Raw genomic sequence first — 68,514 nt, forward strand, 5'->3', positions numbered from 1 at the left:
ATATACACACATTATCCAAATTTTTATTTCGTAAATAGAATTTACACAATAAAAGAATGAATAGAATAAACACAAAACGATCGAGCGACACATTTCAAATAGGTTATTACAAACTGACACACAACGTTGAACCAACACGTGAAAAACTGTCAAGTACTCAACCATATATGACGGCATAAACCACAAAGAATTCAAAAAATTAAAAAAAGAGTCCGCACATATATTCTCAAACTTACACATATTTTCTGTTGGCGCGAGAACACACATTCAACTTCCGGCAATTTATTTAATAAGACCCGCAAGTTTATTCAGATATTTTTGAACCGGGTAACCCCAAATTATAGTATTATAGTCTGAGTAAGGTCGTGATTTGGACAAACAAACTGCTTTAACATCAACGTTAGGTGTGATCTGTGGTAAATGCAGCTAGGCTGTGTTTGTGTCCGGTGTAATCCACTGGAATTCTTGTGCAATCAATATTAAAGCGGGGGGGGGGGGGTCGTCACCTGCGCACACGCGGGAATTGAGTCCCAAACGATGATAACAACACACGCTAAAAACGCAAAGACTTGTAGGTAGACGCTTGTTTGTAAACAATGACGCACTATGCCAATCTGACGCATGCGTATGTGATGACTCCCCCGCTTTAAGTTTCATTCACCAACAACTTTACAGATTATTTGATTGTTTGTAAAAAAAAAAAAAAAAAAAATAACTGGCAGCCATTTGACTGACAATTTCATTTGAACATTTTTCCAAACGTTGAAACGCAGCATCGCCGTCATAACGTGTCGGTGTATTTGACATGGATCCCCTGTGACACGTGTAAAATTCAAACGCGTGGTGCGCGATAACTGCGATACTCCAGCTAATTAGTAGCAGTGTGCTTCCTCCTTCTCAAGATAAAGTGATTTGTTGAAGACTCAGCTTCCTAGGAGAACTTGAAGAATGTGCTATATTTGTTTGAGGACCCTCCATCACTTAGTTACCAAGAAATTCACTGAAAAACAAGTGTACGTTCACAACATGTCAATCTTATCATTGTGACATGTTTTTATAGCTATGTCGATAACATTATTTTCAATAACATCGCATACTATACAACAATCGAGGCATTCTGCCAGAAGCCAGTTAAATAAACTAGATATTATCGCCATGCCAGTGAACTATTCCTTATTTAAGTAATTCGTAAACAATTATGACAAGAACCGATTTGTAATTCGACACCGTGACGAACGCAACCCGTTCAATGTGTACCTCGGGTAAGGTTTCCAAAATATACTGGTTGCTCTCCACACTGCAAGCCAGGTTACAACCTCGACAATGTTTTTTTTTTAATAAATTAAGTGGAATTATTCTAGAAATGTTGTTTGTTGCCTTGTATAAATAAAAAAATATTCGACCGGTAATTAAACCAATTTTTCTACTAAAAGTGGTTTTGACTGTGACCAAACGAACCTGCTGTCTGGTCAATATTCAGACAAATTAACCAAACGACTTTTATCACTGATTTTTCAACTAATTTGTGCAGTGTTAACTTAACAACAAAATAAGTTACACGCTCCAACAGTACAGTCGCACGACCCCTGGCCAATCAGAATCCGTCGGTTCATTTCTGATCAATCAAAGCCACATGAGGCCAAATATTCAAATATGGCCCAATTGGGTGAATATATAAACGGTATCACTCTTATATGATGCATCGTTTCAACCATTTGCAGTAAGTCGGATTATAAAATAAAGGTCACACATTTTGCCTGTATATTTATCAATTTCATCAAACGTGTTATTAAAAAAATGTTTTATTCACTCAGTCATAATTTTCGCGCTGTAAAGTCTGATATTCGCGTTAATTAGCATCGATTGCGAGCGCGTTACCATTAATCGACACAAGTAGGCATCCAATCACGCGCGGGCGAGGGAGTAAAATCATTGATACAGATAAATAACGCGAGATGTTTCTTGTTTGTCACAACCAATGGACAACAATATCGACTATATGCACATGTCGATCGACCCACCTATGCTCACAACCACCTGTCACACATTAAATGTCGATCGTCTCGTTTCTATGACAGGCGTTGCTATGGTAACTAATCTAGGGTGCAATAAAATCGAGCCAGTCCCTTCAATGTAGTTCATATGTTTGATAACCTCGTCAGAGGTCAAGGGTCACCAATTGTTTAATAGCTAGTTAATAATAGAGTTCATTTTGTTTGAGTACGCAGCATATCGTCAGCGTCATAGACTTAAAATAGGTAAGATGGTTTGTGTGTACTTTCTACCGTCAAACGTACACTGTATGTTGTTTTCAAAACAGTGTTGACGGCAGCTGGCAATCTGTTGCCAGTGAGTGTTTTTGTTTTGTAGATTGTTACATGAAATGCATTTCACTTCAACAATTGTAGACTGAATAGTACAGAGTCTGTTAATTTTCTAGGCAGAGAGGTGGTAACGTTGGGGCAATGTTTAGATAGTCAATAGACTATAGTACCAATTTTGGGGGCGTTTTTAGTATTTAAGTGTTACACATTACGTTTATGCAAAATAAGGCAGTTTTGTGTCTAACATGATTAAATTAAGCAAATAACATCGAATAAACGGCAAGGTAAAGACTATGTCTAATTATAGTAAACACGTACTGCGTGCGTGCACATGATTAAACTGTCTTGTCGTCTCCTTTTGCGGAAAAACTGCTTCAGGCTCGCCTGGGATGCGACTCTTAGATACTTGCTAAAACATTTTTTTTGAATCATTGATGGTTGTACTAAGGTGTACTGCCCTCTCCCGCCGCCGCTTTTCTATTCTAAACACACTTGTGCATAACAGTATGATACTATCGTTTACATGTGTATCTACTACAATTTCTGAAATCAATGTGTACTTGACAAATAGTGTCGGTTAGTACACGGTTGTTGGCATCTTTACGAGCGAACAGGACAGTATCAGTTCCACTGTGTGTATCTCCGTACATATACACATAGGAGCACACTACTTCATGCATGCGTTCGTTGCCCGGATACCCTGTCATATCTTGGTATGCAACGATTAAAGGTGATGATAATCACATTCAAATTGCAATACTATCACCATAACAAGTTCGATAATGAAGCTCTCGAGTTTAGTCGACCCTTGTTTATGCTGTTAAAAAATAAACTCCTTCGCATTGAACTTAACACTTATCAATTGGACAGATATCATCTTGCGTTGGCATTGTAAATAATTTTGGTGTGATAGATACCCGACGTTTTATCTTATTTTGGCCATTGCTACCCTAATCCTTTTAAAATAGTATGACAAATCTACAGCAGGTACTTAGTTTTATATTATTCGTCAGACATAAGCCGAAATTTGGTCACCTGTTACAAGAAATGGCAAAAATGTCGATACAAACGACTCATAGCTTGCTTAGAGTCCACTTATTGGTCAGTCGGTGATTTCAGTGGCTGGTAAAAGGCGGTGGTCGTCGCTCCCGGGCCGAGTCCCGTTCGATATGGGACTCATAGCGACGTACACTACGCGTGTAAAATACATTGTTTATTTACATGAAATTCGCGGAACACGCGCTGCGCGACGAACACCGTCTATTTATCAAATAGTGAAAGTCAATTCAGCTGCACTGGTATGGACAATATTGAAAAATGAATCCAGCCTGACTACTCACTGTAATGTATTAATCCGCCATTTTAAAACAACTGTTTTTTTTTACGAAAATTGACTCGGAAATTATAATCCTAAGGCTTCCTTATTCTAGTGTCATATTAAATTAAACCGTTCGAAATACAGGTGTAACCCTTGCAAAAAGGTGTTGTTTTAGAGATGTTTAATAACATTTATGGGTGCCTACGTGACCTACCCACTGACACAAATTCTAATTGTGGTGTAAAACCTATACATTTTGGGGCATATCTGTTGCCATTAAAATTCTTTCTGTCAAATTATGGTAAATTAATACCAAAATTAATTCTTTTTTTTTCGTGATTTTAAGCCACATTTCAAAAGATTTTGTGAAGGCTCAAAGCTCGACTATTGTTATATACCTACATTCCTAAAAAACTAGCTATTTCAATTACATAGCACTTTGCAATTATTGAATTTTAACGTAGAGCAGTCGTGACAGTGGTTGTAAATGAGGTGGCAAGGAAATTGACGGAAAATATAATGTTCAATGAACAGTAATTGGCTTTTAAATATTCTCTTATCTGTTGTGATTACACTTTATTCTGGTATACCATTAAACTGAAGTTGATGTTAATCAAGCGTTGAACCGATCCGTCATGCCAAGGACAGAATGTCTTAAATCAAAATACCCGGATGTCATACTACCAAACCGTCCTCAGGGCGACCGTTTTTAATCACAATAATATTGAATGCTCGGCAGAATAGTTAAGAGCATGATGATAATATATCGTTCTTGATGTTGTTTCCATAGAAACGTGACAAAGCAGCCGACGAGAACAAACGAAGCACATACATTGCCGCATATCATCAGGTTATACTGTGAACGTAGGTTGGGCAACGGAGGACGTTGTGTTGTGCCTTTAATACTCGGTAAGTACGTGCCGACTTCGCTTATTTTACACATGTATCCATTGGCGACTGCTGGTCTTCAGCAGTCGACTTTCATATAATGAATGGATATGCATAGATTGTTCTTCGTCGCATCGTGTTGTTTGTGTTTCCTGTATCATCATGGGTGCGTTCTAAACGCCCACGACTGACAGGTTAGGTCGACTGTCATGTGATGAAAACATCACACCTACATTTAGAGTTTCAACTGCGCATAGATACTGCAACCATGGACACATTTTATAACCTCATATCGATGCTGACGTGGCGTCTAGTGCCGTTGAGCAAACTCGTACTGTGTCCTATTGAAACTACGGTGTACGAGTGTTATTCATAATTCATCACCGAGACATTGATTAACGACCACGCCCGAGTTCCAAGATGTATTGCTGTATTTAAATTTAGTATTATTACTAAACGCCGAGTCCCCGAATTGTTCCCAAATCTTAAAATGTAACAAACCTCATATAAGAGTTGGTTGCGTACTATGGCACGATACACACACGTACATATCGTGTCTAAATAAATAATATAAAATATTGTATATAATGATCGCATATGCGTAGTGTAAACATATACTGTATAGTTGCAATAAGTAGAGGCACGTATGATCACTTGGCACGGCAATACACATGGGGTGATAATTTGTTGCTGGGCAACGCGCTTCTAATAGTTTAACGACTTGTGGAGTCCTTGGTCCCAGGTGGCGCAGTGTTTACTAATGTATGTGTGCGTTACCGTTTTTATCACTAATCATGCATGACAATGTGTCAATTTCCGTGAAATTAACAAGAATCGGTTATTAATCATTCATTGTATCGTATTTCATATTTCAAGAGCTCGCATCGTGACTCCATTGTTTTCTCTGGTGGCGCTACAAATGCAACGGGAAGGAATTAATGCTATAAAACACGTCACTTTCGTTACTTTGCAATTCGAGTGGAAGCTTTTAAATAAGAACAATATTGTGCCAGGTCGAATAACTAAACACTCTCGTCTTCACGTTGTTTTAATAGTGTTACTGCCCTTAAAATATAGTATTATATTAGTATATTGCTAGGAGACTGGGTCTAGAATGTCTAGTAAAGACTAAAATGTATGTTAACTTCATAGATAAAAGCTGATATGACCGATAAATATAGTTGAAATAATTACAATGTAGTGTTATTGCCACCAAGCAAATTTTTTAGATATGAACAAAAATAATCTCACCATGTAAGCCATGATATTTCGGGCTCTTGTATCTCAAAACAATCATCCGGTGACTCCATTTTTGTTTTCATTTTCGGTATTCTGATGGTATGAACTTAAAGTATGACGAATATGACGTCTTCAATTCTACTCGAGCCTACTTTACATTGGATACAGTAATGCGCAAATATATTAAAGCGGGGAGTCGTCGCCTGCGTATGTGGCAGACGACCATAGCGTGTTATTGTTTACAAACAAGCGTCTACCCAGAAGCCTTTGCGTTTTAGCGTGCGTTGTTGTTGTCGCTTAGGACTCAATTCCCGCGCGTGCGCAGATGACGACCCCTCCGCTTTAATATATTAATATATACAAAATAAAGAGATAAATCTATATTATCTATATTCATATAACATATATTTTCTAGCGTAACCATTTTTAGATTTTTTCGTAATGACGTCATTGTCACGTGATTTTTTCGAATATTTCGAAAGTTAAATTATATATATATATATAATATACATCAAAATACCAACATGTCACAGCAGTGGATATGATAGCTGATTCAATTTTGGGAAAGTAATGGGCAAAAACGCAATTAAATGAATTGTATAAATATGCATGGTGGTTTAACTTCAAGGTCACGTGACCGCTTTAAGCTACCAAAAAACATTGCTATCATATTTTTTCGGAATCTACACAAAATAAGCTTCAATTTGATATATGATAGCCTTTGCCACCCCGGGTGGTAATGATCCGCTATTTTAACCACTTGGCTCATGGACTACATGGCTTTATGATATTAGATATTTTTATTTATTATTGTTAAGTTGAAATGACCTGCAATATCTAGGTATAGGAGATCTCCATCATGATACTGCACAAAAGACAAATCAGGACTACTGAAATTCATTCTCTATTTTGCTGAACAGATTTCACATATTCTGTCTTCCAAATCAGTGCCTGTAAAACGTCTATCTCAAACCATTAGCCAAGAAATTGAACAACAACGCCCTGCCAAGGCAGGTCTATATTTAGTTTATTTAATTTGCATAAAATATTTTTCCGGTTGCAACATACTTTTAATGTAACAATATAACCTTAGTTAGTCCAGCGAGCACACTTCATCGTGCGAGATATGGGACTCATATAAACAAAGATGGCGACTTTGACTGTTGCACAAACCAACGAATACAAACTGAGACGTTATTAAGCTTTAACTATGCACTTTCTTTGGTGATTGATAGGTATTGATTGAGCTGCCGGCCGTAATTAGTGCATGTCGTGTCCAGATCAAAACTCGTACTTGTGATTTCATTAAAAAAGCGCACTGGATTGTGGGAAAATCGATGTTTATCAACACAAATGCGTTGTAATTTCTAAGCTAGGGCACACTGTCTATAACACTAAATTTTGGCCCGAACAGTATTATTGGCAGTATCAGATTATCAAAAAGTTCGGATTAAACATTGAATCTTAGTACACCAACTTTACGTTGAAAACAGAATAAAGAAAACCTTGCCTTTTTTTTGCTTGACCAGCCAAATTATCTAAGGCGTAAGACCATGTATTCCTACATGATAAAACAAGTCCTAAATATTGATATAGGTTTGAGACCTCAATATTTGTAGAACTCGCTTACTGTATTACTGTATATTGTAATGTTCTTGTGGTGGTTGGGAGAGGGGGTAGTGAAATACATGGAGTTGGTTTTATGTACATTAATTACCCGGATGTGTTTATTTTTCAATACCCGTGTCTATACATTAATTGTTTATAACGAAAATGCTACACACCATTTTAATTACTTATAATAGCATGTCTGATTTCAACACTTCTCTTGTTTGTTTGAAATGCATATCCCTCAGGCTGTTAGAAGGTCACGTGAATACCGTGGCAGATTCTGTTTTTAATGCATTCGTTTGTGAATACCGATTATCAATAAATCCTACTCCCCGGTGTGACTGTGTGTGATTTCAATAATGCCAGATCTACCCAGCAATGGTGACAGCTGTGACTGTATTATTCCACAGACAGACAGACAGACAGACAGACAGACAGACAGGCATACATTAATTTCATAATTTATCTTTGATTCATCCTGTTTTGTTTGTTTACTTCTCTGAATATCGACTAGTAATTCTTCAACCTCACATTTTTTCTGTATTTGTGACAGGTCACGATGCCCTTTACTCCGTCCGCTCACAGTCAGCGACTGTTATCGCTAATGGGTACAGACGAAGTCAGAATAACCGATAAGCGATATATGGACAAGCTGAAGAAGAGGTTACAGGTGGAGTACGAGGTCAGTAATTATTCCCGCTTGTGTGTTTGTTTGTATGTGTCACATTTACATATACAGTCAATCTATTTCATTGAATATTAATACACCCGTACAAGTAAAGCCTATGTTAAAGCGGGAGGGTCGTCACCTGCGCACGCGCAGAAATTGAGTCCCAAGTGATGATAACAACACACGCTAAAAACGCAAAGGCTCATGGGTAGACTCTTGTTTGTAAACAATGACACGCTATGGCCATCTGACGCATGTGCAGGTGACGACTCTGCCGCTTTAACATTTTGATTAGATTGTAAACATGTGTTCCATTTTCGCCAAACTTCGTGGGCCAGCATGTTTCAAAGTGCAGATAAAGAAATATCTGTTTTTTGCATGTCGAAGTGTATTTTTTGTGAATAAAAATAGGATACACTGATCTTTTAAATTGGGTGTAAAGTGTCACCTGTGGCATAAACTGATTTATCCAGCATCTTTTTTTTAATTTTAAAAATCACACAATCGCTCGAGTCAGTCTAACTTCCGGAAGTAATATTAAAAGTGAATTGCACACGCTGTGATCTTGATCGTTTCTGAACACTGTTTCAACCAATTATCATTGCATCTCATTGGATCAAAAGAAATTATCGTGGAGGAGCAAATCGTTCGATAACGAAATGGTTGGATGTGACAGGCAGCAGTGGCGGCATGGTGAAATCAGGGTAGATGTCGTGGGAGATGTGATAGTGACGGTGGCGACTGCGAATTATCACAGCGCCATCAAATAACTATATCAATATTTTTCGCTTGATGATTTCGTTTATTATTTCTGAATGTCCATACATGATATAATCAGTACGTCGCGATTAATTTACTATTTACATACAATAAAATCGAAAGGATTACAAATTGACGTCATCATTGCATTAAATGAAGAAATGTGAACATAAGGTGATTTGTGAGATTATGGAGATTAGGAAAATGAAATAAAAGAATTCGCATCTGAACCTCTGCTATAAAATCGACCATTTTTGCCGACATATGCTTTATAACAGAAATAAAAGAATTGTGACTACCTGCTCCAATTTAGTATATAATGATTTGTTGTATTTTTATTAAAATTAATTGTTCGTATTTTTTCCCATCTACACAATTATTTGCAAAGTGGGATTAACAGCAGTGTGGTGACACGTTCTCCTGGCAATATGTTTCTTTTTATTGAGCCATACCATATTTTACGTTTTTTTAAGTACCAAATTAAGTCAAATAATGAATTTAGGCAAAGGAGGATATTGTGTAACCGCTGGCTAACAGAATTGTTATGCCTGCTAGGCACGGTATACTAATTTATTAACTCGGACTGGCGCGGTATGCTGTACTGGGAGAGAGCCATGTTTATTATAAGTGCCCGAACGCAAAGCATTATGGGTTCTGAGATGTGAGATTTTACATAACAATGATGTTATCTTAGAATATGTAAATTGTATTATTTATATACGAGTAAGCAAGGCACCAAATTTTGAGGAGACCAGATCCCTCAAAAACCACCCATTGAAAAAAATACAAGTAAAACAAATACCCCTTATTACGCTAGTTCAAAATCATGGTAACTTGAAAATGCCACAATACAATCCCTTTGATTATTGAAAAAAGTCAAAAAGAGGTCCCTTGCCCATTTTGAAACATAATTTATAGACCACTCTGAGTGCTTCACATACTCGTTGCTGAATTAGCAACCTTCTGGCTTCAGATACAACAGGCCACTTTTACCCTTATGCATCCCAAAGTGAGACTGGCTGGAAATGCCTGCAAGCAAATAAATTGCTCCAAATCCAGGCATGTCAGTCTGCTGGTATTTCGCGAAAAAGGATCATTTTTTCTGTCAAGTCGAAAAGCATATCACCACATCGGTATGCGCGTCCACGTTGTCAGTTTACGATAAATCGTAATCCATTGTGATCACAATGTACAATAGTAAATCAAAGGGCGGTGGTCTTCGCGCTGCACATGTGCGACTCTTGTGTTGATAAACATTGATTTTCCCACAATCCAACGCACTCTTCCGATTGAAATCACAAGTATGAAGTTTGACCTTGGCGCGACTTGCACTGAATACCGACGGTGACTCATTCGATACCTTTCTATCACATTTACAAACACCTAATTAAAGCTTGGTAGCGTCTCAGTTTGTACTCATTGATCTGCGCAACAGTCAAAGCCACCATCTTTGTTTATATGTGACCCATATATCTCGCGCGACGACTACTGCCCTTAATATTAAAAAAGGAACAGGTATTTATTCTTCCATACAAAATCGTTCGAGAAAGCGCCCTCGTTGACTTAGTTCACAGACTGATTTACCATCCGCCATTATAGCTTTTGGACACAAACCAGCTATTCTATTTGGCGATTTGTTGATGGCGAAAGGACAAAAACAATCACACTCAGCTCAAATTTACCCCATGACAATTCTGTACTTCTCGGTTAAAATACATATAGACATACATCATCATATTTAATGAATTCGGTTATTCGGGCATGAGCTCAGCCTTCTAGTACCATCTAGGGAAAATATGAAAACCACAAGTAATTCAACAACTGTATTATTCACACATATTATTTTCGCCGTAGACGGCGTACTTCACATTGAAGTTAAAATGCCCATATAATAATCGTGTTCCTGTTTCTTAGAAAAAAAACATGACTTTCTAAGATTTTTTTTTCTGCGTTTCTTACTTGCTTTTAACCATTTTATCGTCAACAGGTGAATTTGAAAAAGAGAGAAGAAGCCTTGGCGCTGACCGAAGTAAAACGAGAGAAGGAGCTCATTTTACAGGGGAAGATCCCGTGTCCATACGATGTTCTAGAAAAGAAACAACGGAAAGTAAAACACAAGAGGAAAAGATCAAAGAAAAGGGTTAGTACGTCACTCTGAATTCCACCGATTAGAAAGACAGCTTTGAGAGGAAATAAATAAATAACTTAGATATATTTTTGGATTTTTTAATATGACTGTAAAAAACATTTATTTTCACTGACATTTAATGTTACTATTTTGTTGTTTTGGTCAATTTCACTGAGGTTTAAGTTCACAAACATAGCAGATAAACACTTTTATTTCAAATTTCACGCGGATTTAATTAAGCGGATATTACTTATCAGAAAAAAATAGCGAAATTAAAACCCAGTGAACAATTGCTGCGTGTACACTATTGTATTTTGATAAACGCCTTTGGTTTTGATTTGTTGCGTATTCTAATTTGTACGTGTTTTGATGAAATACTAGTAATTAACACAAATTCGCATGCCTGTTGAAATAATGAGTACGCACTATTATCTAAACGAATTAGATGTCAAGGTTGGCCGTTACGAAAACGCGGGGAGGTTAAAAATTAGGTCCAGAAAAACTAAAAAATGCGGTAAAAAACAGCATCCTGAAAACAATCTAGCACAAAATTATATTTTACATTTATTCTGAGGGTAGCTTCACCCCAAAACCGAAGCAAGATAAATTACCATATTAACCATAACAAATATAGATACGTCACTGGTATGAGCAGCACTAAGCGTAGAAAATATGCCACGGTGTTGCAGTGAAAATTCCATCCTAAGTCCGTAGAAAAAACATTACCCCTCTCCAGTTTAAAAAAAAAAACGGTGGTGATAGAATTTTTTTTCTCAGTTCATGCACAGTTCCTATAGAGGGACTATGGTTAAGTGTTGTTGTGTTTCATCGTGATAATATGCTTTGTTTCATTCCAGAAATCATCAAAAGGATCCAATAGCGGTGCAAGTGAAGGTATGGTCAATAGCTTAGGAATTTGATCGATTTATAACGGGCTCTGATTTACTGTAAATGTACGTTGGACCGGAAGTTGAGACTGTCTGGTATTTCTGTGATATGTCAGTTATGCTAGACTTCCAGAAAAAGACTGTTCGGAGTGTGACATGTTTTTCCTCCGGCTAGTTTGTGCCCGAATCATTTTCATCAACCCAACTTTATTCTCTTATATTTGTCTCTGTTAGCATTATTTCTGCCTTTTTACATTCAGCCCAGCTGATATAATATATTCTCAATTGGCTCAAATATTGTATGAAATTATATACATGTAGTTGATAATCACAAACAAACAAACAAACACGTCGTACCTTGGCCAAGTATTCTTTACGAGTCAGCCCCTATGGGTGAGTTGCGAAATGAAGCTTGGACCAGGTGTGCCAGGACATGCATAGATGCCTGAAATTCTCGTTAATTTGACGGAAATATACACAAATTACAAACAACGTGTCAAATATTAAACAGTTTTTTCTATGGATAAATAACTCAACAAAACACGGATAATCCGCTAACCCTATACTATTTCGTTCTTCCATTGTCTAGGTGAAAGTTCAGAAGGCGGTCGAAAGGTAAGTTAGTCGGGTTTATTTTTATTGCACAAATTCGCATCAAATAACTAGTGATAATTTGCTAATTACTCGTAGCTAATTAGTGGTCCTGAATACTACGCTTATATATATTATTATTACTCGTATCTAAACAAAGTTTTGAATTATGGACCTCCATTGTATACAGTTTGCTCATTTGCATCTCCAAAATCGCCAACTTGAAATAGAATTTATCTCATGGTACCTCCGATTGTTATTTGCTCTTTGTAATTTACTTGATGGACATTTTCACGTGACAAAATAAACAAGACTTAGTAGTGCTTTTAAAATTTCCACTTGGATACTAGTTAAACGCTTGTATCATTAAAGTGGGGAAGTCGTCACCTGCGCATGCAGCAAACGACCATAGAATGTCGTTGTTTACAAACAAGCGTTTACCATGACCCTTTACGTTTTTAGCGTGCGTTGTTATCGTCGCTTGGGACTCGTTTCCTGTGCGTGCGCAGGTAATGACCCCGCTCCCCCTTACCGATACTTTGTTTTCTCGCTTACACTTTATTTTTGTGTATAATTTGTAGTGCGGATTTGTTTTCCAATTCGTAATCACCAACCAATCTACAAATACATACCCACACCCTCTAATAAATATAATAAACCATTCGGTATTTGCACTGACAGCCTGAAATTGTAGATACATCATATAATGAATGCGGTTGTTGTCGATTTCAGAGAAGCATTCACGCCAGTAAGGGCCGTCTATCACGAAGATCAAGTTCGCGACGTACGCGGAAAAGCGAGGAACAGAGCCTGTCGTGTGATGAAATCACACAAATGTCCAAGCAGGTAGACATTTTATTATAATTAAATTGAGTTACAAGGGCAAATATTGAGCATTCTTACGAGTACGTAATTTGTTTATGCCGTGGCGGTTATAAAAATGGTATATTTGTTACATTTGTGGTAAACAGAACGAAGGTTCCGAAGAGGAAGCAACTACTACCGAGTCTTCTGACATCGTCGATGAAGCAATTACAAATAACAGACACTACAACAATCCAAATTTAATACAGTTTATGCAAGCCGAGGTAAGAATTAATACAATACTAGTGGGTTGAATCTTTTGATCAGCGCCAACATCGGCGATTATCTATGGTTGAGATGAAAGTGGGTTATTTTCATTTACAAATACCAATTCCTCCATCTACAACACAGTATAAACGCAGACCAACGGTAAACTTAATCATTTGGTTTGTTTACTGGCGGGGAGGGCGATTATTGCCACCGTGAATAGAAGGTAGTTGACGACTATTGGCTGGGTGAGTAGTGTGAAATTGAACGCATATAAATGTTTAAAATCACTGACGTTCATTGTTAGCGGCTAGCAGGAAAGAGTAAGTATTACATGAAAAATTGCAGTTGATTGGCCAATCAAAATCCCGTTACAGTCACGAGTTACCGGCATCCTTGACACAAGAGGACGGTGCTCTGCAATTCAGAAAACAAGCACTACCTGCGATAGCGCCCCCAACATCGGCATTGTGTATTTTCGTCATATTCCTACATTGTCCCCCAGCACGTACGTCTAGAATACACCATTCATATGAATTGCACTCTCTATCGACGAAGTGGTTCCGTGACTTATATAGGTGGAATGACGGCCGTTCACAACGACCATATTATTTTCGTTTGTGGTCGTCTGTCAATAAAAATGATAATGTTTTTTGAGAGATTTACTATATTCTAAATGACAAACGACTGCACAACTAAGCGCAGTTCGACGTTTTGACAATGTTTTCACCGCATTGGGCATACTGTTGTAAAAATTGAACGAAGACACTGACGTCACGCACTGTTTTTCTTTTGCAGACCGTTCACGAAATGTACGCACTCGCCGACGATCTCGTTGGCAAATGACGACGTCAGATCGACGTCATCGCACTTGGGAACCAAGTTCTACTCGTCTAATACAGTAAGCACGGGTTTCAAGATGAATGATTCTAGCATACCGTGAATATATAAACGGGTCACTTTTTACACCGATATACAACATCATGGAATTTATCTGTGGTGTGTCAACCAAACACTCTTATCTCTATTTATTTTAATTTAAATGGAAATTAAATAAAAACCGCGTCACTGGTAATCCTGTGCTTTATTGCGGTATTTTACAATCCGTATTTATGTTTTCATTCATTCATTTAAATATACGACGGAAGTTATCTGTCATAATTTCTACTGCGATTAACAGTAATGATATTTTATCACTTGAATATATTAACGCAATAAATACAATTAATTAAGTCAATTTGTGTGTACATATGTGGTAAACCATCAGCGGAGGTAATGTGCTGACTCGCGGTGATTCACTGGGTGTTATATTTCATTCATATCCGAGCGGCGCTTTTGTTCTTCATGTAAATATCATACCCGAAAGTTCACTGGAGAAAAAAAGGTATTATTCTTACGTGGCAGATTTAGAGGGGCGCCCAACTAAAACAATCATTAGGTATGCATACGTATCCCAGAATATAATGTAATAATAATAATAGTCTTTATTGAAGTCGTATCCTAAAAATGGATATACATGTAGATGTAAGTACAATAAAGCATGGTTGTCATCCTATGTTAGAAAAAAAGATACACTAGTGAAAAAAAATAACTGAACAAAACAAAAATTTGCCCGAGAATGTGTTAGAAATGCAAATTAATAAAGTAAATATAAGCATTACTTATTTAGATATCTGTGAGGCAGCTGTTTTTTTTTAATCTGATTTCTCTTAGGTTGAAGCATTCGTATATGTATTTTGCTAGACATTTTAGCATGACAGTATTCTTTGTGCCTAGTATGTTAATGAATCTTGTATCAGTGTTGCAGTCAGAACACTGTCTAATTGTGATGGGAAGGATCTGTAATGTGACAATGACATAACGCCCAACCAAAGTCCTACATGCGTCTCCTTTCTTGTAACAGTAACGTGTCCATGTCATAAAATCACTAGTCCGGTGCTGCACAAATGCTGCCTACATATCAGCATACGTTTACGATTAACTAAATGCGAGGTTATTCAAGCATAGTAGAGCGTGACAGTTTCTGTTCAGTTGTTCAGTTGAACAATGCAAAACTACTGCGTCACATTGAAACTTTTAGATATTCAACAGAATATTCCGTTAAAACCAGCTACCCGGTCGTTGAGTAGGGGTCCTCGAAGCGCATGCGTATGGTAAAAGGGAAACTGAATGTATATGCATTATAATGTTACAAGCAGAAACTGTTAAACAATTCCATTTGTCACTGCATTAAAATATTCAAATTTGATTGAAATAGTCATTTTGAATCATCCATAGACATGGTGCCCGTAATGACAATAAACTGTTTAGATCCTGTGTTATGTGTGAAATAACAAACAAACAAACAAAGGTCACAATGACGTCAACACATCGTGTGAGATTCGGCAACCGCGAGAATATTTGTTGTGTATTTCCACGCTCAATAAAATGGTATGCACAACAGAACTGATGTTGGTCAATTTCGATGAAGTAAGGACATCTCAACGACATACCCCCTCCCCGAAAGATGGGCATTTCCGGGTCGACATTGTACTATAAAAAGGAAAAGAAATCCAATTTAAAAATCAAATTATTTCGCATTTTGCGAAATCTCGAAGAAAATCACCAATTCCATTACACCCACTACGAGAAATTGAACAACTATATATATATATATATATATATATATTATAGAACTCATACTAAACACACATAAAACAAAAACAAAACATTGAAATACCACGGGAACACAAACGCAATACGCGTTATTAACTTCGCCTGTAATGGATGACAAACTCAACATTAGACTAATGTAAGGCGCCCGGCTCCCTTCCGGGTAGCACACTTGATTCGTCCTCATACCACTGATAAGATTTCTCACACCGTGTCGTATTTGTAAGCAATGTACACGACACTCGGCTCGGCTGTTTTTGTTTTCCGGGAATTCGAATTTAAATATCCGACTCAACGAGTATACCAACACCACTTAACGTAGTTTATGTACATGCAATAAGCCTTATACTCGGTTTAACTGAAAGTCAATCAAGTAAACCAATTATGACCACGGGATGTTCAGCAGTTCCCTATTACAAGTCTCCACGCTGTGGCTCTGTTGTATTTGTCATGTCCAGGATACTTTATAATCAGTAGGTGGCTCGTAATCACATCAAGACGACTTTCCATTTCCATTTCCTTGGTTGCTGGGTTAGTGAGCGCGCATCAACGACATAAATGGGTCGAATTTTATAACTATTCGTTCGCGAACCTCGTTTGCCTAACAGTTTCTACATTGGGTAAAACATAAACCCAAAGCTGTCCCAACCTAAGTGTTCTAGAACTCCTTATACGGGATTACCAATGTAAATGGTTATAGCACTGGAAAATATGAGTTACTATTCTTCTATTGTTTGTCTGTAAAAATGATCTTATATTACAAAATAACAAAATCACAAAATCAGTTGTTGAACAACTGGTAAACAGTTATCGTGTCCGTTAGTATGTTCCTTTCGATATTTCGTATTAAGAATGTTAAGATATAATAATATCGATAACAAACTTGTTATGCCATAGTGTGAAATTGATTTTACTATTAGTGTGGATAAGTGTCACGCTCTGTCATGCTGTTTTATTTGATTTGATATGGCACACCCGTCTCTACTGGATGCGAATTACATGGAAGTAATACTCTGCTCATTCAGGAATCCAATGTATTATTAATATGTTTTCCTACTGAAATATTTATATAACGTTACAGCGTGTCGTAATTTTGCTGTATTTTCGGGTATTTCCACCTACCATATCCAACTCAAAATATGGAATGATTACGCGCATAAGCGTCCTCTATTAATAAAAACAAACATGACTGTCATCGGGGTTTGACGGACTCCACTCAAAGAAGTTCACTGATTCAGTTCTAAACTTTTTGGATTTCGGCATTCCCGTGGTGTATCGTTGAAAGGAGAAGATGTATAATAACAATGCGCTGCGCGTCGGTCGATACTCTGTACTGTCTTCGTGCATACTTTGAGGTATCCTCGTAATAACCTCATATTCTAGGGAAAAAATCACACTGCTAAATAAGCAGATCGGCGACGCTGATGAATTAACATGAAGCATGGTTACCAGATTAATGCATAAAATACTCAATGTATGATTAGGCACTGTTAAACGCTTTTCTCATCTTTCGCTGTTCCGATTTGTTCAATTCTTTCAACTTGCTGAGCACGCCTAAAGGAGGGCGCAGTATATTCATATTTTTTTTGCTTTGTTTATACTAAATAAGCCATACCTTAATTATGTTTTCATTGTAAAAACGATATATCCATGCAAAAAATGATAATTACCGAAAGCAGATTAAATGTAACTATTTGTAGGGAAACATAAATTTAGCACACAAATTACACATTCAATCTGATCAAATGAACGGCACGGTGGTTCCTTGATCAGTTTTATAACACGTACTTATCATATGCAATACAATTTTGGATAACCAAGTTATAACTATTTACCCCTTATTGGGTTTGAGTAAATAATATTAAGATTATATTGTCATGCATAAGGTTTCAATATGAGAACAGAAATTTCATCATTTAACTACCAAGTTCATGATAGGATTTATGAAAATTGATTTGTGTGCGCTACATCGCAATCGTCAAGTCAGCATCGGCTTCATGGCCCACTGTGTATTCAGTAAAAGTATTAAAGCGGGAGGGTCGTCACCTGTGCACGCGTGGGAATTGAGTCCCAATCGACGACAACAACACACGCTAAAAACGCAAAGGCTTATGGTTAGTCGCTTGTTTGTAAACAATGACACGCTATGGATAACTGACGCATGCGCAGGTGAGGACTCTCCCGCTTTAACTATAGAATAGTGGATAATATCATTTCCCATCGATAATACAGAGTCTAATATAGGTACATCTGAAATTAATTTCTGGTATTCTTATATTCTATAATAATCACAAACACATTGCCTCCTATTATGTAGACTCAGTGCAAACCCCTTTATCATTATGTTAGTAACACCGCAATTATCTAGCTTTTTAGTATTATCTCAGGGCTAACCGTATCAAATGCATTGCGGAAGACAATCATCCAGCTATCGTGTATTTTCCGTTGTCGTTAATATTGATGAAGTATTCATGCAGCCTGGCCAGTGAAGTACGGATAGAATGGAATTCGCGAAACCCAGCAGAGGAGGCAGCATGAAATTTTGCCTGGGTGGGAGAGATTTGCTCACCAACCTTGCGCCGAGGGCGCGACCTTACTGGGGGTCTGGGGTAAAATTGCCTGCATTTTGAAGGGCAATTTTTGCTGACACAAAAGGGTTTCAGCTTGATTTTGGAGGGGCGACGCCCCCAAGTTTTTCTGTCAAGCGAGTCGTTCGTTTCGTAACACAGATATGCATTGCGCTTTAGAGTAAACTGACCTTTCACCTGAGTAAAGATTGAGATAGGTCTATAATTTATGAAATGAGATCAGTCCCAAAATGTCATTTCCTTTTAGCATTAAGTTATATTAGTTGTTCTTTATATGATTGTTTCAAGCATTATTATATTACATTTTGTTTTGTTTTTCCCATTTTTATCATCTTTCGACTTTTATATGATTGTTGAACTTTGTTTTGAACATTTTCGTAGCTTTGATCTTTTTTATTTTGGGCATATTCTGTTCAGAACATTATTTGTTAGGGAGGTGATCAAAATCAAACCACCGGTTTCCGGCCCGGAGCTCCGAGGAGCTGCTTTGTCCTCCGGGGAGCTCCGCACAATATGCAAATTTATGCGAGAATATTCATTGTTTTACCCACTGTTTTACTCCCCAAGAACATTAATTGTTGTATAAAAAAATAGGACAATTTAAAAGTAAATATTCATAGCTATAATTATAGTAACAAAGGGATTATATAACGCAGTAGTTGATAAAATCGTAACTACGCAACTTTGATAAAACGTTGGATCGGCGGTACACAGTTTCCAAAGTAAAATACCATAACGTAAGCTCGCATTCGCACCGAAAAAAATGCCGTTTCTAGGCGACCTTATTAAAAGCTAATTATTGAAATCGGCGGAGCTCCTCGGATATGGCATCTTCCTGGATCTCCGTGGATACCGGGCCGGGAACTGCTTGTTTGATTTTGATCACCTCCCTTAGCTCATAATCATAATTTATGCATAGAACTCCCTAGTCTTGAGTGTTTGATTTTGATCACCTCCCTTAGTTCATCATCATAATTTATGCATTGAACTCCCTAGTCATGATGTTTTATTTTGATCACCTCCCCTAGCTCATCATCATAACTTATGCATAGAACTCCCTAGTCTTGAGTGTTTGATTTTGATCACCTCCCTTAGTTCATCATCATAATTTATGCATTGAACTCCCTAGTCATGATGTTTTATTTTGATCACCTCCCTTAGCTCATCATCATAATTTATGCATTGAACTCACTAGGCTTGAGTGTTTTATTTTGATCACCTTCCTTAGCTCATCATCATAATTTATGCATAGAACTCCCTAGTCTTGAGTGTTTGATTTTGATCACCTCCCTTAGCTCATCATCATAATTTATGCATTGAACTCCCTAGTCATGATGTTTGATTTTGATCACCTCCCTTAGTTCATCATCATAATTTATGCATTGAACTCCCTATTCATGATGTTTTATTTTGATCACCTCCCTTAGCTCATCATCATAATTTATGCATTGAACTCACTAGGCTTGAGTGTTTTATTTTGATCACCTCCCTTAGCTCATCATCATAATTTATGCATAGAACTCCCTAGTCTTGAGTGTTTGATTTTGATCACCTCGCTTAGCTCATCATCATAATTTATGCATTGAACTCCCTAGTCATGATGTTTGATTTTGATCACCTCCCTTAGTTCATCATCATAATTTATGCATTGAACTCCCTAGTCATGATGTTTTATTTTGATCACCTCCCTTAGCTCATCATCATAATTTATGCATATAACTCTCTAGTCTTGAGTGTTTGATTTCGATCACCTCTCTTAGCTCATCATCATAATTTATGCATTGAACTCCCTAGTCATGATGTTTTATTTTGATCACCTCCCTTAGCTCATCATCATAATTTATGCATATAACTCCCTAGTCTTGAGTGTTTGATTTTGATCACCTCTCTTAGCTCATCATCATAATTTATGCATTTGAAACCAGGGTAATTTTACTGTTTCTTTAAATCTATCTAGTTTTCTTTATATTTCTTGTTACTACGGGCCCGTGTGTTATTTATTATGGTAACCCGTATTTGTGACGTCATGGAAAAGTTTTGGTCTCATGATCGACGCCTGTTGAGACGCGCTACACTGATTGGTGCGTCCCGGGATGTCACGCCACTCCGCGCGCAAGAGAAGAAGGTGCCGGGCGAGAGACAAAGATGACAGCAGCTGAAAGCGGGATTGTGTTGGAACCGTGAACACGAACGTGTTCTGGAAAGCACCAAGTCGGCGTACGAAAAGCTGAGAAAGAACTGAGTTCAGGGTGTTGCATCCCACGGACGAGTTTATGTTATTCCCGTACTGCGAAGAAACCAAAGTGACTGTCAAACGTGCGTTGCACCAAATTTGTTGACGTACAGCGTTGGACTGTGTCGTCGATGACCGAATTGATGCGACTCAGGGACTGATCGATGAGCGGTGAGTGATCTTTTGCAACGTACGGCTCAGGGAACTTGACGTACATCAGATCGAGGAGCCTAGAATTATCAGGAGTAGTTGTGATTTCCTGAGAGTGGCCGTGTTTTTTGGCGACGCCATTGCATCATCGCTGATTATACTTGCCTCGTGGTCAGCGAATTTACTGTACAGGACTGTACAGAACGTTGTGAACTGGTTGGCGATTTTGTTGACATGAGTTTATTATTGTGTTATGTATCATTTTATGAGAACTGACGATAGCGGTAAAGCTATTGTGTTTTCACTGTAAAATTTCTGTAAAGCACGTATTTTGTAATTTCAGAAATTGCCGTTGTACTTAGACATGTTGTTGCTATGGCGTTTCTATATTGAGTGAATTACTAGTTAAAATATTAAATCTGTTTACTTTACATTTGTATTTTATTTATTTTTATTTGACAAGTCAGTTGTTCGTTCCCCCAGGCGGTATAAATGCCTGTATGCTCCTCACCACTCCAAATTAGCTAGCCTGAGATTCGAATACGATTATTTTTATGAAATTGGGAAATTCACACCGGAGCTCAAGTCCGGTTATCCATGTCCTCCATTGTGCGTAAAACGAAATATCTCGCGGTGGACTTGGTGCGAGAAATACCCGAGTTTCATTGGCGCCCAACACGTGTGGCTATTGATTTGGAGAGAGTTGGGGATCAGAGTTTTTTGTTGTTGAGACTTTGAGACTTGTAATTTTATTTTATTGAAATATTTGTTTTTTTACCCACGAAAATATACGTGTGGGTTTGAAGACTGGATTTTTTTTTGAAGACAAGCATATCAGTGAGTACACCATTACTGTGGGTATTCGTCATTCGTATCGCGATTGATATTTACTGGTTGTATTCACGCTTTTTTCCCTGTATTTACCGTATTTCCATTTTGGTGTTGCTTAAGAGACGTGAATGCCGTAGAATGAGTGACAGTGAGATGGATGATATTAAGAAAGAGTTTGTTGATGTGGGTGTAGTCGGGGGAGAGGGTGCGATACCCCCTATCGCCACGCCTGTTTACACTCTTAGGGGGAGGGGCAGAGGTACTCCGGTTGAACAGGGGGGTGCCACGCCTAAGCTCCCTGGTGGCAGAAAACGCGACGATCTGCCAGGTAACGTTGATGTGGTTGATACCGACGACCTGTATACTCAGGTGCGGCGTCTTCAAAAACAATTACGTGAACGCGAGGAGGTTTGGGATATGCGTCTAAAGTTAGAGCGCGCTATACGAAAGGATGCTGACACTCATGAACTGTCACGCACCCATACGCCATCTGATGAACCAGTCGATTATGAAATTCCTACCACCCGCGATAAGATACGACCGAGAGATCATAATCCTCACACCGTTTTACAGGCACCTCGTTTGCCTACCTTTTCGGGAGATGCCGATCGAAAAGGTGACGTTGACTTTTCATCCTGGATTTACGAAGTGAAACTGCTTCGTGGTGATCCTACCGTTAGCGACGATTACACGCTGCGAACAGCGATACACTCGCTGCGTGGAACCTCAGCTAAGTTAATCAATACGATGCATGATACTGTGACGCTGGATGAGCTTATTGATAAGTTCATGGCGACGTTTGGTGAGATTGAGAATGGAGATAGCTTTAGGTCACGTTCGTGAACAGGGGGGCATCGAAGACTCCCTGGTAGACAAGACGCTTCGATCAATGTTCTGGGGTTCTCTTAGAGATGAACGTGTGGAAGCCCGAGCGCAACACGAGGTTAAAAATTGCACGACTTTTGCCAAGCTCAGCCAGGTATGTCGTCGGGCTGAACGAGAAGTCGCGGAATGTGATAGTAGGCATGGCGTGACTAAGAAAGCACGTGCACAGGCTACACATTGTGGCGATAAAGAGGATGACTCGGCTGCGCTCATGGATACTATGAAGGGCGCGCTCCTTGTGCTGACGAAACAGATTGCCCAGATCCACAGCGACGTGACTCGGCGTCTGGACGACCTGGAGGCAAATAGGGCCCAAGATCTAGAACGGGGGAGTGCCACCAACGGGCATACACTACCCATAGCAAATACGAACGCAATCGCGAAGCCGAAGTCTGAGGACACTAGATCGCCACCTACTTGCTATAATTGCCGTTGCGTTGGCCACCTGTCTAAGGACTGTTGTTCACCATGTTCCCATTGCGGGGACGAGGCACATTCATCGTACAAATGCCCTAACCGACCCAAAACAAAGAACTACAAAGGGAAGGGAAAGGCAAACAAAGCACTTATTGACCGACGTAACGGTCATCCTATAAACGAACGGATCCTTGGGAAGCTATATCATGCTGCGGCCACAGTCAATGGTGTGCGCTGCAATGCGATGATCGATTCTGAATCCCAAGTTACCATAATTGCATCATCATTTCATCATAAACACCTTTCTGACGTACCTTACTCATCTCTCAACCAATCACTTGATATACTTGGTGTCACCGATGATTACCTCCAATACAAGGGGATCATAGAGGTAGACGTATCATTTGAGCGTAAAATGTTTGGAGACGCATTGACTAAGACTCTCTTGGCAGTTGTTGCAAAAGACACGGATATTAACGCGGACTTACCTGTCACGGCCGGGACTAACTGGCTAGGACTATACGACCGTCCGTATCTTGGTCATAGTCGTGCCAATGGAGCACGTATACATCCTGTGGCTCGACGTGCTTTGTGTTCTATGAGGGCGAAAGACGCTTTTGTGGGTCCTCAGGGTAACCTGGGTAGGGTCAGGGCCAATGTTGCGAGGCCTTTGACTATACCGCCAGGTACCGTTGCATGCATCCCTGTTTCACTTAAATCTGGCCCTGCCGGTGTGAGTGTAGAGACTGTTATCGAACCGGATTCATCACGAGTTAATGTTCGTGATTGGTCACTTCGGCCTATGGTCACTGTGGTCAGTTGTGCACGCGGTGCTTCCAGATCACAGGTTGTCCTTACTAACGAAACAGAGTCACCGGTGCGCGTTAAACCTGGTGAGGTTGTAGGGGTTGCCAGGGCAGTGCAGTCCATCGAGACGCGACCGTATTGGGAAGAGGCTACCGCGGCAGAAGACACGCCTGTTAAGACTGTGTTGACTGCAGGCGGACTGGACTTTGATATGACCAACGCACAGTTGTCGCAAGAACAAATGCAGATTGTGCAAGAGGTTTTACAACGTAACCATGTTAGCTTTTCAAAATCAGATAGCGATTTGGGACGATGCACAAATGTTGCACATAAGATAAATTTACGTGACGAACGACCCGTCAAACAGCGTGCACGGAGAATACCTCCTGCATTGTATGACGAGGTGCGCCGACAATTACGTGATATGTTGAATAGCGGCGTCATCAGGGAGTCTAGCAGCCCATGGTCGTCACCATTAGTCTTAGTCAAAAAGAAAGACGGGACTACCCAAATTTGTGTTGACTATAGAAAGCTCAATAGTCAAACCATACCAGACGCTTATGCCCTACCTCGTATCGAGGAAGGCCTAGACATCTTACGCGGTTCTAAATGGTTTTCTACCATCGATTTGAAAACCGGTTATTGGCAGTTAGCCATGGCAGAAGAGGACATCCCCAAAACTGCTTTTGCCACTCCGTTTGGTTTTTATGAGTTTTTATCCACCCCCTTTGGCTTAATGAACGCGGGCGCGACCTGTCAAAGAGCAGTAGAGAGAGCCCTGGGTGATTATAACAATCGCATATGTCAAGCATATGTTGATGACGTTGTTGTGTTTTCGGAAACATTTGAGGAACATGTCGAGAGGTTAGATAAGGTTTTGAAGCGATTGAGGGAAAACGACCTGAAGATAAAGCATTCAAAATGCAAGTTCTTCCGAAATCGCGTTAAGTATCTTGGCCATGTGGTATCGGAGCACGGGGTAGAAACGGATCCTGATAAGACCCAGGCATTGCGTGATTGGCCCACTCCTACTAATGTCCGTGAGGTCCGCACCTTCTTGGGGTTCGCGGGCTACTATAGACGTTTTGTACCAAACTATTCTGCTATTGCCCGGCCTTTGTACAAACTAACGACTGGTCAACCTTGTAAAAATTCTAAATTAAAGGGGCAGTTACCGCCACCGTTTCATTGGACCGACGAAGCTCAAGAAGCTTTTGATACACTCGTACGTCACTTGTGTAACCCGCCTGTGTTGGCGTACGCCGATTATTCGAAGCCCTTTGAATTGCATACAGATGCTAGTACTCAAGGCCTTGGCGATGCGTTATACCAACTACAAGACGATGATGAGGGTCGTAGACTTAGACCTGTCGCGTATGCTAGTCGCAGTTTGTCTCCCAGTGAGCGCAACTACCCTGCCCATAAACTGGAGTTTTTGGCGCTTAAGTGGGCGATGACTGAGCAATTTCATGATTACTGTTATGGGAATACGACCGTTGTGTTAACAGACAACAACCCATTGACTTACGTAGCAACTACTGCTAAACTCGATGCTACTGGTCATCGGTGGTGGGCAGCATTGTCAAACTACAACATGACCATTTGTTACCGCCCTGGACGCAATAACGCAGACGCTGATGCGCTGTCCAGATGGCCACGTCCGAGGCCAGCTGCATTAAATGAACAAGATAACCGTGTTGACACTACCGTAGAACTTGGTGCGATTGGCCAGAGTCATCTTATATCTGACGAGACACCTTGGGTGGAGGCTATTGCACACACGACTACAGCTATTCCTACCGAGTTCTTATCTCCGCCAGAGTACCCTGATGAGTCATCTTTCATCTCAGTGTCTCCTCGAGATTGGGCTGAATTGCAGAAACACGTTATATCGCGACTTATCCATTGGAGGCGAATCGGAACACGTCCTGATCGTTGCCAGAAAGGGAAAGAGACGCCGCTGGTATTGTCAGCTTTACGCGAGATGGATAAACTATGTTTTAGGGACAATGTTTTATACCGAACTAGATATGATAGTTTGGATAAGAAATGTCATCGTAAGATCGCTATGGCTGGAGCGCATGATCAAATGGGACACTTTGGATGTGATCGTACTCTTGAAACGTTGCGATCTCGGTTCTACTGGCCGCATATGGAAAGCGATGTGCGAACTTGTAAACGTTGCACTCGGAGAAAAGACCCAGCAGGCTTTAAGACTCGAGCTGATATGGTACCTATTACGACCACACAACCATTAGAACTGGTTGCTATGGACTTTCTGTCGTTGGAGGAGGCGATAGGGGGCATTGCTAGCATATTAGTGCTCACTGATCACTTCATTAAATTTGCTATGGCGATTATGACTCGAAATCAGACCGCTAAAACTACCGCAAAACATTTGTACGAGGGGTTCATAGTTCACTATGGGGTCCCTGAGCGCCTACATTCAGACCAGGGTCGTAACTTTGAATCGAAAGTGGTGTGCGAACTCTGCCAATTGTTGGGCATCGAGAAGTCCTGTACTACGCCCTACCATCCTATTGGGAACGGGCAGTGCGAGAGGATGAATTGTACATTGTTGAACATGTTGGGTACGCTAGAAAATGACAAGAAAGCCAATTGGAAAGCGTACGTTCCCGCATTGGTCCATGCATACAATTGTACGCGTCACGATACCACAGGTTTTTCACCATACAGGCTTATGTTTGGAAGGGAAGCTCGTACTGCATTGGATGTGCGATTAAACGTTTATCCCAATGATCAGAGACCGATTGTATCTACCTCCAAATACATACATGATTTGGAACAACGAATAGAAAAGGCTAGGCAGATTGCTATTCTGGCTAATAGAAAGTCACAAGCCAGTAATAAGCGTCGTTATGACCATGCTAAGATTATACCGAATGAAACCCTGCACGCAAACGATCTAGTGTTGGTAAAGAATGTTAATCTTCGGGGCAAGAATAAAATAGCCGACCGGTGGGAAGATGCACCCCATCGTGTGGTAAACAAACTTGAAAGTCTCCCTGTTTATGTCATTAGACCTAATAAGGGTGGGAGAACTCGCACTGTTCATCGGAATTTGCTCAAGCCCTGCGAAGATATGTCCACCAGCAGTGGATACGATAGTGACGATATTGACTATTATGTATGCGAGAATGTGGCTGACGGGTTGAGGACTGTAAATCCACAGATGGCAAACGAAGCCATCGAGGGATCGCATAGGAGCGCAGCAGTAAGTGCTTATGACAATGAGCTTGCACCGTCCTCTACTGAGGCGGGGGTAAGTTACGTTAAAGCCCCAGATCCGTTTAGTCGTGAGACTTTCTCGCATGGTATTTCAGACGTCCCTTCACCAGCCAGTGCTGGAGATATCGATAGACATCAGCATGATGTTGATCGTTTGTCTGATACCGTTCACGAGGTTAATACGCAAATGGAAAATGAAGGTGCCATGTACGATGCATCTGACGAAGATGAATCAGCAGTTAGTATCCCGGCACAGTCGGATAATGATCCAACGGAGGTGACTTGCACGTCATCCGATGTTCAGTTACCACGGCGATCGAAACGCGTACGTCACGCACTTAAGACCTGGAAGTTTTCTCCATGTGAGTCGGCTAAAGTTTCTGACGCACATGGGAAGAGTACGGCGACGACTATTGATGTCGCAACGTCTGGTGTCGACCCGATACGTAGATCTAGGAGGATACGCCATCCACCGAATAGATGGGGATTTTCCTCCTGCGTTAAGGTAAGCGGAGCAAAGGGAGTTCGGTATGGTTAGTGGGTGTGCATTGCGGCACATTTGCTAAGGCTTACTAAGGCGGCATTGCGTTTTGTTACCTGCGTTGACTTGCCATGGCCCATGTTGTGCGGTCTTGTTAACGTTTTCTCCGCGTTTAGGTCACCCAGTGTGTATCAGTGTATCAGTTAGAGAGGGTCGGTTTGATCAGCCGTCGCCTTGTTTGAGATTGCAGCGCGGTGAGCATTGTCGTCATGGGTAGCGTCTGCGGTTTGCAGTATTATCATCACTTTGGTAGCGTATACTTGCAACATTGCTTTACTGAACTGTCATGAATTAGTTTTCACCTTGTCTGTTGACTGTTGGTCTTGGATGCCCGTGGCAAGGCATGCCTATATAATCAAACGCCAGATGCGATATGGAATTGCACGACCCGACACAGCGGGATCTCCATGGGACATTACGTTGTAGGCTTACGTTCCAGGGAAGCAGTGGGTGAGCTATTTGTATATATGTGTATAGTGTTTTGAGACTTCTTTTTCTGAAGAGCCTGGTTTTGACAGGTTGGCGGAGCGTGTGTTCTTAGTCAGTCGTGGTTCGTGTCATCATTTTTGATTTACTGGCATGATTTGTAGCGACAAATCTGTAACCTACGAATAGGTTATATACCCTGCGCGGGCATGGTTTTCTTAGCAATCTGGAAGACTAAGTGGTGCGTCACGATGTTTGCGGAGCCACCAATAGGTGGGTTGTCCGTGGGCATATCAGGGGGTGGGACTCGCACGATTGCGACAGACACTGCCCCAGGGGAAACATCAGCACTGTATTCCCTACATCGTCTAGTTCTGGCTAAGGCCGACAGGTACTTGTGAGGAGTTTGAATGAGTGTGCGTATCGTCTAGTGTGAATCAATTAGGTGTACACGTCTCTATCTTCTGAAACATTTCTAAAGAAAACATTTCTAAGGACATTATATGTAAAGGTTCTATTGAGGATCGAATGACGCCCACGTTTTCGCTAATGCTGTGCTTTTCGAGTTTGTTGACCTTGTTTCCGCATTATCCTGCTTCGTTTGGGTCTGCCTGGGTATGCCCCAGTGCTTCTGTGCACTGTGGCATCCTTGGACAGACCGGGGGAGTGTGAAACCAGGGTAATTTTACTGTTTCTTTAAATCTATGTAGTTTTCTTTATATTTCTTGTTACTACGGGCCCGTGTGTTATTTATTATGGTAACCCGTATTTGTGACGTCATGGAAAAGTGTTGGTCTCATGATCGACGCCTGTTGAGACGCGCTACACTGATTGGTGCGTCCCGGGATGTCACGCCACTCCGCGCGCAAGAGAAGAAGGTGCCGGGCGAGAGACAAAGATGACAGCAGCTGAAAGCGGGATTGTGTTGGAACCGTGAACACGAACGTGTTCTAGAAAGCACCAAGTCGGCGTACGAAAAGCTGAGAAAGAACTGAGTTCAGGGTGTTGCATCCCACGGACGAGTTTATGTTATTCCCGTACTGCGAAGAAACCAAAGTGACTGTCAAACGTGCGTTGCACCAAATTTGTTGACGTACAGCGTTGGACTGTGTCGTTGATGACCGAATTGATGCGACTCAGGGACTGATCGATGAGCGGTGAGTGATATTTTGCAACGTACGGCTCAGGGAACTTGACGTACATCAGATCGAGGAGCCTAGAATCATCAGGAGTAGTTGTGATTTCCTGAGAGTGGCCGTGTTTTCTGGCGACGCCATTGCGTCATCGCTGATTATACTTGCCTCGTGGTCAGCGAATTTACTGTACAGGACTGTACAGAACGTTGTGAACTGGTTGGCGATTTTGTTGACATGAGTTTATTATTGTGTTATGTATCACTTTATGAGAACTGACGATAGCGGTAAAGCTATTGTGTTTTCACTGTAAAATTTCTGTAAAGCACGTATTTTGTAATTTCAGAAATTGCCGTTGTACTTAGACATGTTGTTGCTATGGCGTTTCTATATTGAGTGAATTACTAGTTAAAATATTAAATCTGTTTACTTTACATTTGTATTTTATTTATTTTTATTTGACAAGTCAGTTGTTCGTTCCCCCAGGCGGTATAAATGCTTGTATGCTCCTCACCACGCCAAATTAGCTAGCCTGAGATTCGAATACGATTATTTTTTATGAAATTGGGAAATTCGCACCGGAGCTCATGTCCGGTTATCCACGTCCTCCATTGTGCGTAAAACGAAATATCTCGCGGTAGACTTGGTGCGAGAAATACCCGAGTTTCACATTGAACTCCCTAGTCATGATGTTTTATTTTGATCATCTCCCTTAGCTCATCATCATAATTTATGCATAGAAATCCCTAGTCTTGAGTGTTTGATTTTGATCACCTCCCTTAGTTCATCATCATAATTTATGCATAGAACTCCCTAGTCTTGAGTGTTTGATTTTGATCACCTCCCTTAGCTCATCATCATAATTTATGCACTGAACTCCCTAGTCATGATGTTTTATTTTGATCACCTCCCTTAGCTCATCATCATAATTTATGCATTGAACTCCCTAGTCATGATGTTTTATTTTGATCACCTCCCTTAGCTCATCATCATAATTTATGCATAGAAATCCCTAGTCTTGAGTGTTTGATTTTGATCATCTCCCTTAGCTCATCATCATAATTTATGCATTGAACTCCCTAGTCATGATGTTTTATTTTGATCATCTCCCTTAGCTCATCATCATAATTTATGCATTGAACTCCCTAGTCTTGAGTGTTTGATTTTGATCACCTCCCTTAGCTCATCATCATAATTTATGCATAGAAATCCCTAGTCACGAGTGTTTGATTTTGATCACCTCCCTTAGCTCATCATCATAATTTATGCATTGAACTCCCTAGTCTTTAGTGTTTTATTTTGATTATTTCCCTTAGCTCATCATCATAATTTATGCATTGAACTCCCTAGTCATGATGTTTTATTTTGATCACCTCCCTTAGCTCATCATCATAATTTATGCATAGAAATCCCTAGTCTTGAGTGTTTGATTTTGATCATCTCCCTTAGCTCATCATCATAATTTATGCATTGAACTCCCTAGTCATGATGTTTTATTTTGATCACCTCCCTTAGCTCATCATCATAATTTATGCATAGAACTCCCTAGTCTTGAGTGTTTGATTTTGATCATCTCCCTTAGCTCATCATCATAATTTATGCATAGAACTCCCTAGTCTTGAGTGTTTGATTTTGATCATCTCCCTTAGCTCATCATCATAATTTATGCATTGAACTCCCTAGTCACGATCGAATGTGTCAATCTGTGTTTAATTTCATACTCCACTCTTTGAGATAAGTCTATATCGAACGTTTACAAAAGCTTACAAATATAAGCTCCAATCCAACTGCAAATTTGTGGTCTACCGTTTCACAACAAGGTACGATCCAACTTAGCGATCTTTCAGATTTCAGGATATTTAGTTAGCCATATTACCCCCTGCCGCATGACTATAATTTACTATTTTTCTGCAAAATGTCGTCTGTACGTGTAAACCATTGTTCATCATTAACTGCAATATCAGTTGTACAAGTCGAAAAATTTCACGGATTGGTGAAATTATTTGACTTGCCATTAGGCATTTAATATTCCAAGCCGAACAATTTGTTCAGGTTTATTTTATTTTTCTTCTGACTAGCTATTATCTGCTTATATTCAAAAAAATATTTTTAATGCACAGAACAAATATGTTTTTAGATATGAAAAGAAATAATGGTCATCATTATCATCGATGATGCAATGTCTGTGTCATGTGATACATAAATATGATCAATAGATCAATTAGTAATTTATTATCAGTTATAATACTAATTAGCCTTCTATGCTCGTTATGGTCAAAACATTTATATATCACCAATGGCAATACTCTCGTTGTTACACTGTTATATATGATGCTTTCGACCACGTTTAGAAATCAGAAAATATCCGAGAGCCTAGTGGTCTGTAGAAACACTAAGTAAATACTGGTTTCGTCTGTCAGCGACAAATTACAAATCATCGGAATATGGTGCTTGATATATACCCTAAAATTTACAGTTCTGCGAGTCTTTTAGAAATTACAGTATTAAACGGATGTAGTGACGCACTGAAATTACCGTGTACATTCGCCTTGCCAGTTTTCAGACGGCTCCACTTCTCGGGCACCGACTTGCAAGATACGACCATTGAATGCGCTATACCAAAAAATCAACAAATTAGAAACATAAATAACAAAATCAGTTTCTTTCTTAAATATTTGCTCATGATTTTTGCCGACGTTGTTGCTATTTACACTAGTTTGAATTTGTGGTACACTGAAATAAGCATATTCGTTCAGTCGTTCGTTCGTTCTTATTTTGCAAATATGATGTCACGGTTAAATCGAACAACCTTTGTTCAGTTTAAATAAAACTTAATATATAGCAGACCCTTCAATAAAATTGGTGAAAGGAGCTTAATTTATTCAGTTTACAAAAAAAACATCTTCCAGTATTCAGACGAGCGTTTGACACGGAGTTAATCAGATGCAAACTTTCAAAAGAATAAGTAAAATTCCTCTTGATAAGATATTTATTTTGAATGTGCCAAAAACTGTTTACATCAATAAACAGAGACAACCCAAGTAGGTTACATTAATTCTGGCAGTGGCATATAATCGTATCATGCGATACAATGAAATCAACAGTTTAACGTCCGCAACCATCATTACGCGACTTAACGCTAGGTTTATTGGAGTACATAAATGGTCGCCACAACTATATCTAAATTATCTCAAGAACATATAAAAACACAGTATAAAATGTGAGCGAATCAACTGATAACAGTTTGTGGTAAAATTACGCACGTTTTACTAACTGCTGGAAACAGAACCGCATGTCCGAGAACTAAGCCTTCTATGGTGCAACTGTATATAACTGTGGTGCTATATAATTATATAACTATATAATTACGCGATAAGCCACTCCGACTAGATTTGTTTTCATTCCTAGCCAGAGTTTATGAGTGTCTATCTGGTATCTAGTGTCCTAACATTAGCAAATCACAGTGTGTTGGTTTGAATCTCCGCATCCATTGTTCTTGTGGACATCTTAAGAAATGTACTTTTCACACTAATCTGTTCTCGTACTCACTTTTTATTACTTTCTGTGAAAACTAACACTTTGAATGAATAGGTCAAGTATTTTTTACGTTGCCATGGCAATAAATAATTATCTTGTGAATATAAACTCTAGAACCTTTCTGAAAGTAAAACAAAAACAATTGGTGCAACTCTGTTTCCGGGTTCGGTCTTGATAATAAATGAATGTGTCATCGATACAATTGTTTCCACACAAAAATACGTCATCAATTCTTTTTCAACATTTAACACATTACTGTAATGTGAATACGTCCTCATATCCACTTATTTTGTGATAACAAAACCATTTTAACACAACTCACACACAAAAATAGATAGTGCGCAATAGTGAAAGAGAAATTTATACCAATAACATCATTACCAATCACCGCTGATATTTCTATTTTAAACTGGCGAATGTATTGTTAAAAAAGTTTTAATCGCGGATTCCTAAATAGACGTGTCGACCCTAGATAAACGCAAATATTATTTAGGGAATTATAACACCGGACGCCGCGTTATTATCGGCCGGTCGGTACCACGTGCAGCCCTGTTATTTGCCGATGAACGCTCTACGCGTAACTGAAACACAAGCGTCTAGTCCACGACGCACTTACCACACTGTCGATTTTCTCATTCTCCGATTCTCTGCGGTTTTGATACGGAAAATGCCTGGGCTGAATTATTTGCTGAGGGACGGTTGCTTAGGTATGTGATCTGTCTCTTGCAGCACATGAACCTAAAAGCGTTAGGTAATCGAACAAAAATGACGTTTGACAAGAATGCTATAAATGGTGAAATATTTCTCGGTCTAAGTAAGAAACTAGAGTGCAATAGCATGGGCCTTATTTAGGAACTCCTGGTAAAGCAACTGCACAAATTACAGTACAAGGCAAAAATTACCAGCTCCTGGTATTTGGAGATTAAGACCAGTTGTTAATGACACAATAAACATTAATTCTCAACTCTGATGAAAGGACAAATTACTGCAACAAAGCCCTATTCACTATGAAAGCAACTAACGGCGAAAGCCACGAATCGCGAAGATACTAGTATATTAGCTAAAATAAAGGGGAAAGGACGTGCATGTGGCAAACACTAGACGAGACGTGGTCAAGTCCATTATTTAAGCTAGCATCTCCGGAATAGACCTGCTAGCTGGTAGAAAAAGGTTGAAATATTCGTTGTGATCTAATGTCGCAAATACTACAAACGGGAATAAGTTTAACATGAATTTCACACTCAAGACATTATAAGTTAACGTGTGTTTGAAAGATCACAAATAAGGAAATAAAATACAATACATGTGGTCGCTTAGCCTCAGTGTCGACTATTTGTATATAAAGCATTCCACGCCAGGAAAGCTACCCTGCAGAAGTGATCTAGTTATATATGCCGTTTTTGTCTGTAATTCAGTCAATATGATATGAGTACGTTTATTCGCCACCTTTGTTTTAGACCGAAGTTTTGACAATAAATAAATCATTATCGCAAGATATGCAATCACTGTTATAATTATCGTAGTCACATATATTCAATTTCAGAATAAATAGTTATCTATGAACTGACGAAAAAAAGATTTGACTAAAACTTGATGAAAGTAGTTTACAATGGATGGAAATCTCCATTGTTTAAAGACCGTACCTTGGTCGTTAAATGTCTTTATCCTTCTAAATAAGTGTTTTATTTTCAGATTATTAGAATCAATATTCACAACATAGTTGGTTTATAACAGCCCTTTCCGAAATTGATATGAAATTTGATCCACGAAGTTCATGAGAACGGGGGAATCGTTTATCATTGAATAAGTGGATACATTGCCCCCACAGGTTTCGAAAACAATTCCTGTTATATTATTTCTATGTGATAAAAAAATAGACAGTAACGAACAAATGGCACCTGGTTCAAGTCGATTATAAAGAAAATAAGTAATGTAAACCCCAGAGATGCAGTTTACCCGACAGGTATTTAAATTAGTTAATTAGGAAACCAAGATGACCTCCCTTATTAAGCTTATTGTATGAATTTTAAACTTTGGTTAGTATTTTTTTATGGACACTATAGTTTGAAATATGCACAAAAAATGTGCTTTTTTGGTCAAAAGTGATTTTAAAAAAATAGCTTCTAAACTAAGGTCTGGGTTGGGCACTAAAAAGAAGCTGAGATAATTGATTTCACTCAGTAAGAAGTTTGCTAATGCTCATAATTAAAATGGCTGTAACAGTTCCAAATTTAAATGTATTATAATTATGTAAAAAGTTAAATCCCGTCATTACTTTTTTTACCGTGTTTCTTTTTTAATATTTATGTACAGCCTTGCTCAATCTTGCTAAGCATTCAAAAGAGAGAATATTTGCACCTGTTATCTATATTTTAAAATCGTCTTTTGAGTATATTCCACTATTCACAATTCTACAAAATTCTAACAGTCTATAGCCAAAAGTGTTTGTATAATAAAAAGCAAAAAAAAAAAAAATCACTCCCAAGTGCCCACAGAACCTGCATCTCTACCTTAACTACTCTTATGGGTTTCTGCCCGTGCAATGCATTGTTCGTAACATAATGTGTGCGTTCCATTTGTATTCATAAAGGTTCCTTGCATGTCGTAAATGTTTATCCCGGAGCAAACACATATCTCATCATGTACTATTAATCAAGGTTCGAGATGGTGGGCAGTGTTTACATTCAATATGACATCTAATTAAAAGTTTTCCCCTTTGATAGATCACCACGTGCCTTCTAGGCACGTCATCGTTGTACGCTACGCCTACATTTTCATTAGCTCGGTCTCATATTTTGATGACTACGTCACCGCTATTTAGATGTAAGTTTAATTGGTCCATCTTCTAGGCATATGCCCGATAGCTTAAAACACAAATGCTTGGTCGGTTGATTGATTGATTGATTGATTGATTGATTGATTAAATGTCGGTCACATTTCTCCTAAAGGAAGTATACCAGTGTGCCTGTTCTTAGATTACAACTCTAAAGAAAAGGGCAGGATAGTTACATTTGAAGGATACACTTGAAAGTCTAGACTAATGGAAATATATATGACAATATTGTGTGCATTGTAGAAAAAGTATTACAAGGAGAAAACAAGTTCTTTTTATGCATTACAAATATGTAACGATAGTCTTCTGACTTCCGCATCTCCACATCGTTTCTGTGAATAGAGTCATCGGATTTGGCTGTTTGAAACTGGAGTATGAACAAGTCGCATATGAAAGCTTACAAGAACAAAAACTCCCTCTGGGAGAATTTCATTGCAATGTACATTAATTATTGTACGTGAAACGTGGGAGATAAAACGAATGTATCATTGTACCGTCAATATAGAACATCAAAAATGGTCATTGTGTGAAATGAAAACTCAGTATTCTTTGCACAGTTCATAGATTACAACAAAACTATTAATTATTGGAACTGTTATATAGTGGAAAACGGTTAATTTAAATGCTAAGTTTTATATTCAAAATAGTCACACACACATTGACTTTCTTAGTATTGACTATATCAATTACATGCATTTGAAATACCACAAATAAATATACAGAAAATAATGCAGATTAAAATTACTTTTAGCCATCGGAGACAAGATAGTTTAATTATATATTAATATATATATAGTAACGAGATGGTGAAATGCTCACGATAAATCACGACAAATGTTGGAAAAAATCTACAATGAACTAAATGTGTTATTTGAAACGCATTTGATAGATAGCAACACGTCATTTCCCATTGACACCGTGATCATGATCTTGAAAAATTGCCGTCTAACAAAAAGCAGACTGATGATGTAAACAACACATTTTCACACGTGATTTGATATTTCCCCGAATTTGAGTTCCCAATAGCCCCCCCCCCCCTCTGCGTTTTGGATTACTCTTTCAAGAACCATTGCAATAATCTATCATATTGTCGTGACTGTCGGAAGACTGACACAGGAGCTATATGTAAAGTCGTCACTAAAATACCAAACACTGCAGTGATAAACGATTTGGAGCAAAATAAAGAGGGGGTAATCTATCAAATGTCCTAGACTCGGTACCTAAACAACAGGAAATGTGATTATGGGGAGTATTAAGTTAAGTAGTTCGGGATGAAATTTTTTACATTTTCGACCAGGATTATTATTGCTCAGCACTCTCATCTTAGCGACGATTATTGCTATGAACAAACAAAACATTCAACATATGGAAATTATTCAATTGTTCTGTTCAATATAGACCTTCTTTAAAAAAATATATACCAGTTTAGTAACATGTTATATGAATCAATGGCATGTTATTAAATTATAAAAGTTGAATGGTCACGGGAAGTGTCGGTGGTTCCCTGGCCACGGGAGGTGTCGATGTTTCTTTGTTTCCTGTGGTCGAGAATAGATACTAGTATATATTAGAACCACCAATATAATACTAGTGTATATATGTTAGATATACTAGTACTAACATGTCGTTATTTCAATGCAATGCACATTCACTACCAGGGATACGTCCGTGACACACTGCGCTGGTATCAAACGACACAAAATACACGAGAAAAATAATTACCAACATACCCTATACCTCTTCGTGTCACTTTGCAATGTAAATCATAGATGCAAGGTTGTGGTTGCTTGGATACGACAATTTTTTACCATATCAGGGCTATTTCCAATAAAGAACTAGAGATCACATGTGAGCTAGCATCCGAGGTGTAGCATAATACGACCAGAATCACCTAAAATCTCCCAGTGATCTCCATTTGGGAATACAGTGCTTAATTTGCATATTATGATTGTGCGTATTAAATACTGAATAATTGAATTCGGCAAAAAACGAAGCGACCTCGATATTGTAAAATATAATTTAAATTCTGTGTTTTGTCGGGACTTTAATTATGGATTATCGATTATGCTGATTAGTCACTCTCTCCAGTCGCACTTATTTCAGGTTGGAACTTAATTGTTTTTTACAGTTATTCACTCTATTATGTCGGTGGTGTATGTCAGAAAAACGAACGTCCGGTGTTACGAATTGTACGTTTTGTTTTTATTTAGCAACATTCTAACCAAGACGTTTCAACAACAACAACAACAAGAGCTGTTTTTTATTTTTTTCTCCGAAATCAATTAAACACGTCAAACTTGACATTGAGCTACGCATGTTTCTAAATAATTGTCCGTTTCTCGCCACTGATATTGGATTAGAAGATCGTGCAATATACATGTAAATGCAGTTTTGATTACAGAGATTTGAAATCAATGATAAGAGATGTATGTTTTGACATGCTTGCTAAGAATGGTGATGCAATTCCTGTAAATACAATAATCTATTCGCGTAATTTAAAAAAAATACTTTAACAGCATTGGTTTTGAGAGTGAAACTCCGAGGGATTTTAAAAATATTTGTCTTGGATATTACCAATGTGCGGGACATTTGGATTAACAATACGTACCAGTAATACAACACGCATGTGCGGCGAATGCACCTTTGTTTACAATTCACGGTGTATCCGTATTACCCCTTCGACATTGAACATGTTGAAATCCCTTCAAGGTGACAACGTTATCATGAATACATAAGGGGCATATTAAAAGCAAGTAGAAAGCAAAAGCAGCGGAAAGCTGTAAGACGTTGGTGTATTTACGATATTACCCATAGTGCTTTGTTTTCATCATAATGAGCGAGGGTTAACGACACAGTATGTGCCTTGGTCACTTATCCACTCTGTGGTTCCTCTACATTGGCGGTGGCGGTAATGGTTTGTACCAGGTGGCAAAGTGAATACTGATTATCAAATAACCAAAATATCGATCAACAAACGTAGGCGTATTTTAAAGGCAATGGCTACCGTCAATATTATACACAGGTAGGAAAAAAGTATACGAAATCAATCAATATAATGAGATTGCGTGGTTATTATTATGTCAGTATATTGGCAATTAAAATAAATTTGTTATAAAACTCCATTATAAAACCGCACACAATTAGTAGAACACTGGTGAACTAAATAATCCTTTTGTTTACTTATCTGCGCCGTTTACCATATATGGTTTGAGCAAAATAGTTGACATACTCGTATCTAATTTCAGAGAACGCCATGATGATTGGAAGAAGACAATCACGTGAGGATCCACGCGTCGGAAAGACGCACATTTAAGGTATAATTGATGTTGCATTACGTCATCTCAGCCCATACCTACGCATGGCAATGAAAACAACAAATACAATGAATATGATTTTAATAACCTATTGGGAAACAAGTTGTTGATATGTATGTCACACAACATGTACAGTACATATAACTTGTTTCTGCATATAATGATCTTAAATTTACAGTGGATCGTCATATTGTAGTTCAATTCTATTTAACATTTATTCCCCGTTGAGAATAAATAGTGTACTTATTTGCGGGAAATTGCATTTTGTAGCAATAGTTTATTTCAGTTCAAAATATTTAATTTTAACTGTTGTATTTTTTTAAAACGTGACAAATGTTTCAATCCTAAACCCACGAAATGCACAAACACAAGTGACCATGACTTCTGCAGTTCGTATTAGACGATTTTCACGTTCGGAATGCAACATTTGGAAGGATGTAGGGTCGGGGATTGTCGTAAGAAAAGTGGGTAATTTTACGTCACAGAGCCGCAAAGTTCCGCTCTGTTTTGTAACATCGGTCTTGACCTATTTGGTTCCAATTTTTAACTTGCTGCAGAAAACCACACAAGAAATTAAACTGTGTGTCCCTCTTGGCTTGTTACATGCAATCTTAGATGACTAAGATATTCTGAAAATTTGGTTGGGGACAAATGAAAAGAAAATTGTGCGAAGAGGCTGGCCGATTTTATTTTCAACCGAACTTATTACCTACAAACATCCGAAGCGCGCAGCCGCAGTTGAGTTCGCTAAAATGTCTGTTAAAAATACACGTCTTATAAATGATTCGCAAGCGTAGTATAAACAAAGCGAGCAGCATATGATTGTCGAACGATTGTCATAGAAACAAGACCACGTGACGTTGCTGAAATCTTCTTTGGTAAAAGAAAACTTGCACGTCATCGGCATGAAGCACTGTGACATGTGGGCGTTGTCCTGTGGTATAAATAGTAGTATGAATGTCAGAGTAGATGCCAAACCGACTCTTGTCTTCTGTGTGTAGTGAGTCACGATACTCTGAAGAGAACCACAACAAAGTTAAAGTCATAAGGTAAGCGTTTACTGGTTGTTTATTTCTGTGTTTCCGTATCTGCCTTCTGACATGTATTTCTTTTCCCCATTATTATGAATTACATGCGTTGCCTTAATAATGCTTCAACCCTCGGTGACTTTTCTCAATCTACCATGCAATTGTTTACTCACTAGACTGTATTACGATCTAAGCTAAATGTGTCAACACATGTTTAATCGTGCAATGCACCAATATTAAAACACCCAACCACTTGAACTCAATGTTACTCAAAATTTGACATTGCATTTAATTGATCAGCGAAAATATACAATAAAATTGTTAATATACAATTAGAGAGACAAGTTCAAATATTGGCGAAACGATATTCAGATTTGACAAATGGAATACAATAGACCGAGAAATGGGTGTATTAAATAGATATTGACTATGCAACTTATTACACTACGCAATAATATATTAATAATTCGTGGACGCGTAAGTTTCTTCACGCACTTAATGGTTCTGTCGAGACGGCACAACCCACTATCCGGTACTCCGAAATATTAAAAGTTTGATAAATTAAACATTTGAGAACAGGATATATGTAGATACGAAACGTATTTATTACTCGTGAAGATTGACTTAGCTGTTGCACCCCGCGGTGGGTGAAGTGATAGCCTCTGGTTGCTTAAGATTTCTGTTCGGTCATTATGTCTTGTAGAGTGCTAACTGCTTTGTCGTGGAGTCGACGCCGACTGTTTCCTTATTTCATCGGACAAAACAGATCCATTTTAAACACGAATTACCACTGAAAGGCGACTTTTATCCCCATTATCACGATACCGCGATCATTACACACACGGCGAAAACTATTGGTTGAACAGAGAAGACGAAACGTTGCCCGGTATACCTAATTAACTATTTGTGAGTTCCCGGTGTGTACATGCGATAGTCTGTTTAATTACGTGACCATTTGTTAGGCTACTTTAAAGATGTATCACGACGCGCACACATCAACTGACCGAGTTTCACGGAAAGTGTAATCATTCAGTCACCAAGTCAGGATATTGTCAAGATCTTATAGGTTATCCCGTTTAATCTCAGTCGTGACGGATATTGAAATAGTTCCGGAGGCTGTTAATTATACACGAGATAATAATCAACTAAGCGGATGTAATTTCATATATATGGATTTAAATTTCATTTTTCTGTAGATTTGAAGACGTGTTTCAATAAAACAAGAAGCCAGTCTAATAACATTGTAATCTTCATTTCCAGAGAGAGTCATCCATTTACTTTTTTATAACAACTAATAAGAATCTTTTAGAGACACATTATTACACAAAACTGTTAGTTAAATGTAATGGCCAGGGGGGACGATTATCTTGATACTCGGACACTGTGAATGGCACGAATGAATGAGTTAGAATAGGATTTTTCATAAAGTACAAATGGATCGTATTCATCCATCTCACTTAATGATATATGGTGATATTTCACTGGTGTGTTTTAATTAATCACTGTCGTTCGAATATCATTAACATAATAATTTACGACGTATTTCCCCGGTGTTTAGTTGTAGTGAGTGCACCTACTAAAATACCAGTCACTACAGATCAAGAAACTAATCATACTATTAGTCATTCGGATCATATCTTTCTATATACACGTGTCTCTCTAATCCTGTTGTTGACTGTGTGTATGCGACTGCGATGATATATACGCATGTGTAATTGCAGCTAGGTGATTAATTAGTCTGTCACACACCAAACAGTTATATTGCACAAAGACGCAATACAGCAGCGAATATGGCAGAAAGTCAATTATACCTAGTGACAGACAACATGCAGTCGAATGTTGTTTAATTCTCTGTCTCAGTCTTAAGTAAAATCATAGAGTTTTGACCACCAATTCCAATTAGAATACAGTGTGTAATCTCTCGTATGTGTGATAGAATGAATTTCACGGATTTAAATAAACACATGATGTATTTTAAAATCCCAAAGAACGTATTATCGCATTCATAAAGTTATATGCCGATATTCGCCGGGTGTCGTGTACACACAAATGTTACAGGAAGTTTTTGATTATAGCCAACTGAAGCGTGAAGTTTTATGTATCATAATCCACACATGTTATCCATTATATTGACGGTGTTATTTTGAATTACCGATGTATGAAGGTAACCATTTAACCTGATACGCGTGCCCTTCTGGGCAGGATGTAAGAAATAACACGCATACAACATTTATATATAAACAAAACAGTTGTGCGTGAATATTCGTATTTCATTTCTTTGGCTGATTTTGTTATTGCTATATTTATAGGGATCGGTCGATTGTTTTTGTGTTTTAACTGGCATCTTTGATGCTCTGAAATGCAACAAGAAAAAATATTTAATAATCCACAAATTGGAGATGTACTAAAAACGATTTGTTTTACGCGTTTATGGCGAAACTGAAATCAAATGCGCACGTTATTTATTGTAAGCAGAATACATAATTTCTACAAGTTACGCCCGCTAGTGGCGATGTGATCCGTGACGCCGTGAATGACGTAAATGGGAATAAGCGATGCGGTTCAAATAGACAACTCTGTTTGTGTGGACATTCGTCTATTCAATTAAATCTTGTTTTTAAAGAAAGAAATTTTTTTTTTCTTGGCGGGCAACCATGATTATAGCAATATTAACAGAGTAGACGACGTCCTTTAAACCCACACACGACCCAGAAGCGCTTAATTGCAAAGATACGCAACTTGTGGGACCGATGTCTTTGAGATTGTGCCTTATATATTACGTGGTCGATAATTAGGAATGAATTGAGCCTAAAAAATGCGCTATTATACCAATATTTATCATATGTTTCCAATGATTATTCCGAAAATCGGCAGAGGATTAGTTCAAATGATTACTTGTTTTAAAGACAATGCCTGAATAAGTATACTCTATTTGAAACAAAAAACACAAAATACTAACTGTCAAATCACTTGGCTCGGGTAACACTGAGAACTGTTCGAAGAGCGGTGCACATCTCAAGCTTTCCATGTGCCTAGCGGCGAATCACATTTTCTTATTCCACTTTTACTTGATTTCTCAAAAAGTTACAAATCACACTAGAAAATAAATACCAAAACACTAATATTGACATATATAGGTTAAAAAAACAACAACATGTCATATATACTGTTGTATGTAATGAGTACGCATATTCCATCGTGATAACCGCTTCGCAATACGATAAGTAAAATTCTATTGTTCATACTTCAAGTCGCCTACGGCTGTCTTATTTCAGTCTACACGGGAACAATGTCGTCAAGTGACGTTTACATTAAACGCGCATGATTTACGGAAGCTCTGTGATCCCAGTTATAATCTCTTGCCGTAAATCGCCGTTGATATTTTAAAATTCAAATGCCATACACACAATGCGTGTGAGTTTTATTTTTATTCTTAATTAATGTTTCGCTCTCAGCTCACCAATAGGGAATGGGTCCCCGCCGTTGAATTTAATGGTGTTGCTGATGTTAATTTCCTGGAAAATGCTTGCCGTGGTTTTTTGGCGGGGAGTGAATTCAAAGTCGCCAATAAGAAAATGTACAGATGCGTTTACTTATAAGCGTGTTAGTACTATCACAATCTGATTCAAGTTTGCTGCGTATTGACAACTTGTATTTCCGCGAGCTTCGAACCAGTGATATTACACCAATAACATTTTAACAACATTTCATCAAAATCCCTCTAGTGACGGAGCGCTTCAGTGACGTAAAAATGACGTAATTGGGTGAAAAGAGTTTGGTTGTGTAGTCGTGCATCATCTAGAATATATTAAAATCTCCAAACACACAATCATCGTTCATCGAAACGATAGCGACGCTTTGAGTGGCATCTGTGCTACCCAATTACGTCATATATGCGTTTCGGTGTTTGAGGGCGCAAATCATAGGAGAGGTATATTGTCTACAGCACTGGTGTAGACGTTGTGTTAAAGATGCAATGTATATAATTTTTGTTTTGAAATACACTTGTATTAACTGTAAAAGCAATACCTTTAGTCTAAGATAAACCATAATCCAATTTGGCAAAGTGCATACAGTAATTACGTAATAATCGCAAACATGTCAATCATGCTTGAAAATTAGGGATGTCAACAAGAGGTTTTCTTTATTTCCCAGGTGTAAAATCACACTATCGGTTATCTGCGTAACGTGACGGGCGTTTGATTCAACGATACTGGTCGGTACCATTGGCAGAACATGTGAAATTGATTCAATTGTGAGCGCGTTAAAGCGCGGTAGTCGTCGCGCTGCGCATGTGCGAGATATATGGGTCTCATATAAACAAAGATGGCGACTTTGACTGTTCGAGTACGAACTGAGACGTTTCCAAGCTTTAATTAAGTAATTTTCATGTTATTGGAAGGTATCGAAGGAGTTACTGGTGGTAATCAGTGCAAGTCGCGCCCAGGTCAAAATCCATACTTGTGATTTCCATTTGAAAAGCGCATTGGATTGTGGGAAAATCAATGTTTATCAACACAAATGTGGCACATGCGCAGCCCGACGACTACCGCGCTTTAACCGCGGCGAGCGCGGTGAAAACGAACATCCCTGAATATCAATCAAATTATAGAACGTAGCATATTGATTATCGTCATTAGCGTGCTAACGACGATACGACTTTTTGTGATCCACGGTAAATGTCAATATTGCGTTAACCCACTTAAAGAGGGTGGTATTTAGATGCTAATGTCATCAGTTGAAATATCCGGTGGCGACGCGATTGAGGTGTGCACTGATAAAACAGCACGGAGCAATTTCATGATTAAGCGGAAACTCAAACTGCGTGTAAATGTATACACTGTATGTCACCACGGTGTACCGTGTATAAATAAATAGGTTTAAATTAATTCTAATTTCCCGACTTGTAATAATACCAGAAATTACTGTCGCATTGTTTCTTTTCGTTCATGTCATGTATCGAATTGTGTAGTTTAATCGGTAATAAAAGTAATGTTGTGTAAAAGTAAGCAAGGTATATGGAACAACAAAGAATATCACTTTGTTTTTTTGCAGATGATGTGTTCGGTTCTCAACTGTACTGTGAAATCGCCCTAGTCAATTGTTTTTTACTTCACCTAAGTACTAGTTTATAAAAGATCAGTTTGGCTCTGCTCAGTATGATTTGTCTAGGTAATGTTTCCCCTGGTTCATCAATGTCATAGTTATTACATTCATGCCGTATGTAAACAATTGGCATACATCTACCCATGGATTATCGATTATGTGTCGAGTCTCGGAACGCGTTAGAAGGCGAAGTTGGACCTGGTAACATTAACGTAAACAAATGAAAAAATAAACGACAAAGTTAGAGTATCATGTTAACCAACAGGTATGCTAGTCTCACGTGTTCTCGATTTATCTATACGTACAAGCAATTCGAAGCGCAAGCGCACAAGTGTAGTGAACGAATGCTATTGGGTTTATTGACAAAAAAACAATATTTTCATTTTACGACGAATCATAGCATATTATTTTTACCAAGGTTCATTTTCAAACAAGATTATTTAAACATGGTTAAAATACAAATATCAATATTGCACATTGTTTGCGAGTTGTAAAACTTAATGTCACAGGGCGCTGATATAATTTCATTCCATATAGTGTCGATTATATCGACTATTTGTCGACAGCACTTTTCTAAAAGTGGTGAAGTTTTCATCTGAAAAGTAGAGCCCAATGCTATGAAATGATGGCGGGGGTCTAAAGTACAAGTTAACGAGTTAACAGTTCAGCGTGGAAAGTATTTAAATGACAGATGCAGAATTGTCCAGCCGTGATAATTGTGATAATTTATTTTTAAAAATCTAGTTTCGACACAAAATACCCGTTGTTCATATTTTAAATGAATTAGTACATCACACGTTTACAACGAATATCAACTTGAAGCAAAGTCAAGTCAATACGTAAAATAGAACGGTTAGACCTTTATTATACTCTGTGTCAGTATCAAGGCAAAAATAAAATACAAAACTTGAACAGGGTTGCCATAAAAAAATCTCCAATGTCACATTGACATTGTCATCGCTGTCACCTTGAACAGTTCCAGCATAGCGTTATTTTTTATCATTAGATTATTGATCGGATTATGTATATTTCAATTGTTATAGTACATAATCTACGGAGTTCCACATTAAGAAGCTTAACGACTACTAAAGATTTCGCAATATAGAAAATAAATTATTTTTATATATTATATATTTATTACTAATTTTCGAAAAACGCGTGAATATGCGTAAACAAACATATTTTGACACAATTCAAATACGATCATACGTTCAGCTTCTAGAGATGTTACGGTACCCATCAACACTGTCAGGCGAAATGGCATGACACGATACTTCATGGAAAGGCGAACTTTTTTTTTCACTAATTCAACAATACCAATATTTAGATTTATAAATCGAAGGTCAACGGTTCGGATTAGGAAGCTGCCTTACTCAAGGCTGAAACATCAGACCGATTAAAGGCTTACAATGCATATGACGTTTCGTGATGACGTCAATAACAATGTATAACATCATAGTAAAATTATAATATTGACGTTTCTGGGTGAAACAATTCATATGAATTGTGTTTATTATGTGTGTTGTGTCGTCATATGAAGCGCTGTCTCAGCACAGACCTGTGTCATATGACGCCGATTTTGGCTAAAATGGCGCTTCGCCGCTTTTTTACACTAATATTTATACATGGAACTTGATACTTCTTTTTTACAACTTAAGTTGCTTTTTATTTGCATATTTTAGTGAAATATTAACGTCATACATAATTCATTCATTGCAACAGCAGAAACGTACATATAATAGAACGTACGTACAATAAACTCAGTCTCTCACACAGAGTTCTATTTCTACAAATACCGCAAGGAACTCTGGGAAGGAGAATGCTTTCAGCTACCTTGAAATAGAACGTCCATGAACGCAATAAAATCACCTTTAGAACGCCTTTAGACCGAGAAACCCATTTTCTGCCTTCAGTCACAGGCAACAGTGACCGCAGGATGGCGCGTGACCCTTGTTACGCAATTTCTCAACAAACTCCCGGCACTCTTCGCGCGATATGCGTCAGAACGGTGTAAAGAGGACGCCGACCTGCAGCGTCATTGGTGCGTGCTACTGTATGTGCAACCTGAAAAAGATGCTGAATTGTCTCGGACATCGAGTTAGGAAAACATCGAGTTACAAAATGACCACGCCAATATTTTAGAAACCACTCCCACTTTTAAAAAACACGCCCAAATTATAACTCGATCAATTAATAGTTAACCGTTATTGTTTTATTTAACGTTTTATGTCTCCCGTAACTTTAGGTAAGTTAGGTTAACGGTTAATTAAAATCGAGTTATTAAATGTGAACGTTAAACAAAACAACAAATCTGTGTTGCCAGTAACTCGATGTTCGGTTAACTGTTTATTCGAGTTCGAGTTACTGAATATGGACGTTCAACAAAACAAAATTATATACAATCTGATTAAAATCTGATGTAGTGTACGGGCTTTAATTATTTTGGCTATAAACTTATTTTAATTTTATTTTTTTATTATATTTGTTATTAGTGCCCTTTTATTTTATTATTTTACTTTGATTTTGAGATTTTTTTTTAATTCCGCCCTACCTACATCTGATCCGACGCCTATGTAAGTCCCGTTCAAATCTCGCGTAAGTAACAGCCAATCACAGCCCCTTTTTATACAGGCTGTCGGTTGCTTACTTTTCAGTGTATACGGGCAATCTTTCTGTACATTATATTTTGCCCACTTGAATAAACCATTAATAGAAAATTGCTACTATATTTTTATTTGCAAAAGAAATTCCACAGCATTTTACAATTTTTGTCATTACATTGAATATTTTTTTCACTTCCAACAAATGTGTACACTTCCAGATACATCTTCGCCAGCCAAGGTTCGTTCATTCAGTCATCGCTTCAATTTTACATCACTGAGCATAATTATCTAGAATGGAAGCAAAAAAATAAGTAAATCGTAATGATTAGAACACTGTAAACAGCTATAGTAAACAATGCAAAATGATTTTAAATTGTATAACGGTCACCGGCCCACGGCATCGACGCAGAAAATTGGAGCAAACAAATATTTCCTGATCAATTGCGATGTGTTCCAAATAAAAACTATTTTATTCCAGTCAAATCAGCTCAAATACTTTAATAAAGAGTTATTGTATAATGTACAAAATGTTGATACAATTTGATGAATATTTACAGCTTCAATACCGTAGACGATTTTGGCCCGATCGTCAACAAAACATCACCCGTCTCCAGGGCAGGCGACTGGAAAAAGACACTGGTGTTCGGTCGAACCGGTGGAAACAAAATTAACACTCCCAGAATAACTATGCGGAATAACGATCTAAAGTCGAACCATTCGAATCACAATATTAACATAAAGATGACTTTCGTTGCATTTTACAATGATAAACTTACCGAAAAGCCGTGTTATTCACGGTCGCTAACGTCGGTATAATCCGCCATTTTATTTGAGTGTGTTTGCCATCCGGTGACGTCATCATGTGCGCTATAGAAGGAGGTATGTGATTCGTTGACTAAAATCGTCGATAGTGGGTCTCGTTGAAATCTCGTTACATAGGCGTCGGATCAGATGTAGGTAGGGCGGAATTAAAAAAAATCACAAAATCAAAATCAAAGTAAAATAATGAGATAAAAGGGCATTAATAACAAAAGTAATAAAAAATAAAATTAAAATAAGTTTATAGCTAAAATAATTAAAGCCCGTACACTACATCAGATTTTAATCAGATTGAATTATATATTGCTAGTAACTCGAAGTTCTGCTAACTGGTAATTGAACATCGCATTACAATTTAAGCGTGGTTTCTCAATAGTGCGCGTGGTTTCTAAAACATGTGCGTGGTTATTTGTGTAACTCGATGTTTTCGTAACTCGATGTCCCTAACTCGAACAATGCAGCATCTCCATCTGTAAAGTTTACTCGGAATAACTTACTGAAGGATATCACCTATATTTGTTCTCAAATACACCGCTAATATGGCGACTATAAAATAGAAAGAGCGAAACAACATTTTGGGCATCATATCCCACTGTAATTAAGAAGTGTTTAAAATGCAATTTAAAACGTCATTTGTACAATGTGTATTTGTCTCAAGTTTCCCCCTTCGTGTTCAGTTAAACGATCAAAATAACCATTTTATACTGCTTATATTAATACAAATACATTGCGTCGACTGTTACATGCCGTTCTATTTAAATTGCCTGGCCACAGTGTACTACTAGCATTTTATTGAATTCAAAAAAATAACTATTTAAAATGTCAAATTGTGGATCTATTAGACTGTTTAGCAGAGATGAAGATCACGTTTTTTTTGTGCGCATACCATAGGAATAGAAAGACACGTCAATCAACGCATATCTTTCTTCAATTATTTTGCTGTTTGTAAAAGTGCGTGTGACTAAATCATTGACGTACACTGTGTCAGTGTGTACGGGCCGACGTCACGTGTCGTACCATATTTAGAATATGGCACGTATACCACCTCCAAACTGTTGATAAACAGGACACAGATTGTATGTAAGGAGAGCCGAAACTAAAGCCTAAACGTTTGATTTTTTTAAATACATCAAAGGGCGGAAAGCCTATTGCCGATATCACAGTCGTGCCATATGTTGTGGCCACGCGGTGGCGAGTGACTGTTTTCACCGCTCGATAATATTGTGTGCATGAATTGAAATGGGAGCAGATAACAAGATCAATATTTATAGCTTCAACGTGATATCACTGTTGTCTGTAAGATGTTGCATGCATATCCCTTTGTCTTTGTTTGTTTGCTTTTATCGTATGTCCCTTAAAGGAGGCGGTGTTTTGAGCTGTCGCGTTACTTGTGAACAATATTTTAACATCTAACTAAGCCCGAATGCTCGACTTCCAATATCGTAAGGATCAAGTGGCATGCATATTTGATGAAATAAAGGACAAAAACATGGTGGCTAATATGACAAAACAAATCAAATCCGTAACTTAAGACAATGGTACGTCAACGGAAGATGGTAATAGAAGTTAAAACTATGTGATACGACAAACGTGGGTTCATAAATCACATTTTTCCGAGAAAAAAAAACAAAAATATACATTACGCGGTAAATTAGAAATTAGATACCGATTATAGTAAGGTTGCAAAATGTCAAACACTCGATAACGAGAATAACATTTGACCCGCGTACGCACTTATGAAAACAAAGCTTATACCAGCCTCGGGCAACGAGTGTTTATCGTTCGACGCCGCCACTGCCGGCAAATTATTTGACAATATGTCGAATAATTTGATTCATAAGCTCACGTCAGCATCTCGGATTAGAATTAATATGTTATTTCCGCTGTTAGCACGGTTTAAACGTTAACTACATGACGTAGTTTCTTTAATTTAAGAGGGAGACCTGTATTCGTGACTTAGTAATATTAGTTAGACAATGATATAAAATCCAAGCTTGAATTTTGTTTAGCAATGTGAAAATAATCTTTAAAACCCAGAGTGTTCTTACAATATAAATGTATCCTGAAAGGAGGTAGATGTTGGTATACATAAACACGCATACCGCTTTCTTGGATACTCTTAGAATACACAGACCGTTACGTTAATTATGCTCTGTATATAGCTGCGTTTTAATTAAGTTTAATCAAACTTCAATTATTTGCAACTCTATATATGGTTGCATTTTGATTGAGTTGAAATGAAATTGAAATACTCCATTGGGTTGCGTTTAATTGAGTTTTATCAAATGTATTTTAAATAAATTTAGGTTCTCTATTGACAGCAATCGAAGTATATGTGTGTTCTAATTATATGAAGGATTATGCTTAGTTTCTTTTATTATGTACATAATACCAACAGCTTAAGAATAAGTGTTTAGCAGTACCTGAATATGTTACATATTTGCACGAAAATTGAGGTAGGGTTATCATGCTTGAATACTGTTTAAACAAATTCAAATTTTCAATGGGACTTTCGGGTATGGATTTGTCTCATATTTTAACAACTCATTTCCGGGACGCTTACCTGCTAATTCAAATTCAAATGAGAATTTTGATTTGTTGGAAAATAAGCAAGCCGGCTGGAAATAATTAGGCAATTTGTTTATAAAAATCCCCCAAAATTATTACAAAAATATGTATCAGATCTCATCCAAACTCACTTACAAGCCCTGTGCACCCAAGAATTAATTATATACTTAACGCAAAAATCACGAATAAGCTAATCAAAAATCGTATAACATGTGGGTGTTTGAAAGTCGCTTCATTTAATAAATATACATTAGAAAAGAATTGCCTATAAACATGGGTATCATTTGCATTTTCCATATGCAGATTTGTTCTTGTAACAAAATGTGTTTCAAGTGTGTGTCGGTAATAACAATAAAATAATAAAGGTACTGGGAAATGAGGTTTAAGAATATTTATTTTCATAACAAAAACGAGTCTCCAAGAGACTTACTAGTAGGAACAAGTTGAGTGTCACAGAATGAAGATGTATTGAATATCCACAAATCCCCTTGAAACATAAATTTACACAAGACATACACAAGTTTTCTTCTCTTTTTGATAAAATGTACACAACTCAGATATTTCCATTTTTTAAAATTAGTATATAAGATATAATGAGGCATTCTTTTGCTGATTGACCGTCTGTGGTTTTGAATAATTCAGTTTTACACAGTTTAGACACGCATTTATTTGTCGCCGATGTTCTTGAAGACAATGTTTATCACATTATAGAGTACTTTCGATGATGTCACAGTCAATGTTGAAAGCGAGATTTAATTAATGAATAATGATGTATTAAAACATCATTTTATGGAAAAGCACACAATTACTCAGATTTCCATTTTCGATTTTTACAATGAAAATATAACAGTTTGTGAATCAAGGCCCAACAATCGATGCTCGTTGTCAAATATATACGCTTTTATATAGGTGTATTCGCCGAATTACTGGATTTCAGACAAAAATAGTCATTTGAGTTGAATTGAAATTGACATTTTTTGCGGCGTAATGAGAGTCAAATTGAAAGGGATCTCCAGAACTCCCACACACAAAGCATGACAATCAAAATGAAACTGTTTTACATAAATTCACAATGTATCTTCTTGTTAATTAAATTACTTTCTTCCTGTTTTCATCCCGATTTCAATTACTCGCATTGCAATGTTCTACAGACAATTAACTTGCTACCATCGTTTATGTCCATTTCATTAATGAATTACCCCATTATTCTCTATCAAATGCGACTGCTCTGACGACAGTATACCCGTAATTGGCTTATAATGACGAGAATTGTATCTCCGTGTTATCATCCTTAAATAAAACGAATGACTCGCATGTTGTGCGCTGACTGTTATTTCGGATCGTAGCTGCACTGCATACGCGATAAAAGGTGTTTGTACTTATACATGCAATGAGACGTTCAATTATTAGCTTGTTCAATGTCTTATAAATTCTAATACAAATGGACTGCCTCAATTTCCATTGTTGACTTGACATGGATAACAACGTCAACTTGAAGAATAGGTATTCCATGTAGAGTGGTGCGGTCAATTATCCAGTGATATGAAGCAGCATATATATATATATATATATATATATATATATATATATATATATATATATATATATATATATATATATATATATATATATATATATATATATTAACAGAATAAATATTATTATTATTATTGGGGAGGAAAAGATTAGCAAGCTGTGAAATCGTCTGTAAATCACATTTCATGACAAAATGTCGAGGGCGTATAATCTACCAGTTGAATTGTGAAATGTTTGTCTGGGCACGTCATCGAATCTTGTACATATGTTCAATTTTTGAAATACTTTGAAAATCATGAAAACCAACTCTCTATTCTTCTCAAAAACAAACAAATACGTACAAATACAAATATATAATGCGTGTATCACGCCCCCTCAAACATTGCTTATAAAATTTACTTATACTTGACCAAGGATACCAAAGAAATTGAAAACGACAATCCTGGATATCCATCTCAAAAAAGCGGCTCACGCACAAAAATATACTCTACCTGAATATAATATACTCATATATAAAATCTGTGTGACTTTTTGTATGTCTCGTGTGTCTCGTGGAGGAACGCTCTTCATATCACCGATCTTCACACGTACGTGTGCATTATGTATACAAAGCTGGATAGAACATCAACACATCAAACACCAACGCCAAAACTGCGAACGAGGTTGCAAGTTTCAGACCCTCTCTGCAACTCAGGAGAATACATAAAATACACAGGATTAATAAGGACACTTATTGAAGAGTGTAGTGACAATAACCTTTCTTTAAATAATTAGATTTTTTAAAATATCTATATTCAAAACAGAAACCAGGTAAAAAGGCGGGATAGAGAGAGAGTGAAAATTTTACAAATTTTGATGTTACACTAAATGAAATTATTTTGAACCAGTATAGTGCAGTAAAGAAATAGATATTAACACTTATAGAAAATACAATGTTATGCAATAAGATCCAAGATTTAGTGGTACCAAAAAAGTGAAAAAAATATTTTTTAATTTAGAAAAACCAACTGTGAAAGAAAAACCATTAAGCATTTTGCTCAATAACGAATTACTTTAACAGATGTGCATTTGCTTGCAGTGGTAAAAGCTTCGCCGTTGTTTCAAATTCGAATCCCGTATTTTGTGTTTATATGCACGTAATGTAATTAATGATACTTGTAATTAATACATCTACTTGCTACAATTTGAATAACAAAAGATGAAGCTTTACAAAGCACTGAAACTCATCACTAAACATACGTCACCTTATTGTCATGGTCTACTACATGAATTCTATTTGCGTGTTTGTTGCATGACATTAGAGATGATATACGCTATGCTAGTAATATTTAGGTTTAACTCATTTAAATAAACAATGTCAAACACGCTGAAACAAACAAATTAAAATTGGTATAATACGATTTCTCTCATATTATATATCATTATTTTGCTTATTTTTGTATTATTAATGCAGTTCCAAGAAGTTGAATTGTGTGCATGTGTTATAAATATTTCAAAAACGAAAACGCAAAGATAATGTAATACCAGTGAGTGTGTTATTTCTTGAAAAAGAAATGTGTTCCCATAATATCAAAACTAAAACTTGATGGAATGAATTATATACCACATTATGATTTAGACTGGAAGACTAATTAGAACATTTTATATAACACCGCCGTAGATGTACCAATATATAAATATCGGACACTTGTTTTTGCAATGCACAGCATTGCGCAGTTGTTTTGGAAGGCTTTTAAATATTGGCAATAATCTATTACCACTCTCGTGAAAACACTATAGTCTTGGTCCATACACACTAAGTATCAGTTTTCGCCACTTTCTCATGATAGGAACATATTGGTTATGTTGCAATTACTATAAATATGTTAAAAGTACTTAAAATGAACTTCATTGAGAAACCATTTTCACCGATAAATGATTCGAAATGAAATGGCGACCTTGTCTCGTAACATTGAAATTGCTGCCTCTTAGATATTGTGATACTTTTGTCAGTGTATGGATGTGCAAATTTGTTATGTAACGTTCTGTAAAGTATTCAATGAATAAAAGAACACATGTTGATGCATCTTGTCGCATCATGCCGATTTAGTTCTTTAATTATAACTAGCGTCATTGTTGACGTATCTTGTTAAGATATTGTCGATTAACATTAGAGTACATCGAAGATAGTAGGCAACAATGGAATGAAGCCGCAAAACTCAATATATCGGCATATGGCTCCTTACATAGCTGTTAGCGACGACATACTAATTACACAGCTCCAAGCATAAAAACCCATTTGCTTATTTTAGTATATACGCACGGGGATTGGGTGGGCGTTTCTTGAAATATAATTTGCACGATACATCATACACAAAGGTGTATTGCTGGAAAGTACTTGAGATGGTAGTATTAAATGCGTTACGTTTTTTTAAATATCAAGAAGCTAATTATGGCTTTCAGTGACTCTGGTTGAAATTTATTTATGTACTGTACGCTTTCTTTGGAGATGACATTTGTATTGCAAACAGATTGACATTCTCTGTAAACCCTCCCAGGACCCCCCACGACGTACTGACGTGTACTTACTTAAGGAAGTCCATTATACGAACTGTGTGGCATATTTCATAAAACCAACAACAATCAACTTATACTGTACTGTTTTTCTTTACAGTGCCTTAAGTGGAGACATAATGTTGTATCGAGTCGCCTTCGTGTTTTTGGCAATGGTTTGCCAACTTGACACGCTCAACGCCAGGCAATTGGTGAACTACAACGAGGATGACGTAGCGCCCACCATGATGGAAATACTGATGCAAGTGAACAAATTACAAGAGAAAATTGCATTGCTTTTCCGTCAGATTATGAGTCCGCAAGTCGATCAAACTGGTGATGAATACGGCGATGACATGTTGGAGCCGCCACTTATAAAAGACTACTCCGGAATAAGCAGGGTACAAGGTGTCCTCCGAGAGGAACTTCTGGAACAACTCCAGAACAAATACAGCTTGGGAGAGGGACAGTCTGATAATCAAGGGGCTTATGCAGAAGACCAATACAGAGACGGTGAAATAAATACAGCCAAGCGGTCTGAAGAAGGAAGAAGATCGCGAATAGCTCGATTACTCCGTCATATACTTGAAGATGCACAGCAACAGGCTGAAGTACAGGGACTACGTGCGGGGAGATAGAAACAATGTAAATATCAGAAGTGTGTGTTTGGGAATTTACCAATACGTCTTAGCTACCAAGAAATAAAAGCATTGCGAAACGCCATTTTTACAGGATTTCTTTATTTTATGATGAAAATACAGTATTTTGTTAAATCTGTCGAAATATAAACACACGTACTACAATGTATATATATATGGTTAGTAATATGTTTAGATATTATTCATAGTTTTCGTTAGAAATGTCGCAGCAACAGCAAGGTATATGTGTGTACTTAAATGTATGTATCTTGCTTCTGAAGAAGCGGCTCTGCAACACTATCGAGCACCGGGAGTCGTTAAGCATGTTTGATAGCTTGACGCTACGGGGTGTACTAATGTCAGCGTGTCTACTGCGATTATTTCCCTTGTCATTAACACATAATAAGTTAAAGTGTTAGTATTTAGTGTTTTCGTGTTCTTTTGTTTTTCTGTACGTGTGATGACTTTGTGCCAATAAAGCTCGTCAATGTGGAGATCCCTTATTACATCATATGTTCGCTCATCTTACTTCGAAATTTTTAGCGGAAACTTCATCGTTGATATGGCTGGCGCTGTATCGGCAATGAATTGACACAGTCGCAATGAATATAGTGTAATATGTAATGTTTATTTTGATATAAATTATAGAGGAATTCTCACGAAAAGAAGAAATAGTATTTGCTCTCGTCTAAGCTAATAGGAATATTACTTCACTGCTACAATAGTTTCTGCTTCAAATTCTTTTGGTATCCTCTCATAACACCTCCCTATTGTAGCACAGGAATCGACAACGCTAGGTGTCATCTAATGTCCACTTCCAAAATGAAAAGTGCATACTTTTCAACTAAAAGACAAGAAGAAACCCTAAAACAGACCGCAAATGAGCAAAGGCAGATGACAATTGTATTTCAGTAAGAAAATCGCTTCCTCCCCGTGAGCACACACATGTTATCGTCGTTCTTGTAAGAACTGGTGACAGTATTGAATTGACATTGCAATATCCTAAAGCACTCTGATTACATTTCAGTTTCGCTCACAAAACACCCCCAACTTACGTCATACCCTTATCTCATATTTACAGACAATTTAACAATTTTTTCTATCGCCAACTTTTAGTTATGTATGTATTTTTACATATTACATTCCCATTTTCTCTACTGCGCGCATAGTACTTTATTCATGTGGGATTGTGTAGGTTCGTCTGTGTTCAAACGGGCAGAGTTGAAGGCAGTGCAACCTACAGCTGCATTAGCGACGATCGACAATATGTCATTATATCTGGTTTCTCATTGAAGGATATAGCAATGAGCTATCATAAAACATATATGACCAAGAAAACCACAGTGTTACCATGGTTGATAAACTAGTGAACGAAAAAAACAAAGAGATATTGTAGCTGATATCCAAGTAATCGAGAATACAAATGAGACGTCGCAGCTGAAATTAAGAGATCGAGAATATAAATGAGATATCGTGACTCGTGTGATCGGAAATACCGATATGATATTGTTGCTGGTACACAAGCGATCGGGAATATCTCACTGCGATATAAAGAGATCGAGAATACCAATGAGATATCGTAGATGATATAAAAAGATCGAGAATACCAATGAGATATCGTAGATGATATAGAGATCGAGAATACCAATGAGATATCGTAGATGATATAGAGATCGAGAATACCAATTAGATATCGTAGACGATATAAAGAGATAGAGAATACCAATTAGATATCGTAGATGATATAGAGATCTAGAATACCAATGAGATATCATAGATGATATGAAGAGATCGAGAATACCAATTAGATATCGTAGATGATATAAAGAGATAGAGAATACCAATTAGATATCGTAGATGATATAGAGATCGAGAATACCAATGAGATATCGTAGATGATATAGAGATCTAGAATACCAATGAGATATCATAGATGATATGAAGAGATCGAGAATACCAATTAGATATCGTAGATGATATAAAGAGATAGAGAATACCAATTAGATATCGTAGATGATATAGAGATCGAGAATACCAATGAGATATCATAGATGATATGAAGAGATCGACAATACCAATGAGATATCGTAGCTGTTATAAAAAGATCGAGAATACCAATGAGATATCGTAGATGATATAAAGAGATCAAGAATACTAATGAGATATCGTTGATGATATAAAGAGATCGAGAATACCAATTAGATATCGTAGATGATATAAAGAGATAGAGAATACCAATTAGATATCGTAGATGATATAGAGATCGAGAATACCAATTAGATATCGTAGATGATATGAAGAGATCGAGAATACCAATTAGATATCGTAGATGATATAAAGAGATAGAGAATACCAATTAGATATCGTAGATGATATAGAGATCGAGAATACCAATGAGATATCATAGATAATATGAAGAGATCGACAATTCCAATGAGATATCGTAGCTGTTATAAAAAAATCGAGAATACCAATGAGATATCGTAGATGATATAAAGAGATAGAGAATACCAATGAGATATCGTAGATGATATAGAGATCAAGAATACTAATGAGATATCGTAGATGATATAAAGAGATCAAGAATACTAATGAGATATCGTAGATGATATAGAGATAGAGAATACCAATTAGATGTCGTAGATGATATAGAGATCGAGAATACCAATGAGATATCGTAGATGATATAGAGATCGAGAATACCAATGAGATATCGTAGCTGATATAAAAAGATCGGGAATATCAATGAGATATTGCAGATGCCAGTGATATACAATCGATCGGAAATACTAATGAGATATAGATGACACAAAATCTTGTAAAATTGAGCTTATTTATTATTATCATACATCTGTCACCGTAGCGGCATAAGTTACAGCGTGCCGTAATTTTGTGGTATTTTACGGGGTATTTTCATCTTATCATATAAAGAAATGCGAATTCCAAATATGGAATGATTACGCGCGTAAGCGTCCTAATAATAAAAACAAACATGGCTGCCACTAGGGTTTGACCGGACTCCACATAAAGAATTTCGCTGATTCTGTTCTAAACTTTTTGGATTTCGGTATTTCCATGATGTATCCTTGGAAAGCAAAGATGTACTCAGACAGTACGCCTCGCATCGAACTCCGCTGCGCGTCGGTCGATACTTCAGCTGCACTGTCTTCGTAAATATATTGAGGTATCCTCGTAATAACCTCATATTATTATATTTATACTAATATTAATATTTTAGTTTGATTTAAAATACAAGAAGTGTAATAAAGATTACTTAAAACTATCGCTATTTGATTTGCATCTAAGCAAATAGAAAACCATTTTATTCTAATATAGTATGTGTGTGTTTCCTACTAGATGCGTAGGTAACACCGGTAGAGGATTAGATAGAACTTTTAGTTTAAATGAAAATAACTATTTTGGCATTCAAATTAATTTCTGTTGTCATTCAACTCTCAGATGCTAATAAAATAGTATTTATCAAATATACATTTTCTGATTGATAGCCAGTAGAGATGTTTTCTTGCACACCCACCCACATAAACAAATGAATCACAGGCGGCGACGTTAAAAACCGACCGACTCATCAACGGCTTACTCAAAAGCAATATTGCAATGTGGGTGGTTAGAGTGGGGGAGAGGGTCATTAATTAGTTCTTAATGAAGTTCTGTAATTGAAACGTAGGGTGGACATAAAACAATTGTGGAAGAAGAGAAACAAAATAAATGTTGCATGTAAAAGAATTGAGAAAATAAGAATAAGAACTCGTAAAAGGCACAATATCCACAACATGTTTGTACACCCACAAGTTTTCAAAAGGGAACCTTTAAAGATAATCGTAGAAATGGGAAACGGCTAATATAATTTATTCCCCAAAACGGAGATTCGGGCCGAATTGTAGATTGTATGGCATCTTCTGTCAATAATGCAACATTTGAATTCGGCGCGAAGTGCTTAATGGGTGATTTTAATTAACGTGGCATTGAGATGTTCATTTCCTACGACTCATAAATTTATCCAATCGTATATTTGAAGTAAAGCTGAAACATGCTCCTTTTTTTAAATCTCAGACAAATTGCCCGTGTGTAATTAGACAAACGTGCAAACTGTATCTCATAATAGCACAAACTAAGTTTCAAAACATGCCCGTTAATATTGAAACGTTGCGTTCAAACTGCATTTTAACATATTTCTCCCAGTGGGGAACTTTCGTTTTCTCATAGCCGAGTGAATTATAAATGTTAAGCGAAGTAAGTACGTTGACAGTGTACGTGAAAGTAGGACAAAGACATACGCGCGGTTCTCGTCAGATATATATGTGTGATGACACGCCCCGCACAGTGTGCGTTCCAAGTCACATGGGTAGTGCGTACGTGCAGGGGTCATCGTTTGAATGTCAAGTAGTCTAAACGCATCAGCCCATCAAGACTCGACAGAAGTAATTACCTACGATGTAAACATCATTACATGGAAACGTCTCAAACAAATGTATGTCACTCTGTTCGCGGCACCGGGAAGGTCGATTTAACGTACAGACAGGGTAAATATATTGCATCCATTATACCAGTTTTCTGACTGTCTCTGTTATCGGACAGTGGTCTGCACTTCGCCAATAAAACCGCTCAGTATCAGTACGCCATTTTTTTACTAGTAGACTTCACAGACAGCTCCTTAGCACGGGCGTGAACGTTTAGAACGGGCTAAGAAATACTAAGTTACTTAGAAGTACGGATTAAATCTAGCTCGTTTTTGAGAACCTGGTCCAGATCCTTATCACGGGCTAAAGGAGTGTGTGTGAACGTTTAGTTCGGGCTAAGCGCCCAAAACGCCATTGTATCAAATGTTCATTTGGAAGTTTTACTATTTTATTCCCAACTATTCATTTAGGTTTGCTTTCTGAATTTGTTTTAGTATGGTTTTATAACCGTAGCATATATACCTTCGTAGTTACTGTACTAGTAAGCATATATAAACTAACTGAAGATGTTTGTATATTTTTTAAAATGTTTGGGGCGTTCCTTAGCCCGTGCTAACCACTGTTTCCTCCCGCGCATGAACGCGACTGGGTCTATCCAATATGCAAACATACGAGACTAGCTTAAATCTTAGCCTGTATTTCCTCATAGAGGTAAAATACAGAAGGAGTTATAACTGGTTTAAGATCAAAGGTTCCATGATTATTTCCGCCGTTAACTCAGTAATTATAATGTCTGCTTGTTAATCTATCAGCAAACAACAAATTATCTACAGATAAGGTGAATTAACATACTGTAGGACGGGAAATGTTCACGCAATGAAATTTTCGCATGAAAGCAAATTCGCGCATTTTATTATTCGCGTTCTCTATGCAGACGAATTATTTCAACTTTATTGTTCAACGTCTGTTACTAATTCACACATTAAAAACGAGTGTTACACTTCCACTTTTATATATTTCTATATATTTTTATCGTATTGTCACTGCAGTTCACACTCAGCGCGGCAACCATTTTGTCATGGGGGTATGATTTTGCCAAGTAAAAAACAGCAGTTGAAATAACCTATAGAAATTCCTCGAAAAAAACCCTGAAAAACAACACAACTTCCTGATAGATCGGCCGATTTAAAAAAATCAAACATGAATAAACTTGTCATAACAATGGCATTCTTTATAGACACATCGTTAAACACCGCATAGCAACCGAGAAAAAAAAGACTTACGAAAAAAAGACTTACCCTTGGTTACGAGGACAGTGTCGAAAATGATCATGGATATCAGAGGACGTTTAAACAGACAATGATAAGTGGATTAGCTCGACTAGAAACCAGTTAATAATTCACACACTATCTCATCGTACGAAAACTGAACCTCATGTCAAAGAAATATTAAGCCTTCAATGGGTGAATTGTTAAACTATTATTCGTGGAAATTTAACGAAACTATTATTTCAAATTCTAATAAGATGGGTCAAGTTTCTGGTTATCTCATTATTAATAGGAGTTCGAAAAGTGGTAGTGCGTGCTTTGGCAAACAGAATATAAACTATGATGCCAAACTTCGTACAGTTATATCGCAATTCCATGGAAATGACGTAAATTGGCGACACGAAGGTCATTCAAAGCCTCGATATCGTTTTGATCTGTAGTCGTTCATCAATGACACTGAATTTAGTTTTGGGAGTTTCGATTATATTCTACATGACAACACACCTCTTGATTTGAACACATTCCCTCTATAGATAGGATATGACAGGATAGAGGGACTGTGATTTGAACAATGACTTCCCTCGAACTAGTATACGAGTACGTTATTCTGACGTCACAGAAGCACCCCTATCTCTAGAGGGCGCGACTTATAGATGTAGCACATGATATAAAAATGTTGGTTAACTACAGAGTGTATTGCGCGATACATATCGGGCAAATTCGACAAATACTATGCAAGAAATGTGTTACACTGTAAATTCATTTTAGCATAATATCAATAAGTCTAACAGTAGGCGTCAAAAGAAGTGTTGTCGTTGTCGAGATTAACATTACAATAACTATCTCAGAGTGTTCACGGCATGCAAACACGAATATAAACATCAGTTTATATTGGGAAAGTGAAATTCTAGAAAGAAGGAGAATTAGATAGCCATACACACTTATTTAGTCCAAACACAATAAGGTTTTATTCCCTCTTCACCAAACATTTCTAAAGGATGCTTAAATTTAGAAACTTATTGCAACGTTCGAGTCGTGAAGAATGGGGCAATCGCACTTTCGCTGATACGGTATCGGTTGATACATTTGAGTCAGAAACAATGTCGTGTGTGAAGGGGTGTTTAAAAAATCAGAAAGGAGTTGTTGACATGTGTTATTACGTGTAGTGATCTCATCCCTGTGCCGTGTGTTTATTATAATGACATGCATAGCACGTTGTACGAGTGACGCATGCAACTGAAATACAGCAAACTGTCTCACGATAGAAACCGTTCAATACACAGAACAACCCTTTTGACTTAAGGGCATGTTTTGAGGTAGTATGACGATACAACTACACGTTTCTGAAGTTATCAGTATCAGGAGGTAGCCTAGTAATTGAGCCTCAAATAGGAGCACGCAGTGTAATTGCAAAGGAAAGGTTTCTCGTTGAACATTTTACACTGTAATAGCCTTGGCCGATGTATCAACAACTCAGCAAACGTACATGTTACCAGTCGACCTCCCGGGATTTGACGAGATGTTAGTACTATCACAATAAGAGTATTTTGCGCTAGACCGTAGGTGGCGCATTTTACAATATTCATGAAACAGAGATCATTGACTACTAGTACCTTAAGGTAAGGTAATAATGTCTCCACATATATCGAGAAAAATCATATATTGTTATGAGATGCCCGCTTTATGATTTTTACGAATTATTGGAAAATTTTTATAAATTATATTCCTATTATATGAACTAATAGCATGTATTTATAATAGATAACTAAGAAAATAGTCCCACTTTTTAAAAACAATCCAGTTTTTCTCAATATATTTCGTACAGTGTTTAACAAACAAAAAGTTGAGGATTTGTTCCCTAATAAATAGTAATGTGACTCGTTTATTTAATTCTTAGGGGCGGACATCCGGGCATTTTCCCCGCTTGGCAACCATCACGGTGAAAACAAATGCCGAAAACTCTCATAAAACTGTATTTTTTTGCTATTTTTTGAGACTCTCCTGAACAGTGCTCAGGGATACTTCAAAGCTGAGTTTGTGCTGTTTTCACCCATAGGAATTCATGATATTGACGCTGTAGGTCTGTCAACACCGAGACAGCGCTTCTTGTGACATGATACAGTGGTGCGCATCGTAGCAACATACCGTGACGTAGCCCCCCCCCCCTCCGAGAACAGGCCAAATACCCACGAACGTCGTGCCGCCACACATGCGCGAGATATATGGGTCTCATATATACAAATATGGCGACTTTGAATGTTGAGCAGATCAACGAGTACAAACTGAGACGTTACCAAGCTTTAATTATTTTATTTTTAGGTGATTTGAAGGTATCAAAGGAGTCACTGGTGGTAATTAGTGCAAGTCGCGCCCAGGTCATACATCATACTTGTGATTTCGATTAGAAAAGCGCATTCGGTTGTGGAACAATCAACACAAACATGTACATGCGCAGCACGCATTACCTCCCTTTAATGAAGAATGGTCCCGAATTGTTTGCCTGTTGTACGCAGCTATGTCTTCAGTCTTCTTGTCCTTGTCTCCCGAAGGTACCAATCATCCGCCCCCCTCCATCGTCCTCTGAGCTCCCTCCACAGCCTGGGCCACTAGAGGTGCCAAGAGGAGTTTGCCAACGGATGTGGTCTCCATGTCGGTAGTGGGAGAGTGCCGATGAAAAAGGGTCCAAGGCGACTCCTGATCCGGATCACCACCGGCCCTGCATGAAAGAAAAGTCTCGTGCCAAGCACTGCCCAGTTCCCAAGTTGCGTCCTTTACTGCATATTAGCAAGGGTCAGTTGGGCTTTGGTTGCGCGGCTTGGTCAAGCAAAGATAACGAAGCCTGCTCTGACCGTGCCTGAGGGAGGTGTGGGAAACCCCCTTCATAGAAGAGATGGATGCTCCCCTGTCCCACTGATCTGAGTTGTCCCCCCTGATCCTCTTACAGAGAGATCAAAGGGAGGATTGGACAGATCTGACCCAAATCCTGGTGGAGGGGGGGAGACAGGCAGCACAGCCCCTCTCCTCCCACCTCACTCCTGGGTCGTACCCTGCGACTGCAGGAGGGAGTTCACTTTGGAGGCCAAGTTAAACATCCAGGCCTTCCAAGCCGTCTCATCACCATGGGAGGAGCCCCTTTCACTCCGACTAACATCGGTGGAGGGGTACAACAAGGTTGTCTTCGCAACCAACCCAGGTTGCGTAAGCGCAGATGAAGTATTGGTGGCTGTACCGACCCCACCTCAGCACTAGTGATCGATGCCAGCACCTCAGTAGGAACATGCTGTATCCGAGTTTCGGTGCAAGCGGTGATTGGCAGAGATAGACGGCTGTGAAGGTCTTTCCTCGGTCACCGATCCCGCTACATTGAGGAGGGAGTCGAACTGTGGTAACTCTTCCTCAGTTTTTGGATAGGAGGCAAGCCTTGACTTGGCCACTAAGGAGAGATTTTTCTCTCATTGAATCAGACCGCTATTTAGTGTGATGCTTACCAGCATGCCGTGGTCGCTTGCCCTCAGCTTTTAACCCTGCCACAAAGTGCCCCCACGCTTTAGAGTCCCACAGATCACACACTCCCTCAAGGCAAAATCCAAACTGGCTAAGATGAACATATCTTATGTGCCGTAGGTCTAGTAAAACGTTCTTAGTCTTTTTAATGACTTAGGCATGATGCAATTAGAAAAGATTAGAAATGAGTATGTGAGAAACGAGCAAATTTACCCTGCCAAAAAAAGATCGACACAAATTCAAAAATTGAGCTGACGATTCAGCAAAAACAGACAAGATCTGGAGCCCTTACAGTGATGCTGGAACTGCCAGTGTCGATCATAAAAGCACTAGACTACTAGGAAGGGCAGTGAACAACTGTAATCTTTTGTTAGGCAAACGCTGAGCAGAAAAAAAAAATCTTTTTGGTAGCAGCGGAAACAAAAAGAGAATGGAGACGAAAGGCCTTAAGCGCATGATCATCCTGGGGGTGACCCCTGAGGCGAGACAATGTTACCTTAGGGTGTTCTTTGTGAACCTGGGTATATTCTCTAATAGTTCTATCTGGGGCTGTAATCTGTAATTAAGCCTAACGAGTAATAAATTAAATTTATTATTTCTATGGAATTTCTGGTAGGTGATGTAGTAAACTGTGGATGCTGGTAGTCGTTTGTTGCTAGGAAACCCAACAAGACTCCACAAGATGGGATGCATACCGAATGAGAAAATGTTTTCATTTTTTCTTCAGATCCTATTTGCAGCGCATCATGTTCAGAGAATTTTGAAAAAAAAAACATGTTATACAGTCAATTACTAGTATTCTGCTCAAGTCGGTTGAGCAATTATCGCTATTGCTTGTGGTTGAATTAGAACTTGAACCAACAGTAATATAAATGTAATCATCAGATAGCAACTCAATTAATCACATATACAGAGCAGCAATTTTTTTGTAAATTGAACTTGTTTAATATATTAAAATAATTAATTACATTTCAGAATAATAATTAAATTTCTCTTCTTGGGTCGTACTTTACGGACCTTTTAATATAAGAAGTGAGTGGAACAAACAAATTAAGAAAAGAATGACAGTACATCAAAACTAAGAGGAAATTGGACCACAAAAGATGAAAGTGCATTTTTAAAAACCTAAAAAATAACTATGAATACAAAATTATCATACATGTTAAGAGAAATATACAGTAGTGCTGATTGCAGAAGGTGAATAATGACATATACCGGTACTCAATTCACTCCAATAGAAACTCGCATAAGCCAGGAATGGCATTTACTGCACCCCCACTCCTATAACAATGTTTATGTACACCCTTGGAAGGCCATATTCAACTTTTATTTACATACCGTCACTTTCACAGGAACACCATACATTCTGGTATTTTTGCAGTCCAGTGAATTTGTAGTGATGGTTTTCTACTTGACCATTGATACACATCAAACACTTGTTGAAGACGGTGGACATTGCCAAAGTACAGTTACATTTTGTGTTGTTGAGAGGGATGTATACAAATTACAACCCAAAAATGGTCATATGTACAAAACACTGGGACAGTAAAACGTGTATTTTTCACACGGTAAAAAGTCATAATTTTACCATATTTTCCAAAACTTTTTTAACAAGAGCTGCAATCAATGGATATACTGTTAAGTCAAAATTCATCACTAAAATAATTTTTGTCAAAGAAAATGATGGTGTTTTATACATTAATGTAAATTAGCAGATGATGATATTATATTTATAAACCCCCGACTGTTTTAACTGGGTATAAAAAAACATCTGATGTACCTGATCTTAAAAAGGCTAAAGACAAAAATTAGTTTCTGGTGCTGAGATTTTGGAATTCAATGATGATTAATACAGTGTTTAATATAGCACAATAGCATTCAGATTTTCTCAATTTTTTGGCTATCCCCTCCCCTTATTGAAAACCCTCAATTTTCAAATGATATACCCCAATAAAAGTTTTTATGCATACTCGTTTCTATTAGAAATGTGCTTGTAATGGAGCAAAGAAAGCCATGTAGTCAAACAAATAATTTCCATAATTAATGTAATTTCTCAGTATCATAATCGAAATTGCACTCTCATGAGGTCTAGTAACTTGAGATTTTGAAATACACTTGCAACACAATACAACTTTACAGAATAGCAGTACACTGTGCAGCGCCCTCACCAACCACCAAAATTAAAACTTTTGTTTTTCTTGAAACTCTATCAAATTGACAGAATCAATATTGCATCTACTTTCCTATGTTCATTTCAAAATCGTATGATTATTTGAATATATCCTGGCTGGAACTCAGAAACTGGAAAATATATTTCTTCTTTCTTGGTGAAAGTTAATTATTAGGTATCATTTTAAACATCGCTGTCTGACCACTAGAGGGCGTACTAACCAATTCAGGTAACGATACATTTCTATTTCTGATTTTCCTACACCATAGTTAGCATGTTATGTATTATTTAAACAGATAATAAAATTATGGATTTAAAGACAAAATAGAATCTATATTTGTTATACCATGATATTCAGTGAACCATATTAAATGGGTAATTGTTTCAGTTTTGTGCAGAATATGTTATTTTTGTTTTTGAAAGGGAGTTTACAAAATGTCCATGAAATACAAATTTATTAAGCTGGCGCTAGACACTCGTAGGCAGTATTTTATTTGAATCATAGTTGTTAACTAAGTAGCCAGATAACTTAAAACTTGTCAATAAAGATTTTCTTTAATGTGCTGTACAATTAGGTGGTCAAAATTACCATAGCGACAACTACTGTATTTGCACTATTAGTAAATTATAGAAGTGTTTCTATGGTCAAAAAAGGTAATATGTTAATTCAAAATACAACAAAATTGATTTTTGGTTCATATGCTCTTCTACTTGAAATGCAATTTAAATATAACCCATACAGCAATATCAGTATGCTGCCGAGAACTTTACATGGAGAGGTAAATCCAGGAAAATATTTGTTGTTGTTAATATTCTGCACAAAACTTATCATGAATGAGTGAAATGAATTGTGGGTAACATTGATAAAATAACAATCTGGAGTAAGCAATGCATGGTGAGAATTATACACAAACAATCAAACGAACAACAATTTTGCTGTACACATGATTTTAATGGAAACACTGTCTTGGTATGAGCATTGCAAGAGTCATATTTCCATTCCCCTCACTGACAAAACAACACATGTGAAATAGACGAGGAGATTGTTGGTAATGAAAGTGATGAGTTGACATGTAAATTACCATGAATGGCATTAAAATACTGACACCCTGCTTTAAATTGTATTGTATCCAATACGTTCATTAGGGTTGACACCTTTACATGTGTAAATGAACAAATACTGGATGCGTCATTCCATAGAGAAAAAGAACTTGTTTCAAAATGTTGAGAATGAGCTAAACT

General features: G+C 37.7%; 2 protein-coding genes and 1 long non-coding RNA gene across 4 annotated transcripts in view; 2 read left to right on the forward strand and 1 right to left on the reverse strand.

Moving 5' to 3' along the window:
- LOC100375317 (uncharacterized) overlaps positions 1-14,723 on the forward strand; it is a 15,866-nt gene extending 1,143 nt beyond the window's left edge. Inside the window, exons 2-9 of one of the 2 annotated variants that reach the window (XM_002733922.4) lie at positions 4,433-4,551; positions 7,934-8,062; positions 10,797-10,949; positions 11,795-11,831; positions 12,414-12,439; positions 13,148-13,261; positions 13,387-13,503; positions 14,285-14,723. In XM_002733922.4, coding sequence (XP_002733968.1) covers positions 7,940-8,062; positions 10,797-10,949; positions 11,795-11,831; positions 12,414-12,439; positions 13,148-13,261; positions 13,387-13,503; positions 14,285-14,332 — 618 coding nt within the window. In that variant the 5' untranslated portion in view covers positions 4,433-4,551; positions 7,934-7,939 and the 3' untranslated portion in view covers positions 14,333-14,723. Of the gene's footprint in view, positions 1-4,432; positions 4,552-7,750; positions 7,823-7,933; positions 8,063-10,796; positions 10,950-11,794; positions 11,832-12,413; positions 12,440-13,147; positions 13,262-13,386; positions 13,504-14,284 lie in introns of those variants that run through there. The other variant, XM_078008548.1, reaches the window with a different exon arrangement.
- A 25,334-nt stretch (positions 14,724-40,057) lies between these two features.
- LOC100375170 (uncharacterized) lies at positions 40,058-55,997 on the forward strand. Its single transcript, XM_002733921.4, has 2 exons — positions 40,058-40,131; positions 55,396-55,997. Exon 2 carries the CDS (start codon positions 55,415-55,417, stop codon positions 55,910-55,912), a length of 498 nt encoding a protein of 165 aa, XP_002733967.1. The 5' UTR covers positions 40,058-40,131; positions 55,396-55,414; the 3' UTR covers positions 55,913-55,997.
- Positions 47,810-48,674, reverse strand: LOC146732772 (uncharacterized). Its single transcript, XR_014926880.1, has 2 exons — positions 48,596-48,674; positions 47,810-48,107 (listed from the first exon to the last, which is right to left on the reverse strand). It is a non-coding gene; the product is annotated as an uncharacterized LOC146732772 (long non-coding RNA).
- Positions 55,998-68,514: the final 12,517 nt, after the last annotated feature.

Source organism: Saccoglossus kowalevskii, chromosome 17, assembly GCF_978046115.1.
Source record: "Saccoglossus kowalevskii chromosome 17, keSacKowa6.1, whole genome shotgun sequence".
Taxonomy (NCBI): Eukaryota; Metazoa; Hemichordata; class Enteropneusta; family Harrimaniidae; genus Saccoglossus; species Saccoglossus kowalevskii.

Excerpts from the sequence above, each read along its gene's own strand:
- LOC100375170 (XM_002733921.4), top strand. The coding sequence starts at position 55,415 with ATGTTGTATCGAGTCGCCTTCGTGTTTTTGGCAATGGTTTGCCAACTT.